This window comes from Pinus tabuliformis, chromosome 5_1, assembly GCF_031772625.1.
Source record: "Pinus tabuliformis cultivar Carrire ecotype Pingquan chromosome 5_1, CPIR1, whole genome shotgun sequence".
Classification (NCBI taxonomy): domain Eukaryota; kingdom Viridiplantae; phylum Streptophyta; class Pinopsida; order Pinales; family Pinaceae; genus Pinus; species Pinus tabuliformis.
In genome coordinates, this window is record NC_142305.1 from 931115554 (window position 1) to 931187642 (window position 72089).

The 72089-nt window shown below is 37.2% G+C and overlaps 1 protein-coding gene across 2 annotated transcripts; it reads left to right on the forward strand.

The window, feature by feature from the left end:
• Nucleotides 1-4149: 4149 nt before the first annotated feature.
• LOC149167838 (light-inducible protein CPRF2-like) lies at nucleotides 4150-57837 on the forward strand. Of its 2 annotated transcripts, none has more exons than XM_089433185.1 (6): nucleotides 4150-5202; nucleotides 6228-6342; nucleotides 7013-7226; nucleotides 19932-20007; nucleotides 20132-20257; nucleotides 56896-57837. In XM_089433185.1, exons 1-6 carry the CDS (start codon nucleotides 4582-4584, stop codon nucleotides 57307-57309), a joined length of 1566 nt encoding a protein of 521 aa, XP_089289311.1. In that variant the 5' UTR covers nucleotides 4150-4581; the 3' UTR covers nucleotides 57310-57837. The 2 variants fall into 2 exon arrangements, with proteins under 2 accessions (XP_089289311.1, XP_089289312.1); XM_089433186.1 differs by having other exon boundaries at nucleotides 4185-5202; nucleotides 56908-57837.
• Nucleotides 57838-72089: the final 14252 nt, after the last annotated feature.

Below are 72089 nucleotides of genomic sequence, written 5' to 3' on the forward strand. Positions count from 1 at the left end.
GCTAGGGACAGTGGAAGGAAGCAAATAAAGAAGTGCGCAAAGACTCCATGGAAGGAAGCTTTTATCCCTATGGTAGGGTTAGGCTTAAAGTGATTTTTATATATTAAATGTTTATCCAACATAGCCCACTTACCTCACACTTTTACCAGGAAAGTAAAGCAAGGCCTGCGATGTTGGGTGAGCCAATAAAAGTTGAGGGTTCCTATGCTTTATTTTCTGATGTGGCATGCCATCCATTATGCAATGGAAAATGTGTGGGATTGATTAAAACAGGAGGGAGAAATGTTTATTTAAAATAAAAAAGGTTGTTCCGACTGAAAATTACAAAATCGGTATGCTCTCCTCTCCTCGCAAGTTGTGTGTTTACCCATGAAACCTGACATACAAACACAACCAATGCATTGTGTTTGCATTGTTGGAAGGGATTTCATATCTTCTTTGTTCAATCTCAACCTCAATCTCTAAGATATGAAAGAAGAGTTGAATGGTTTTCGGGAATAAGATATGTCTAAGGAGTTAGAAGTATTAACCATTCATAGTTTGCAGATGACACACTCCTCTTAAGTGGAGCCTTAATAATTATAGCTAGAATATTTAAGGTGATTATGAACAATTTCCTTCTAGCATGTGAAGGGAAAACATAATCAGATAAGTCCTAAATTCACTCATAGAACATTTCAACATTAAAGCAGAGAAAAATAAGTGGGATCTTAGGATTCCATAAAGTGGAAACGTGGAAGGATTTCAAATATTTGGGCATCCCCATATGCTTGAAAACTCATTCTCCATAGGCTTGGGCAAAAACCATCTCCAAAGTCAAAGATAAATTTAATATATGGGGAGAAAGGTGGCTTAATCTTTTGGGCCACACTGTATTAATAGAGGTCTTCCTCTCAACCCTACCTCTCTATCAATTCTCTACTCTTTTAGCACCTCAAAGTATTTAGAATCATTTGGTTAAGGAAATTCAACAATTCACGTGGGAAGGAGGAAAATAAAGCACAAAGAAGTTCCATATGATTAAAAAGGACTAGTGGAAATTTGTCCTCAGAGAAAAATACATTTTACTTGATAGAGAAAGGAGCATTGATCAAATTTAGTCCAGTAAAAAAGGGTTGATGATTTGAAAGCTCCTCTCGATAGTGGCCCCTATCATCAGTAAAGGCCTTTACTGGATCTTGAGGAATGGAGATAAAATCACATTATGGACAAATCATATAATGGACAAGCAACCTCTGGAGGATATGCTGGAATTACTACCTTTAAGGGAAATTCTCACCACCCAAAAGAGACTCTCTTTGGTAGAAATATCTCTCTGGGATGAATGCTACCATTAGAAGGGGTGGAACTTTAATGGAATCCCACACCACTTCTTGCACTGGGTTATGATATTGAGAAATAAGTTGGTAGGGTACACTCCTTGGAACCAACAAGAGGAAGACTAGATTGGATGGAAAACGTCTTCATATATAGTCAAAGAGGGATATGAGGACTTTTTTTTTTCAATCCACTTACCTCTAAAGTCAGTGATATGGAAGAAAATATGGCAAACCAATGCAAATCCAAAAGTTAATGCTTATGTTGGTTATTAACACATTAAAAAACATTGAGAGCTGAAAATATTTGGAAGAGAGGAATACAGGGACCTTCGAAATGTTTACAGTGCACACAACAGGAAGAATTAGTCTCACATCTACTTTTGCACTGCTTATGAATAGTTGGTATGGGTGGAAGTCCCCAATCCAATCTTCAACAACGTATGATGACCCATTGACCCCTTGGTGTTTCTTTCTTCTTGGCGTAAACGTTATAATGGATCACTCTCAGGGAAGCCCAAACTTAAATGGTTCTAGGAAGCTCTTCCAAATTTTTTATGTTGGCCTATCTGGCTATTGAGGAATTTTGCCATTTTAAAAAACTAACCAACTTGTCAAATCAACTGATATGAAAGCATTAACTATGTGTGTAGAATTTGGATGCCAAAAACTAGGCAAATTAGATCAAAATTTGGACTCTCTAGAACAAGAATGTCTTGCTAAACTGGTCGATTCGGGAAGAAATGCTATAGTAGATGAAAGAAAAGACCAATAAGATGACACAAGATGGAAATTACGATTACCAAATTAGGATTTGCATGACTAGAAAAAGAAGGAGAATAGTTGGATACTCCTCTTCAAATATACCATAAATATGCTGAATGACATCCAAAGCCTAGATAATAATGAATTGTAATTAAAATTGACTCTTATTCCATTAGTGTGTTGTTGAAGGAAAAGAGGTATGGATCCCATATATCATGTGAGAATTAGTCAACTTCAAGTTATATTGCAAAGAACATCCAATGTTAGACACCTAATTTGTTATGGTTTTGGTGAGGAATATGAAATGTTAGTGGGAGTCGAGAGACTTTGGAAGTTGAATCCATAGGTTAGACTAATGTATCTAAATGTATATCATATTAATGAAAATGCAATCCAACTTAAGACAATCTTTGATACCATATTATCCTTTAAATTAACTTTAATTTCTACCCTAAATCTAAGAAGGGACTCACTGTTGCTGCTGGTTTAATGCACTACCACCTTCTAGAGAACAATAGTCTGACTAGCTCCTGGTTCAATGCACTACCACCTTTTGGAGAACAATACTCTGACTAGCTGCTGGTTCAATGCACTACCACTTTCTGGAGAACAATACTCTGACTACCACTAACACCTTATTACTCCCATATAACTGATATGGTCTTCTTTACTTTTTGATATTTCCAAGTATGATCCTAGAACTATGTATATTTTCGCTACTTCATCTTGATGCATATTGTCATGCTATAGGGATTTTCATACTGTTACTAGCTATGTTGCACATTACCACTAATGTTTCGATTGGGGTGACTATCCATACTTTCCAGATATCTAAATCTTTTTGAATATTATATTGGTACATTTATATAAACCTGTTTTTTTTCCTCGAAAAAAGGAAAAGGTTTTGAATGCAAGTTTTGAATATTTTGAATTATATTATAAAAAATTGAATTCAATATTTCACACAAGATAATTGATTATAATGGGTTTAACTAGTAATTGTTTAATGGATGCTTGTGTAAAATTTAATTGAATGTAAGAGTTTTAAGATTATCTTGTTATTGGGCTCAACTGATTATTTCTTAATACTTCACAAAAATAATAAATAATTAAATTAAATTTGTTTAAAGGCTTAAATATTAGCGTGAATGAGTAGTGGGATACTCTCATGAATGGTTCAATCGGGTCTCCAAGCCAGATTTTGATAGTAAAGTTGAATGGTGTGCAATGACTATGGATCATTACAATAAAAAAAAGAGAATGGAAGTAGTGAGGGTTAGTTTAGTTCCTATTGTTAAAATATCTCTGCAATTGAGAGGTCACAGATTTAATTTTCTTAACATTATTGAGATCAAACTCCATGGTTGAGTCAACAAAACTTAATTTTTTAGATAAATTTATTTTATACTATTATTTAGCAAATATAGCAATTCCTAACATTAGAGATTCATAAACCACAATTAAAAAAATAACCTATAGCAATTCCCAATATTGAAATGAAAGTAAATATAGCAATTCCTAATATTAATATTAGAGAATCATAAACCACAATTAAAAAATAACCTATAGCAATTCCCAATATTGAAATCAAGCTTCATGGTTGAGTCAGCAAAACAGTGTTTTTTTGATAAATTTATTTTATGCCATTATTTAACGAATATAGCAATTCCTAATATTAGAAAATCATAAACCACAATTAAAAAAATAACCTATAACAATTCCCCATATCAGAGAATCATAAACCACAATTTAAAAAAAAAAACCTACCCGACTTCATGGAAATGTGTCAGGGGGAGGAGATCGAGGCAGAACGCACTGAAAATGTGTTGAGGAGAGGAAACAAAGAGGTGCACACTGCAAATCTGATTTGACCATTTCCCTTGCGGAGAGCGATTTGGTCGAAGCTTCCCACGAGCGAATGGGAGGGGGTGCATTTTCCCTGGTACTAAAAGCGGCTCCGGCACTATGGAAAGTGGAAGGAAGCATATAAAGAAGCGTGCGGGGACTCCATGGAAGGGAAGCCGCAGCCCCTGGGTTAAGGTTAGGGTTAGGTTTAAAGTTATTGTCATGTATTAAATGTTTATCCAACATAACCCACTTACCTCGCACTTCGACAGGAGAGTAAAGCGAGGCCTGCAATGTTGGGTGAGCCAATCAGAGTTAAGGATTCCTATGCTTTATTTTCTGATGTGGCATGCCATCCATTATGTAATGGAAAACGTGTGGGATTAATTGAAAGAGGAGGGAGAAACGTTTATTTAAAGTCAAAAAGGGTTGTTTCCACCGATAATCCCAAAATCGGTCTGCTCTCCTCGCAAGTTGCGTGTTTACCCACGAAACCAGACGTACGGACACGACCAATGCGTTGCGTTTGCGTTGTTGGAAGGGATTTCAGATCTGCTTTGTTCAATCTCAACCTCAACCTCAATCTCCCCAATCCAGATTCGATTCTTGTCCAGAAGAGTCAGTGTGTATGAGATAGAGAAGCTGCAGTAGAGCAATGGAGCGAGTGTTTTCTGTGGACGATATTCTAGGGACGTTCTGGAAGCTGGATACGCAGGGGGAAGGGGCAGGGGAGACGGCTCCCTCTGGAGACATGGCCACCAATCGCACCACCACGAGGATGAGCATGAATCGCAGCGCTTCGGAATGGGCTTTCCAGCGTTTCATCACAGAGTCCGCCACCATTCCCCCAACATCCCCATCCGGATCCTCTTCCCCTCACATTCCTAATCACCAGGACCTCGATCATAAGATGAAGAAGAATTCCTCTTCTTCGTCGACCCCGACTCCGACCCCTCCCGCCCTTGTTAACGTGGAGGAGGAAGAGGAGGAGGAGGAGATGAGAGAGGATGTCAAGACAGAGAAAGAGGGAAAGGACGAGAAGCAGGGCAGCAAGGACAAGAAGGAGGAGGTTGCAGCCAAAGGTGTTGTGGGCAATGAACCATCACCATCCTCGTCGTCATCGGTGGCGGTGAATGTCAATCCTTTGTCTCCTCTATTGAAGGGAACGGGGTCTGTAATAGAGAAAGGCGTCGTTACCCACACTAATCCTCAGGAGTACGAGTCTTTCCTTAAGCAGCGCCTCGATCTCGCATGCGCCGCTGTTGCCCTGACTCGGGTTGGTAATTGCTTGCTTTTCCTTCCCCTTTTGTTTTGTTTCGTTGGTATAATTATGTTCAATGTAACAGAAGAAACATTAATATCTGTCCATTGTACCTTTAATCAGAGGCTCTTCTCAAATTGGGAGCTAAATTTTAGCAGATTTTATCCTCGGATCTGTAGGGGATGGAGCATCTAAGAGCGCGCTTCATTGTAGGCCAATTGAGTTCCCCCATTATTTCAACGTTAAAAGAAAATATAGAAAAGGAACGTAGCCCGTAATCTATGCCGATTCAAGGCATTGTCTTAATGTACCCCACAATGTAGGCTTCTTATTTTATCACAGATTTAGAACATTCTCTTATTGCACAATGCCATCTGCTTAGAATCGAATTTTTACTTGCCCTTTAAAATCTAGCAGATCTACCGAGTAACCCCTCTGAATTCTATTGCACATACGACCTAGAATTGAACATTCTAGACCAATGTTCACAGAGGCCCAGACTTGCTATTTTCTGAAATATAGATTGCTGTTTTTCTTCTTGAATTACCATCGGATATTCGATATATATATATGGTTTGTAAACTCTAACCGATTGCATTTGTTAGAATTATTTCTCGTTAGTTAAAATTAATATTCGTAGTTTAAATTAAAACAAAAGTGCTTTGGTTGTCTAAGTCATTGTTTCGCACACCTAACATATGCCTTATTTGAGTACACCCAACATTCCGGGCCTCTTGCTGACCATCGACTCGGATATTAGTCGATATTGTTTATAGATTTTGTTCCTCAGTGGTTTAAGTTTGTAAGTGATGTGGACTGCGACCTTGAAGACAGGCCTTAGGGTTTGATATTGAATGTGAATGTCCAGATGATCTTAGTCGATTAAAATTTGTTTTAAAATATATCGTATTCTTTCATTATATTAATTTGCAAGTGATGTAGCCCGGAACCCATATCTTTTTTATTTTACTCCTTGAACAGGCCTCTAAAGAGGATAAATTCAATTGACCCCTCACTCCATTTCTTGTTTGTTTTTCCAGGCTTCAGGGATTGATTTCCATGGTGCTCCTCCCTTGACTTTTGGTGCACAACATTCTCAAAACCTTGGTATGGAGTCACAAGCAGGCTCTACTATATCGGTCGCTCAATCTTCTGGTAGTTATACTTTACATGATTATCTCGCAACATATTAAATTTGCTGCTCTTTTTTATTAAAAATCATTTCAATTTGGTTCAGTAGTTTTTAATCTCCTAGTTTAAAGATGAAGCAGATATTTGGGAGTTGAAAATTAAGGTAATTATATCTGGATAGTCCTTTTATTTTCCCATGGAAAAAAGACAAGTAATTCTATTAAAGTAAACAAAATTACAACAGCAGATACTGGGGAGTATGCCAGTCTGCCTCATAAGGCCCAAATACAGCTATATCTGGACATTTCATTAATTCTTTATGAGTTTTTAGTTATTTACTTGAATACTATAAGTATCATGAATTTTATTTTAGCACTTCCTTTGAATGAGGATCATGAGTGGCCATAGCCTTTTTATCTACTACAACATTTGAACTGTTGCAGACCTGAGGCATACCTTGTTGAGAACCTGAGTCACATTGCTATGCACTCCATATAGACACTGGCTCAGGGTGTCAGCAGCAATTCAGTGAACCTAGTAACGGGGCATGGTTTCCTTGAATACTGATTGTTTTTGTATATCTACATGTCTTTGTCAATCACTATGTTGCAATCGGCAATTTGGTCCAATGGATTATATATCTGGTGCTTGAACTTTGTTGAGGATAAAATGTTTCTTGTTTTAAATTATTCAGGGTCTAGACCTATCCATAATGGGGCGCTGGGGCACAATGTTTCTCAGCCAATAGGTATACCTGCATTGCCCCCTAAGCCACAAAGTGGAACTGCTCAAATCAAGACTACAACCAGTGGATCGTCACGAGAGCAAACGGATGATGATGATTTAGAGGCAGAAATAGAGGCTAATCAATCAAGCATGGATCCAAGTGATTTGAAAAGAATGCGAAGGTTAGCAACAACTGGTTGTGTTTATTTTTCACCATGCACAATTCATTGGTTACTTGTTATTTTGATTGCCTTTTTTTAGCTTAGATGCTAGTGTAGAGAGAGTATGCCTATTGGTTTAAATATGATTAGTAATTTATGTAACACATGTGCACGCTGAGCAAGTTTTCATCCTATTTGTTAGGACTGAATAATGAGTTTGGAAGATAATTGGCTGCATCGTTGTTGTTTTGCATCATTCCTGGCATTTGGATTGTTAAGTAAAATTTAGTGCTTAGACAAATATGAATCTTCCATTTTGACTACTTTTAGGCTTAAAACTTTTGACTGAGTCTTGCCAAAGAATGGTTTAATATGCCATACATCAGGTCGTCTTGGTGAACTTACTCAGGTCACTTGGATCATGTGGCTTTGATATTATGTGGATATTGTCTGATAGTTTGCATTTCAACACCACAAAAAGAACGATTTACAGCTTCTTGAAATGGTCTTTAGGGCCCGGAGAGCAAAATTTCCTTTTGGAGCAATAGTTTGGCAAATCTAGTATACCTTATTTGATGAAGTCTTGAGTTAAGTTTATTCTTCAAAGGTTTCAGGTTATCAACTCAGGTATTTTGAAGACTGGTGATGTTTTGTTTGTCTTCTATTTTTATATCTAGAAGGTATTACCGGATATCAAGGAATCACAAGGATTAATGTGCTTAATGTGATGTGCTTGCCTTTGCTAAAAAAGAGTACAGTGTTGTTAAGGTTTGTTGGAGATAGGAATTTTTCTAATCTTAGTTTTTATGGTTGAAGTTTCATATATATCTGCAAAGTTTCAACCATTGTTTAGAACACAGGGAACTTAACTTATAGGAAGATGAAGCAGTAGCTTGGGCTAACTAGGCTTTGTAGGCAGCAGCAATGGCAAAATGGGTCGAGGCAAATTTTCTAGTGGCAGCACATTAGCAAAGGCCCCGTGAGAGTTTTGAGAAAAACTATTCTATAGGAACACACATTTCAAGCAATATATAAACCTGAAGAAATTGCTTACTGCATAGCTGACAATAGCACTTTTGGTTTTCCAGGATACTTTGATTTCTCGTGGGACATGTTGTCCAATGACTCTTTTGCTGAAACTTATGTGCTACTGTGAACTTACACAAAAAATTGTGATACTTAGAGTCATTACACCAAACATTTTCTTAAAATCAGTGAGAATAGTTTGAGTATCACATTAGATACCACTGTTGTGGGGAGGACGTTTGGATTCACTGTGTAAAGTGTAAGAGGAGCTAAACCAAACATGTGAAGCTACAACCTTCCTGAATGTCACTTGAGACTGTCAGATAAGTCTCAGAATCTAAATTGCATGATACAAGGAAATGGAAATGGCGTATCCGAAACCAGAATGTGCTGGAAAAATGACCCACCTAAAAATCAGGAAATAGGGATATATATGTGTGTGTGTGTGTGTGTTTCAGAAAATTATGCTGAAACTTTGAAAAAAAGCATTTAGGTTTTAAGTTTTAACATTATAATTTAGACTATACATACAAAGTCATGAATAAATGAGTAAGTGCCAAGGCTCAAGGCCCAACAAAATCATGCTACAACAAATTCCTACATATCATCAAAATCATTGCATATATTGGGATCCTCACTCATCATCAATGTCACCCTCTAAGCATTAAAATAAGATAGTAAAAGCTTAACATGTCAAATCTAAATTTTGTTTGAGTGATAGGTACACTTTTACTACGGTCATGATAGAGAAGTTCAACAATCAATGCCATTAACATCAAGGTACATAGAGAACGGTGCTTTTGATTAAATGCTAGTTCCATACCCTCGTACACGACAAAATCCAATGGAAATGTTGCAATTCTCCCCATCTTGAAATCCTAAACACTGTTTAGTCTGCTACGTTATGAGTGGGATCTAAAATTCTGCATTCTCCATATGAAATCCAATGAGGTTGGAACCACTGTCAAACATCTTGAAACAATTAATGGTAATGTTAAAGTTTGAGTAAAAGGAAGAAAATGAAAGATAAAGGATTAAGATTATAAGTTTTAACATTACCATTAATTTTTACTTTAAGAATTTAACATTACCATTAATTACATAGTTGATTCTTAACATTGCCCTTATTTACTTAGCTTTATGAAGGCCCTAGTGTTGCTTTGTTCACAAATTATTGTTTTTTAAAAATAATTTGTGATTGGTCCACACACACCACACAAGCATGTTGTATTGCCCTATACCTGCTGTACAGACACCGATACACAATGTATAGACGCTGAAATGTGGGGTATGGTGCCCTTGAAACACGTTTCAAATAAGTGAAATGTGTTTTAATCATGTTTTGGGGTTTCTGTACTGAAACATAACTGATACGTGGTGGGGGGGTCCCACATTTCTTGCCACATAGCTCAGAAGGTAAGGATGTAGAAGTTGGAAAAAATGATAACAACGATTTAGAAATATTTTATTAAATAATCACAAGGGCCTGTTAAGTTTAGATTCCATAACATTCAAAAACAATTTCACAAAGACAGATGACCATAAACAAAGTGCAAAATACATTATTCTAGATAGGCATGGAAAGTACACTGAAATAAAACGACGTACATATATGAAAGTTTGAAATTTTTTGAAATAATGTCAAGAAATCAAAAGCAGAAATCAAAATGTTTGGGATTAACATAATCTCACATTAGATACCACTGTTGTGGGGAGGATATTTGGATTCACTGTGTACAATGTAAGAAGGGCTAAGCTGAACATGTGGAGTTACAACCTTCCTCAATGCCACTTGAATAGAGACTATTGCACAAGTCCCAGAACGTAAATGATGCAGAAGTTTGAAAGGATGATTTCAATGAATTAGAGATACTTTATTGGATAATCATAGGGGCTTTCTAGGTTTTGATTCTAGAATATTCAAAGTCAATTATAAAGAGACACATGATCAGAGACAGTGCAAAAATACATCAGTTTAGAGAGGCATGGAAAGTATACATTATTATGGAAATGGAGTACATAAAGAAACCAAGAAAACTCAAAGAGAGATCTTTGTATTGAGTGAATAGTGAGAAAGTAGATTTTTTTATATAGGTTACAACAAAGCTGAGTCAATACACTTTATGAATTTGGTATAGTTTGAAATACACACTAAAGTGAAATAAGACAAAAAAAGCATAAATAACTAACGTTCAGTTGATTTTATTAATGCCCAAGTCTAGTACCTAATGGACCATCATTAAACTAATATTTACTTTGATACCCTCCCGTAATGGTCAGTCTACTTACTCTGACAAGCTTATTTCGTAATTTTGTATATTTTTCAAGACCGAAAGCCTTGGTGAGAATATTTGCAGTTTGATCCTTTGTAGGATTGTACTATGACTTGATAATCCATCTTCTACAAGCTGTTAGATGAAGTGACAGTGTACATCAACATCTTTGGTACGATCGTGGAAGACTGGATTCTTGGTATGTTTCATCACCCTTTGGTTGTCACATAACAGGGGTGTTAGCTTTGTTTGTTGCAGCTGCATATCAAAAGGCATCCTCCTAAGCCAGATTGCTTCGAATACTACTTTCATTACTCTATATTTTGCTTCTGTTGATGAAAGGGGTACTGCATGCTGCTTCTTGTTGGTCCATGTGATTGCACCCGTGCCAAGGCTGAAAACATATCTAGAAGTGGATTTTCTATCATCAATAGAACTTTCCAATCTGAATCTGCATACACACATAGTTTAGGGTCTTTGCTTCTGCTATACATAATGCCAAAGTCAAGTGTCCCTTTCACATATCTTAGCACTTGCTTCGCTAGTGTCCGGTGCTCTACCTTTGGCGCTGTCATGAATTTGGAAATGAAGCCCACAAAGAAACTCAAATCAGGTCTAGTGGCTGTAAGATATATCAAGCTACCCACTAGTTTCGCATGCACTAACTCATTAATTGCTGTAGAGTCGATTTCCGCCATAAGTTTTAACTATTTCTCCATAGGTGTGGACTGGATTTTGCAATCTGTCATTTTGACCTCACCCAACAAATTCTTGGCATATTTTTTTGTGAGACAAAAACACTATTGCCTATTTGCCAACCTTCTACACCTAGAGAGTAGTGTAGGAGGCCTAAATCAGTCATGTCAAAAGCTTTGCTCATACTACATTTGTTCTGTTCTATTGCCTTTCCCTCACTACCTATAATAATGATATCATCTATATATATGACCAGAAGGATGATATCATTACCAACTCTTTTGACGTACATGTTGCAATCTGAAGGCCTTTGATGGAACCGTTGTTCATCCAAATACCTGGCAATCTTGATGTATCATGCCCTAGGTGCCTATTTCAGACCATATGGAGCCTTTTTGAGTCTGTAGACCAAATGCTTCTTCTTTGAAGCCTGAAAATCCTGTGGCTGATACATGTAGACTTCTTCCTGCAAATCTCCATTAAGGAAGGCATTTTTTTTTGCCCATCAGATGGACCTTTGAACCAAACTGTGATGCGATGGCTAGAAGTTCCAATGTCACATGGTTCGGGTTTGGGTTCAGGTTCGACAATGATTAGGTTCGGTTTGAGTTCGAATTTTTTGATGAGGTTCGCTATTAGGCTCCTCTATATATATACACATATATTAACTTAAAATGAATTATAGGATAAAATAGTAACAAATCAACATCAATAAACATAAAATATGCTATCACAAACTTGGAAACTGCAAGGATAAATTACAAGCTTGAGTTGTGACATGAAGTTATGAGTTTTGATCTATGGACTTGGTCAATGGCTATGAGGCTCGAAGAACTTCAAAACATTTTCGAGGTTCGTCAAAATTCGAACCTTAAGGTTAAAGTTCGACGAACCTTGTGACATAGGCTAGAACAAGTTGGATGGTGCTCATGTTTGCTGTAGGAGCAAAGGTCTCCTCATAGTTGATGTCCTCTCGTTGAGATAACCCTTTTGCAACCAACTGTGCTTTGTACTGGTCAAGTGTACCATCTTCCTTGTACTTGACCTTGTAAACCTATTTGCAATTAATGGGTTTCTTCCTTGGAGGAAGAGATGTGACTCTGATTTTTCATCAAACTCTCATGTTCAGATGCTATGACCTTTTTCGTAACTCTGATTTTTCATCAAACTCTCATGTTCAGATGCTATGACCTTTTCCCATTCAGGTCTTTGACCTCCTCAAAGTTTCATGACTCATAGATTTCCTGTATATTAGCCACTAGAGCAAAGTTAACCGTGTTTGGTTTCTGTTTATCTTTCCTGTTGATGATCGACCCTCGATTGTTTCTCCTATTCAAACATCTCCAATGGCGTTGTGTCACTTCTTGTGATCTTCCTCATCCAAGTCATTATTGCCACAATGACTTGGGCCACTTCCATCTAAATCAGAAATTATTGGTCTAGGAGACTCTTCATTTCTCAGAATCTCGCCCCCCCTTCAAGTGGAGTTACTTGAAGCTTGACACTTGAATCCTTCACCACTTCTAGCAGCTCGGTAATTTTGAACTAAGAAGAAGTTTAGAAAGGTCCAACTTCCTCATCAAAACCATCTTGGTTGAAGCTCACCTCATCAGTGTCAGTATCAACCAACCTATAAGCCTTATGAGTGTTGCTGTACCTTGTAAGCATTAACTTCTTGCTCTTTGGATCTAACTTGGTTCTCTTCTTAGTCGGAATCTTAGAATCTAATTGTAGGCAGTAGAACCAAGGACTTTAAGATGGCTTACTTTGGGATTTCTTCCAACCCATGCTTCCTTTGGGGTCTTCTGCTTCAGCACCATCATGGGAGATCCATTTAGCAGGTATATTGTTGTGAACACTGCCTTGGGTTAAAACCTCTTTGGAATATACCTATTTTGCAACATACAGTTAGCCATCTTTGTGATGGTACAATTTTGCCTCTCAGCCACTCCATTTTGCTGTGGAGTGTAGGGTGTAGTGAATTGCCTATTGATTCCATGGTTAGCATAAAAGTCATTGAATATTTGGAACATAGTTCTCCACCATTATCAGACTTCAGAGAGGTCGTTTGGCAACTTAACTCTGTTTCAACTAAGGCTTTGAATTTTTGAAATTCATTGAACACTTAGATTTTATTTTCAAAGAATATACCCACATTAGATTTTATTTTCAAAAAAAGTCCACATTTTCCTATTGTAATCATCAACAAACAAAAGGAAATGGCTAGCACCGGTGATTGATGTCGTGTTCATTGGTCCACAAACATTTGTATGAATCAGTTTTAGGACTCCGTGCTTTCCAAGCTTGTCCTTCATCAAATGGTACACGATATTGCTTTCGTGCCTGGTCAAAAACCCATAAGTTATGGACATTGCTTCCATGCCTGGGTTTTTCTTTTATGGGTTTTTCAAAAGTTGGGTACAGAAAGCAACACCACAATATAAAAGAAAAACCCATAAGTTATAGACATTGTTGTACCTTGTAAGTGGTTGGTCAGAATGCTTCTATCCTCATCATTTCTTGACATTTGTGATTTGGTAAATGTCAATAATTTCAATCCATATGAGCGACAACATCTAGAGGAGGGTGTCCACATGCTACACCCACAGGATACCATTCTAAAATTTCAGCCTTCACTCTCAGAGATCACAGTAGTTGATATCAGGATTCAGAACAATAACACCAAGAAGGAACCAGATTACGATGTACTTGGTCAGCCGAAGGGGAGTCTGCTTTTACAAGCCAAATTGATTTCTTGTTCCATATTGAACAGCAATTTTGCCATTTCAACAGAAATTCAAGACAGTTTTTATCTAAACAGGGAGGAAATGATGGGTACTTAATGCACTCTCCTAGGTGTTCATCATGAAGTTAAACATTAAGGTATTTTTGTTTTGTAACATAGGCATATATGCCCATTTTTACACATCACCCCAATAATTAGGGGAGCAGTAGAATAGGCACCAAATCTTAAGATGCGATGCATATGACATTAATATACAGTAGAAGAGGTCACATGACACTCTCAAGTAGGGTTATCATTTCTACTGAAGGGAGCTATTTACCCGTGTACTATTATCTAGAGTTGAAAATATAATCTCTACACTTACGAAGAAGTCAATGTTTTACCAACTGAAAATATCTATCTAGTCTTTTCCTACCTTGCTACATCTCCGTTTATATCAAGGAGCCTCTAGTGTGGTCACGATTAAAGTCTAATTCCTCTTCCATAAATTTTCTTCTATTCCATTACATCCTTTCTAATAGTGTCATTATGTTATCCAACATGTATAACCTTTCTTGATCAATATTATTTCTGACAGTCTTACACAATATGTGCACCAGTGTTACCAGACCTGCTGGGTCTGACCTGGCCTTGTGGTTTGAATCTGTTCCACCATTCAAAATGGGACGATTCAATCTGTTGGTGATTAACCCACTAGTGCTTGGAGGTCAAACTCAAAGCTGCCAAGTACTTGTGACTCGTGAGTAATTGATGACTAACTCATTGACCTGCTATAAAAGCCCGTTGGTTGGTGACTGGTCAATAAAACCTAGAAAATAAGCATTTTTTGCTCATTTTCCCCACCACTGTGTTTTGAGATATTTTTCTCAACTTTTTTATATTTTATTGCTAGCTGAGTATTTCCCAAGCTCAGTCAATCTCTTGACTCTTTTGCCACTTGAAGTTTATTGTCAGGTAGAGTCCGGGAGCACTGACATGCACATGTTCTTTGTTATGGCTCTGGCTTATCGTATATGTGTCAAGGAGAGTAATCTATTTCCAAAATGCCATATCGGGCAGAGCAGCAGTAAGCTTTTGTATCAGGAGAGAGTCACAAGTCCCATGCATATTTCTTCAAATTATCCATGGAGCTACCTCCTTTCTAACCATCAGGGCAGTTGTGTGCTTTCCAGGCATTGCTTTGAAGTTAGAACTTAATACTCTTGTTTCATATATATGAAATCAGTATGTTTGATGGTCTATTCACTGCATTGCTGAGCAAAACAGTATGCACGTCAGGGCTTAGAGCCAGCCTTTATGGTTTCATGAATAGGCTTCAAGTTTTTTTCTTATTTAATGGATATCCTTCACAAATCCTATATCAACTTGCTGGAAGGAAAGCTTCTTAAGTTTCATATAGGCTTTAGCTAAATTCCATTCAGATGTTAATGATTATTATATATTAATAATTGTGTCTTAATTTCTCTAGATTACTGGGAAAGGTGGTAGACCTTTCTCATTACAGGAAACTCTCAAGATTTGATTTTCCTCTATTAGCACGAGCCCTTAATATCTTCAGATAATACTGCTTGGAATTTGACCAACCTTGAAAGGAAGCATTTGCACTCATGTATAAGTGAAACCAAGCAAACAATCAATCATGGTAGTGACTTCTTGAGTCTAGTAGAGGGGTAATGGCCCCAACCTAGCTTTCATGTAAAAGTGAATTGTTTTAATGTCCAAGTCCCATGAAAAGGTAGCTTTATCTTAGCCTTGTGTCAAGATACAGACTTTTCTGCAGGCAAATTCAATGCTCTATATGCAACAAGGTGTTCTCAAATTTCACAGCACATAAAAAGGTGTAATCCTGGATAAGTTTATCAGAGAACATTCTCCTTCAATGTAGATATAGGAGGGTAGAAGCTTCTATGTTTGTACTGTTGGTTGGGAAAGATGGGAGCACCATTCCAACATCACACTTGAGCTATGAAGGACATTAATAGTATTTTTGGAATGCTTAATGACATGTCAGTCTGGACCCTCTGACCTTTGACTCTCTATACAGAAGCAAATAATTTCTTCTCACTCATGATTTCTTCCTTGTCATGTCAGAGTGTGAAATAGCTAACTGCTGCAAAATGCACTATCGACTCAATGCTATAGTTAGTGTTATTCACTGACCTACCCTCCTGTGAAGGTTGTGAGATAAGCACTAAAGTGTTCATAAAAAATGCTGAAAGTTGTAGATGGATTCTTATTATTGGCATGCTGAAGTTGAGGAGGTAAAATGCTTCTTCAAGATGCTTGTTTGGTGTTTGCGAAATATATTAGGAATTGGTAGTTTTTACCCTTCCCATTGGTCTCAACTAATCTAAAGTTCATCATGTCTCCCACGTTTAGAAATTAAAGACCTGGGAGTGAGAGTGTTATCTGATGCAGGTATGTGTAAAATACTCATTTAACTAACCCACTGGGTATTTAAGGTTGCCTCAATGAATCTCAATTTGTTCAGCAGACTGGCCTTGGCAAAATTCAGAGTAAAATTGTTGAATTTTTCTTTAGGCCCCAGATCTGGTCTGAGGCTAATCACACACACAAACACACTAGGAGCCCTCAACTTACTAGCACTTTGAACAACGGAATTCTTCAGCAGTGAAATCAATTAAGTACACAGATTTGAGCTCAAAGGTTGACTATTTTATTAATCCACCAATAAAAGAATCATGGGTCTCCCGTACCAGGGATCATGGCCCTTGATCACTACTACAGCTATTATACATAGTAGAAAATTTAGGGCTTGTGATCTGCTCATTCAGATCTACAATCTGCCCAATAAGAAGACAAGAACAAGTCATAACTTACTGGAGAAGCCCTTCTCCTTCAGCCCTTTCGGTCCACATTTGCCTTGACACCTGGCAGGTCCTTTGCCACCTTTTACCACAGAGAAATACCCCTCTGTCCACCAGCTGCTTGCAGTGTATTTGCTCCTTCAAGTGCACTGTACATCAGCCATTAAACATCAACTACTCAGAGATTTTGATCCTTTAAGATCACTGTATGATTAGCCCCAAATCACTTCAGCACTCACAGTAGATTTGCCATTCAAAGACAGTGTACATCAGCTTCAAAATATCCGCTACTGACAGTCCCTTAGATCCTCTAGGGTCACCGTATATTAGCCCTCAAAATACACTCTGTTCACAACTTCATTTGTGAACAGACTTCAGGAAATACACTCAGCAACTCTTTCTTTTCTTTAGCAACCAATTCTATCCCTCTTCGCTGGCCTCAGGATCTGAGGTACCTTGGCCTATTCTTCTTAGGCTCTGAGGCCTCTCGGCCTGTTCTTTGCTGTCTGCAGTCTACACAAAGGACTGTCCAGCACTTTAAGACCCTTTCAGACTATATGAAGCAGATACTAGGGCTTCGGCCCACCTGGTCCAAACAGTACTGAGGATTGGCCTTCTTAACATAGTGAGCAGGTCCTTCTTTTAGCTGCGTCTAACCTCCACAGATACACGTCCTCCTAGGGCACAATTTCAGACCATAATTCCTCTTCTAACTGCAACTATCCTTGATCAGCGTCCCTCCTCAGATTGATTTGCATCACAAAGTATGAGTTGCTATGTGTGTTATTCATGGAAACCCTTGCCCTCTTCCCTCTTCTTCAGACTTCTGTCCATAGTTGGCCTCCTTCAAGGCTTCAACATGGACACATCTCAGTCTTTGGCCTTGATCCGACCATAAATCAAACTCGGCCTGATCTCCAGCCCTCCAAAACCTCATTCCTCAACTGACCTTTGACTTGGCCTCCTCAGAACAGGAGCTGCGTCTTCTCTCAAGGGTACTCGGTCTCCATTAGCAGAACTTGGCCATCCTAGGGCACTCCTTGCAAGAGAAGCTAAGTTACCGGAAACGCTGCCCCAAACTCCCGGAAATTGCGTTCAGCGTTTCAGATACGGAAACGCATACGAAACGGCATGGAAATGTTCCCGCCATGTTTCACTTTTTTGGAAACGGCCAGCCTGAGATCGGAAACGTTTCAAAGGAGTTTCAAGAAAATTTGATATGTTTCCAGAAAATTTGGACACGTTTCCAAGTTTCCAGTTTTCCAAGTTTCCAATGTACTAGGCACTTGATTGCAAGAATATATTCCAGGCTTGTTTGTCCAGAGCATGTAAATTCAGCTGAATTCTTTGCAGACCTTATATCCACTGAATACAGCTCATCTGAAAGTGAACATATATCTTGAAAAATGAGTCATGACATGATATTTGCCAACAAGTTATCAACAATGTCAGACCTAAATGATGGAAACCTGGAATTTGGAATGGAAACTCAAAAGGTATCTATGAAATCAAGATTGGAAGTTGTTACCTGCAAGGTTGGCTGGTGGAAGCAGTTTCTTTACTAGTATCATACTTACAATACTTGTTTGCTTAAATTGCGGCATCCTAATTCTTGGTCATATGATCTTAGGTTGTGAATAAATAAATCCAGCTTACTTCTTTCTATGAATTTCAGAGCATCTCCTATTGTATCTACTGGAATACAGTCCAATTTATAATGTGTAGATGCTGTTATTTATAATGATTAAATTTACATTATAATCGGTGATACTAAATGATATTTTTATGTCATGACTCCTTTAGAGTCTAGACCAAGATATTGTGCAACACACTATTTATAAAGTCAAATTCACTATATTGCCTCTGTGTTAGTGCTGTCAAATTCATTAGAAAAATATATAATTTCATGAAGCATGATGTGACTCTGAAAACAATCTCATATTCCTTCAACATTTTAATCAAAGGTGCCAACTTGAATGTTATAATAATCGTTGATGATGATGATGACTATGTTTATACTGAGTTGATGATGATGATGATGACAATGTTTATACTGAGTTGATGATGATGATGATGACAATGTTTATACTGAGTTGATGATGATGATGATTTGTTTACGTTGAATTCATGGTGATGATTATGTATTTTTAAATATAGACTCTAGATTCTAAAGACTAAAAGATGATATATATATATATATATATATATGCTGTTTCCTTGCCATATCGTATCCAAAATTTTTGAAAATTTGTCGTATTGTTTTCAAACCCCATATCTGTATCCGTTCCCGTATTTGTTTCAGTGCAACTTAGAAGAGAAGTCACATCTCTCTTGCACACAATGTGTGAGACTTCACCTTAGGTCTCCTCTATTTATCCTTTTCCTTGCGTCACTTAGGAAACCTCTAGATTTGGGGTTTTAGCCTCTTGAACCTTTAGAATAAATAATTATTTCTTTAGGTCCCAAACCCACTAGTTAGGTCCAAAACCCCTTTTTTGGGTAAATTTCCCAACTAACACACTTTTGGTGGGTATCCTTCTCGGAAATACCTTCTGAGCTACCAAAATTCCAACAAAAATGAATGATGTACAAAGGACCTAGGGGCCTCAACCATAATTTCCAGAAATTCCCAATAGGTTTTTGAAAGGTTCCTGAAATTCAACTAGACCGAGCAAAGGGACTGTCATTGACTGAGAGCTCTATAATTTATTTTTTAAGTTTGATGGGCCCATGACTGAATGTTTTTGCGGGGCTTAGTGGTACACGAAATTAAAGGGTGTGATTCTAGCATGGGTGAAACTTTACAGGATTAGTTTTCTAACATTTTGTACAAGAACAAAGGATGAACTCTAGTGCACATTTATACTCTAAGGATTTCAAAGCAAGGGATAACCAAAAGGTTGATCCTGTTATATTTGAAATGTTTTCTCAGCTGTACCAAATTCATTAGACATTTTATGTATTGGTACATATTATATATAAGTGCACTCACCTGTGTGTTTTTAGTTTTACCTACTGATGAAGATGTATGTGTCATTCATGTAATTTTCTCCTGTTTTAACTTTTTTATGGCTTTGATAACTAAATATTGCATCGTAGGAGCTTGGATGTCACATCATTTTACTTTACAACTGAATTGATATGCATTGGATTGCAGAATGTTATCAAACAGAGAGTCTGCAAGGCGTTCCAGAAGAAGAAAACAAGCACATTTGAGTGACCTTGAGATGCAGGTCAAAATTCTTCTGTTAATTTGTTTATCATTTAATTTTCTGGTTGTTACATATGTCTGGTTTTCTAGTGAGTTTTTGCTTTACTTCTCTGCAAATGAGTAGAACTTGTACAGTAAATTGACAGGTTGCACAGTTAAGAGTAGAAAATGCTTCTTTATTCAAGCGCCTCACTGAGATGAGTCAGAAGTATAGTGAAGCTGCTGTTGATAATCGAGTACTCAGAGCAGACGTGGAGGCATTGAGAGCAAAGGTGTGCACTTAAATAATGCTATATATTTATATATATGATCTTTGAGTAGATAACATCTCAGTCTAAGTATCTGACAAATCCTCCCAGGAAGATTTTGTCAACAAATCATATAGAATGCCAGTCTGTAAGCTTTTTGTAGTTTTGTTGCTGCATTGTAATCAATCCCTATTGTATACTTTGACGGATAATTGACCTTATTATTTAAATATTCTCATTTGGGACACTCTGCTGACTACCTTTTGGATGTCAAACGAGATTCAATGAAGATATTGTTGTCTGCATTATGGAGAAGTGAGATAAGTGTAGTTGTTGTACCTCCAGGATCTGCTATAAATTTGTGTTAACTGAATTCTTAGGGTTTCCAGGTATGGAAAAGGTATCTGAGCAAAATAATAAGTAGAATTAAGGCAGTCTACAAGCCAAATAAAATTATAGATGTAAAGATGTGGGGGATGGTTTCAGGGAGGACTGTAGCTGGGTAGAATTTTCAATATTTAGTAGACGTTTGACCATTCTTTGATGAAACAAATTGCTGATGTAAATCAATGATAAATATATTGATAATGCTTCAAATGGAATCTTCATGAGTACTATTTGCTGATAGGATTCAGCAGTCAGCTGATCGATGTTATAGTGCTCTGATCCATTTAGCATTTTTCCCCTTCAGAGTAGAACTAAGTTACCAGGATTCGGATTCGGATACAGATACGGATCCGGATCCGGATCCGGATTCGCTAGTTTTTTGAAAATCCAGGATCCGGATACGGCAAGGATACGGCAAGTACAAAAAATATAATAATATTAAAAATATAATAAAATTAATAATAGACACAAAATCATCCATATATATATATATTAAAGCTAAATCATTGTCATTCATTTTGTGCTTTTACCATATATTCAAGTTCATCTTTAATTATCTCTTCAAATTAACAAATTGTTGTTTTTTAAGTTTGCATTCATAAAACACCATCATTAGTTTATGCCCACACACCTATATTTTAAGATTATTAAGACAAAATTAAATTTAAAATTATATCTATATATCAATATGTATATTTAAATTTGTATAAATTTTATATATCATTTTAAATTTTAAATTAATTAATAAAAATTAGAAAAAAAAATATTTTAAAATAAAAAATATATGCTCAAATTCCAATCTATAAGTCAAAACTAAATTATAAATAAAAACTAAATTATAAATAAAAAGCAATATAATTTAAAAAATACATACCTATATTTTAAGTTTATTAAGACAAAACTAAACTTAAAAATATATATATATATATATATATATATTTGAAATTTGTATAAATTTTATATATCGTTTTAAATTTTAAATTAATTAATAAAAATTAGCAAAAAAATTATATGTTAAAATCTCAATCTATGAGTCAAAATATAGCTCGTAATAGCTCGTAAAATCGTAATAGCTCGTAAAAGCTCGGGTCATGGGTCATAACACCGCAACTAGGGCAACTTTAAACCCTGCCTGCGTGCTCGAAACTCTGCACGTTTAAAAATTCCGGAGATCGTGTAACTTGAAGCCAAGGTCCGGCGTTCGAAACCCTTGGAAATGTACCACGAATGTCTACAAAGTAAAAAAAACATGGCAAAAAAACTTAGAAATCCGGAAAAGTGACACGGGATCCGTTTCCAGATTTCAACATCCGTTTCTAACAAATATTAATCCGCCACGTGCCGGTTCTTGGGCGTATTTACGCGGATCCGGATTCGAATCCGGATCAGATCCGTGGATCCTGTACCCCAGAGGGCCGGATCCGGTAACTTAGGAGTAGAATTAAAGAATCTAGAGCAACTTTTTTACTATTATTAACTAGTGAATAGATTTAATATGAAGTCACAAAAATGCCCCTTTCTGCATTTGAATAAGGTAAACAACATAAGCACAATGGAACATTGAACCTGCTTTGCATCCTGTTGAAGATGTCCTCTCATTTGTGCTTCCCCAATTGAGCTTTCTCTTTGGGAAATTGCATGCAGTGCTGTCACTTTGCTCTCGACCAATGTGCCCTGAGTTTTGAGGTACCTCCATGTGTAGGGGTTTTGAGTCATCACAAATCTCACAGGCCAAAGTCTCATACCCAATCATATCCCCCAATCAAATCCATACCCCACTTTCTTTACATAATTTCACAACATTATATTAATGTTTGGGTCTGTAGCCCTCAGTTTTTTCCCCAGCATTTTGTTATGCCCTAGGGTGATTTTTCCAGCATTTGCTTGATGATCTTTTTCCTTCCTCATGCAGGGATCTTCTTATTATAGATTCTGGGAAGGACCTTCAAAGTTTCTGTCATGACTCACATCTTTTCCAAGTATTTCCTCATATATTCCAAGTGTCAACTCATGCATGACACGTGCCACTTTATTGTACAAGTGTCTTTTCTACGTATGTCATCATTAAAGTGAATGGGTGACAAGTTTCATAATTCAAGTGCCCTCTTCAAGTGCCCCATGAAGAGGGCACTTGAGATCTTAAACAAGTGTCACCTTACAAAGTTGCATCTTGACACATGTACCTTTGATCAAATTAATGATTTCCTTAATGACTTATTTACCCATATTCATTTATGTTATTAATTGTATCACACCCCTCCATTTATGGTCTCCAAGTTAAGTTTCAGGGTCAATAATTCTTAAGCAAAAAGGCGGTGGATATCCAATCAATTTTTTTTCGTCATATTGAAGGAGGGTCATGAAAAGAGTCACATGTATGTTTTTTTGAGATTTTAAAAAGTATCTCCTTCCAAAATTTCATCTTGACACTTGTACCTTCTACCAAATTAATGATATCCTAAAATGGCTTATCTATCCATATTAATTTATGTCATTATGTGTATCACACCTGACCATTTTTGGTCTCCAAGTTAGGTTCGGGTTCAACGATTCTTAAACAAAAAGGAATATCCAATCACTTTTTATTGATCATATATTGGAGAAGGGTCATGAAAAGAGTCACACATACCCCCCCACCTAGGAGAACATTGAACTCGTAACCCTTTTGTGCTTACATGCATTTTTCCACACTACTATTTGTATAGTTGGGTGTTTCTCATCATTTGACTATAGCATGGGTCTTGACAATACTTGCATGAAAATCCGCATGCATTAGTGTTAGTCAAATAAATATAGAATCACATTATCATATTAGTACCACATGCTACACAACACACAACATGCAATCTATACTTGTGTGATAAGCACAACATGGACACACTTTGAGCCTCCCATATGACATATTCAATAGTTGTGCTATGGGTATTTGATGACATCAAAGTTGCCTCTTTACATAATTCATACGTGGACCTGTGGGTTATGGGCCCACGTATATATCAGAAGGGTTCTAATTGGCAGAAACACAACGAAACTCGACCAATCACCGTCGGTCCTTCTTTGAACGCATATGGCCGGAACCCAAAAGGAGATAAACCCCAGTTCATAACATATCGGGTCCGCCAGAAATGTTAACCCACATGCACATTCGAGCACGATTACCGTCCGATCATTCAACCAACGAACGATCTGGATGGCTGGATCTCAATGAGGTTTTAATCTCGTTGTATAAAACCTTATCGCGCTCGTTTTCGGAATTAAGGTCCGTGCTTGTTGGCACGCGATATGCATCCGATCGCCTTTCAACGGATGGTCCGATCACCTCCAGACGTTAAACTTGTTTTAATGATTTTCTTGAGTCTGCTAGCCAAGGTAACTTGCTTGCAAGTTTCCACGCGATCACCGTGGATCTCCTCCCATCGGATGGATATGATGTTTCCTCCGCCATTCCTCTTCCATCGTTATTATCCGTCGATCTAGCCAATCCAACGGTTCCTGTTCTTTGCCGTTTTAATTCTTTCTACACCGTTGATCTTCCATTTTCAACGATGCGACTTAATCTCCACTGTTCTTTCGCCCTTCACTATCTCTTTACAATCCTTTAGGAAATTGAGAAAAACCCTGCGTATAGAAGATAATTCTCAATCTTCCTCTGTCTACTGTGAAAACCAATTGCGCTCACTTCCGGTTGATCCCTCTGTCCATTCAAAAGGGAAATCCCGATTTCTACATGCCTATACACAGGTTTTATTAGACAATTAAATACTAATCCCGTAAAGGAAATTTTGTCAGTTATTCATGCTATTCAACACAAAAATTCCACAGTGTTTCTCAGATTCACAATCAATACACCATAAGGCTATTAAGACACATACAGACACAAATTCCCACACATGATATATACAAATCCACACTGTTTTGGTATTTTTATAAAATATTTACAAGGGAAACAGTCACATTTGACTGTTTCAGTTCTTTTCCATAAAATCCATCTACTGCCCTTCCTAACTCCTCTCTCTTGCTCTTACTATCCTCTAGCTCTCTAACCCCTAGCTAGCCTCTAGCTAACCTTTGGCTAACCTCTCGAATTATTCAAAAGATCACAATTTATACAAAAACGGATTCATGAACCAATTTAGTTCAGATCCAACAATCTCTCACTCTCTCCTAAAGTATCTCTCCAGCTCCATTCTTTTCTCAAACAAAATCCAAATTAATCATTTAAATCCCTCAAATCCTCACTCTTCCTAGGATTACTCAACTGTGTCTAAGATCTCTACATTCACGACATATTCTCCATAAAAAAATTTACAATTAAAATCCCCTCAACTCAACTAAACTTAGGAAAATAAATAAAATGATTAAGGAACACACTCCCTTTAGTAAATGTGAAATAAGGCTCATGGGTCTTATAAGCTTTGAAGAATGCTCCTGCATCAGCATCACACATACCACATCACAATACATGCATGTAATGAATAACAATTCATTAACAATGAAATATCCAACATAGGAATGGAATGAAATATCCAAACATAGGAATGAAAGATAGTTGAAATCCATATAGGAGAATTGGTAATGAATAAATGAAATTTATGATTGATACATTAAGACTTGTGATGGATGTTCATTGAATGGTCATGAAGGTGAAGGGTTATGTCACTTAGTCATTATTGTTAATATTGACATTTTATTTTATATTTAAAACAAATTTACAATGCCCCACATCACTATACATGTAAGTTGCATATATATATAACACTATCTTGCAAAAAAGAAAAAGAATTATACATGTAAATGACATTTTTACAAGGAAAACCATGTCTATATTGACTCCCATAGATGATTACATGATGCAAAATCCTAAGTTAGCCTTTATAGATGAGGCTATACATCCAAAATCAGAACCCCGAACATAGGATCATAATGCAACTTAAATAATATTACAATTTTTTCAAGGATAAACGTGTCCTCCATGATTTTCTCAACAATAAAAATAAGTTTGGCAAAGTGAGAATTTGTTTAGATGCACTGATAAAAATAAATACTTAAATAGTTGGAGAAACCTCCACAAAATCATTATTGGTTGATTGCCAATGAGAATAGACTTCTAGAAGATCAATGAGCTTTGAAAGAGAATCAAGCTGAATGTTGATTTGACAGTTGTAAACACATGTCTCTATAGTTGGAAGTTCATCAACAACCCTGCCATTAATTAATTTGGTCATTTTGAAATAACTTTGTGGTTTGATCATGTATTTCCAAATTGAATCAAGATCAACCTTCAACGCTTGCTCTATCTTTTCATGACATTCCATTCTGCTTTCACATGCCTTTTTCCTTAGGGCCTCTACTTTTGGTCGTCTCTCCTTTGTAACTTCTGCTTCTTTGTTTCCTTGATAACTTGGATAATGGATTGCATTAGTGGGAAACACGTTTGTTTTGCCACCATGATTAATTCCTTGTAATAATGCAAATTTTCTTTCCAAGCTTTGAGCATTGTTTTCCATTGCATTGCATTGATTTTGGGCATGATGGGGAAGTGTTTTTTTCATCATTCTGCCAAGATAGTAGCCCAAACAATTTCTTCTTTGCTTCATCATATTCAACTTCCTTATCAATCATATCATTAAAGAAGGAATTTGCCATTTTCTCTTGAACTTGCACTAAGCTCAACCTATGACAACATAGTTCCTGTTCATGAAGGAACTGTTGATTGATGATAGTAGCTTGTTGCTTGAATTGTGCTAAGTCCACCATATTACCTACTGCTTCTTGGATTTTCATCTGCAGTTCATTCATCTGTGCATTTCTTTGTTGATTTATAACTTGGAATTCACATTGTATTCTATTAATTTATTCTTCTTAGAACCTTAACTATCCCTGTATTTGATTTCCCTCTTGGGACAACTATTGCTCTAACTGTTGAATTTTATCATCTTTTTGTTTGACAAACTCTTTTAATTCGCCAGCAAAGTCAATATTAGAGTTTGCATATGCCCTAATGTGAATATCTAAATCGTCAATAGTTTGATCTGGTCTATAAGCTCTGTAAGGGGACCCTTGTCTCTTCTTTTGTGTCTTAAGTTTTCTTCCCTTTTCCTACTTCTCTTTGCAATAGTCCTTTGATGAGGGTTGCAAAAGACCTCAATTGGTGGAATGTACTCTATTTCAATAGGTGGCATGGAACCTGCTAATATTTCTGTTAGCTCACTATCCCCATGCATTGAGCTAATAGGAGTTCTAATTGTTGGAAAGTCAATGTATTTGAATATTAATGTTGATTCGCCTTACCTTATAATCACTTGTGATATTAGTTGGCATTTTATTATTTTGTTTTTACTTCTTCATCAAGCAATTATCAAAACATGAAGATCGCGAAAAACAAAGAACACAAGATATAGACTCCATGCCAGGACAAAACCCCACAGCGAGGGAAAACCCAAACAATCCTCTTCTTATAGAATCAAATCAAAATGGGACCTTCAAGTTCCAAAGACTAAAGTCAAACCCCCTCCAAGCACCAAGTCAACGCTCCAAATGATCTCTTCCAAACAAGTCAAGGTCTTCCAAAGTCAACGAAGGTCAAACTCTCTAATATCTGGCTTAATCAAAGTTTCGATCCTACAATTTAGGTCTGCAATTCGACCTGCAACTTTTGACCCCCAACAATAGCAGAAACCCTAGATTTACTCGCATGTGTGAGCTGAAATGAGTAAAAAGGGCGAATCTTCTTCTTCTTCTTGATTTGCTTCTTCTTTCTTGACTCTCTCTTGAATTGTCTTCTTGTCTTACTTCAAATCGAACTGCAGAAGTGTCTTCAAATGAATCGAATTCATCTCCTTTATATACCCTTCACATGTGGTTGAATAGGCCTCTTCTATGTCAAATTGTTCTTGACTTGGGCCAACTTGGTCTTGGAGGTCTTCTTGACTTTCTAGACTAAAAAATAAATTCTTTTACTTGTTACAACTTGCCCAAATGGGCCTTATACAATTAATATTGACTCCCTTGACTCATGACAATTTTTCTTATGACATGACAAACCCTAGAAGCATGAAGAACATGCTAAACCTAGTTGACTAATTGTTTATTTTAGGCAACAATGGTATGTGTTCTATGCTTTAGAGCAATTTTACTTCAATTTCTTTATTAGCCCAGTATCAATATTTAGATTAGCCATCACATCAACATGATAGTAAAATGGAGATAGAACATAAACATAAACAATAGAAGACAAGCCAAGACAAGAGGACACAAGATGTGGCACCAAGCAGGGACAAACCCCAATGTGGGGAAACCCTTGATCAAATCTTCTTTTAGTCTTCAATAGTTCAGCAGAGAGAGAGATAGTACAATTTACAAATATGATAATTTTTAACAGCAGCAAAAGAGCCGTAACCAGAAAAGTCAATGTTGGTCAACAGGGCAGATTTGACCCTCAACAAATCGATCAAGTTCAGCCAACTTCAGCCTCCAAACAACAAGATAAAACAACCCTCAAAACAGTGAAATTCAACCCAGTCAAAGTCTGGTCAAACAACCCACTTGCGGTCAGCCCTAGCTGTAGTCAACACTGGTAAAATTTTCCAGAAATTTGGTCTCCTGAAATTTTGGCCTCTTGAAATTTCAGATGTGTGGAGAGAGAGAGAGAGGCCAAGAAATCCGTACCGAGGAGAGAGAGAGAAGTGTGAAGATGAGTGTGTCCAAATGAGGCTAAGTCACCTTCTATTTATATGCAACGTTGAGGATGAATAGACGTAATTGTTGGGCTTCTGAGCCTACATAAGTTTGCTGGTTGACCTTGACAATTTGTCCATAATTAAAATAAACTCATAACTTCATTTGTACATGTCGGAATTGAATGATCTTACACCTCTCGGAGAGAGGAATCCAAGAAACATATCAGCTGTCATAAATAAGATGACCCATGTGGAGTTTGGCCCTAGTTGCCAATTTTAACACTCCCTCTCAACTAGGGAGAACTCCATCTACTAATCCATCTTGCCAATCTGTACTATCTTTGTCATCAAGGCATTGCTCTGCTCTGCTCTATTGAACTATGAAGAAGAAGAAGTGATCGAGAATGTATCATACCATTCTCTACTGACCTGAAGTCAGTCCCAAATAAAGGAGAGTGTCTCATACCACTCTTACTGAACCGAAGTCAGTTCCAATCAAATGAGAGTGTCTCATACCACTCTTACGGACCCAAAGTCAGTTCCCATTCCCATATCAATATCGATCATCCTAGCATAGGGAGTATGGTAGTACACGCTGCGTCCATCGGTAGTACTATGGTCCCTATCCTCATTTAGCTACTCATTGGCCAGATGAGAGGTACTTCCCACAAGTCCCAGATTGCACGGGAAAGATGTCTCGGCAGGAGAAGGATGAACCACTCGTCTTGCCTACATGTCACCAAGGGGTATCACAGGGGAAGGCTGAACCACTCACCCTGTACACAACAAACCACTAGGGGAAGGTTGAACCACTCACCCTATTGTTGCTCATCACTCCAAGAAGTACCCCAAGCCCCCCCCGGAGCTCCCAGAGCTCAATGTCCATCTCATACAGGACCCTCATAACAGGGTCTCTCCACAACTCCAAGTCGTTCTCGGAAGGCCATAAATGACTTCTCCACACTCCCATCCGCTCCATGCTTCACCTTGTACCTCCAACGTGAGCCTACCACTGATTTTCACTTTGGGCATGGTACAATCTCCTAGACATCGTTCTTCATGATGGAGGAATATTCCCCCACCATGGCATCCTGCCAAACTTGTTGAGAGGTTGTCTCCTCGTAACAAGAGGGCTCTGAGTCTAACAACTTAGTCATCAATGCCATGTACCTAGTGTACTTTTGTCGCTGCTTGCTCTGCCTGAATGTAGGGCTGGGAGTCTCAATAAAAAGCCTTACTCCTCGACCAAGTCAACCTTCCAATATAATTCAACAACCTTCAATAGTCTCTTCTTGTTCAACAACTACAACCTAGCAACAACCCATAAAATTTCGGCTCGAACTACTCTAGAATTTCGGCCCAGCTTTAACATTGTAGTTTCGGCCCCTCCAATAGCTCAACAACTTCATACGTGTGAGAGAGAGAGATGGAATTTCGACTTCTTGTGCTTGATAGAGACCACCTTCTCCTTCACTATCCCTTTCCTCTTCTTCCCTTGAATTTCACACTTCTTCTTGTCCCAAAAATTGCAAATTGAACTTAATGAGTGTTTGTCAAATGAGGTCGAGTGCTGCCTTTATATAGGAGATTTTGCCCCTTAGTTAGGCTAACTTGGTGGAGGAGGCTTAGAAGACCTAATTTACATCAAAATAAATTTGTTTCTTGATTGAAAATGCCCAAGAAGGGTCTATTACATTATGACATAGACAAGGACACTTGGCATAAACCCTAGAAGCCTACAATGGAGGCTTTGACCTATAAACCATTGACCCAAGCATGAAACTCATGCTTTAATAAGTCAATTTCTTTAATAATAAAATTCCTTTTTCTTTCTTTTGACAAATACATTATATCATAACTCAACACTCCATTTTAACTAGGGAGGTATTCATAATTACATATATACAGAGGTACATAGAAGATCTCAAAATGATATGCTCTATGAAGAGTCATAGCACACACAATGCTACAGATTAGATACCTGATCAAGGTACTCTAATCGGGTGGGACTAAGATGGATTCAAGCTTTAGCCACTATAGGTACCATCAAGCTTTAAGCTTTACCACCAACCCAGGGATCTAGGTGCGTATCCAAGGTTGTAGCTCCATGACCAACGCCACCCTCCCTACTTCGGGATCTAGACATCAACACATAGGCCGACCAGATGTCCTCCCAATTATCTTGCCATAAGATGCTTCATCTCTCCTAATCAACTACATCAGGTATATCCACCAATTCAAGCATGCTTCAAACGTTCAACCTTTTATGGAGAGATCCTGCACAATCACAACCCCAATCAGTAATAATCTTTCATATATATATATATACAAGTAAACACAAACCTTCGAGGTTCTTAATCATTCTGATGCTACTTATATCATCATCAAGTTATCCAAATACAACTTGTTAGAAGCTTTCTTGTTTCATTTCTTCAGTAGCACCAAATACAACCTCGGTACTTCTCAAGTCATTGTGAACATACCTGTAGTACTTTCATTCTTTAGTTTCATTCTTACTTCAAGGTATTCATTACGACTGCCATAATATGCCCTCCCTCTCAACATAGGGAGATCAACAACTTCATAACATGGAAGAAACTTCATCTTTTCAAGGCTTCATTTGTTTCTCATGGCATCAAGGTCATCTTGATCATCATCATTCTTATAGCTTCCTTCATCATGCTCATCATTATGAATATTTTGCAATACTTTAATAGCAAGTACAACCAAGTATAAGTTGAAGCATGAAGTTAACTATATAAAAATCATGTCATTACAATGGAAGCATCAAAACATTCAAGATTTAGACATTAGATACCTAAACCTTGTTAGGTTCATAATCAACAAGGGTCATATTTTTTATTTTCTAGACTTCAACTATTTGCTACGGTTTTGTCATAAACCCTAGACTCCATCTTTGAGACACAGAGCCTTAGATATCAACAATTCAATCAAATAATAATCCTACTATACATCTAAGGATTCAGTGATATACTTTTAGAATTACATGTTAGACTCTACTAGGGTTTATTGCACATCCTAGATTTTATCATCAAAGCTAAATCATATCAATAATATCTTCATGTCTTAGAATATCAATCTCTACTAGGGTTTTGTTACAAACCCTAGATTTCACAAACTAAAACAATTAAGTTAGCATGCTTGCATATACATATCTAGGATTTCATAATTGAGCATTTCACAACAATATCTGCTAGATAAACCCAAGATAAAAACATTAATACATCAAAGTTAGATATACAACAATTTCATTCAGACTAGGGTTTTGATCAAACATACAAACATACACCTAGGGCATCATTCCCAGGATCTTACTATAACTATTACAAGAGTTTTGCTTATAAACCCTAATTCAACAAACCCCAAAGATTTAGGGTTTCGATATATAACTTAGTCTTTAGATATTAACAACAAACCCTAAAGAACTAGTGTTTCTATCATAACAATACCAAAACCCTAAACATCAAAAGAAATGGATTTTTAGATTTTATCAACAACCCTAAGTAGACTAGGGTTTCATATTGAGTACTGGCATACCCTTAGCAATAAGAGACTATGGTTGTATAGTGAACCCTCAAGGTTAGGGCTTCACAAAAATGATCAAAATGATAGTATAATGAGGGTAGATTCAATCCAATGATTAATCACCCTAACAAGAATCTTTAAGATTCAAAATCCTAGACATAACGATGTCAACAAATTAAAAAAAAAGAATGAACATACCTTTTTCTATGAAGAGAACCTTGTAACAAAACTTGTAATTTAAGACATACTTTGAGTTGCTCTTTAACAAACCTTGCAGGATATCAATTCTTGAAAGGTTTCCTTTGCAATAGAACTTCTTCCATGCTTCAATCTATCCTTTGAAGTCTTCTCCATAAACTTTGTGTATTTTGCAATCTTTCCTACTAAGGAAAATACAAAGAAAGGGTTATTAGCGTATAATACAAACAAATTTTGATATGAAAGGGAAACCAAACATAAAAGAGGAAACAAGATACTTATCTTTGGTAAAATGGTGAAGGCTCCCTCTTAATCCAATCTTGAGGGATACATACAACTTACCAAAAATAATTCAAAATTTTTCTAACAAGACATATTAGATCTACAAATTCTAGGAATCAAAACAAAAATGAAAACAACACAAGACTAAGAAGGATATATAGGAGAGGACTTAGTAGTACAAGTCTTTGACTTCCGATTCTTCAATCTTGTTCTTCCTAGGTGGAGCTTCATCGGTAATATTTGCTTGTTCCCTATCTCTCTTCTTATTCCTTGGATTCTCAGGACATTGATTTTTGTAATGATCCATCTTATGACAGTTGTAGCATTCAACAATGGATAGGTCAACTTTTTTCTTTGGTCCTTTGAACTTCTTGAAGGTCCCCTTCTTCTTGTGATGAGCAAAATAAGCATTAGAGGTGTTTTCTTCTCCATACTCCTTGTTGTTTACTAATGATATTCGGGCTTCTTCTTGCCTACATGCATTCCACATCTGTTTGAATGTTGGAGTATCCTTCCAACTGCTAATTCTTGATGCAAAAGCACTCCAAGATTTTGGTAGTCCTAGAAGAGCAGCAATTATGAGCTCCTTTTTTGGTACAACTTCATCTATTGCTTGGAGTTCATCTCTTATTCTAGATATCCTTACAAAGTATGATGATACAATATCGTCTCTTGTCATCTTTATTGTCCTTAGTTCATTCTTGAGGCTTGCTATTTGACCAATGTTCTTGATGGTGAATAATTTGGAGAGAGCCTCATACATTTCTTGAGCAGAGTCTATGTTGGATATGTATGGAATTAGGTTGTCCTTTACTCCATCTACTATTAGATTCATGGCCAAGATTTCAGTTTCTCTAAACTTCTCTTTTTCTTCTTCATCTGTAGGTTTTTTTCCTTGTACAAGGTTCAAAACTTTGTGCTTTGTGAGGATAAGATCTATCCTCTTTTTCCATGCCTTGTAGTTGGAGGCTCCTTCTAGTTTGTTTTCTCCCTTCATTGAGTTTGTCATATTGCTATCTTCTACTCCTTGTGACCTTCCTTGAAACCCTTATATCTCTCTTTTCAATAGATCTTTAGTTTTCCTTTTTTCTTCTTCTTTACCTTAGCTTTGATACCATGTTAGAAAATCAGAAAGGCAAAAATATTTTCTTACGTTGATAATTAATTGTGATATCTTTGTGTCATTAACTTTCTTATGTTCTTTTTTTATCTTTATTTCATCAGGGAATCATCAAAACAAAACACGAAGATGAATGGCACCAGATGTAGGCACTCGGCTAGGGCTAAAACCCCTCTATAGGGAAAAACCCAGTGAAACTCTTCCACTAGCAAATTCGAGTTGAGATAGACCAAGACCCTAGATCAAAAGACCTTCCTCCTCCACCAAGTCAGCGTTCCAATATAATTCAACAACCTTCAATAATCTCTTGTTGTCTTGCAGCTACAACCCAGCAACAATCCAAAAAATTTCGGCCCAGCTTTAACGTTGCAGGTTTGGCCCCTCCAACAATTTCCAACGTGAGAGAGAGAGAGAGAGAGAGAGAGAGAGAGAGAGAGAATTTTGACTTCTTGTGCTTGATAGAGACCTCCTTCTGCTTCGCTAGCCCTTTCCTCTTCTTCCCTTGAATTTTGCCTTTTTCTTGTCCCAGAGATTGTGGATCGAACTTGATGAGTGCGTGTGTCAAATGAGTTTGAGTTGTTGCCTTTAGTGGAGGAGGCCCAGAAGACCTAATTTACATCAAAATAAATTTGTTTCTTAATTGGCAATGCCCAAGGAGGGTCAATTACATTATGATATGGACAAGGACACTTGACATAAACCCTAGAAGCCTACAATGGATGCTTTGTTTGACTTATAAACCATTGACCCAAGCATGAAACTTGTGCTTTAATAAGTCATTTTCTTTAATAATAAAATTCTTTTTTCTTTTATTTTTGACAATTACACTATATCATAACTCAAATACAACTATGAAGACCGACGCTAGTTACATTCGTCAACAACTCCCTCTTAGCAAGGAAACGATTTTGTACAACTCCCAACTTATCTCTGAAAAACACGAACTCGCTTTTGACTAAGGCCTTTGTCAAGATATCTGCAACCTGTTCATCTATGGGAATGTATGGTAGCTTTACTATCCCTTTCTACACACAGTGTCTGAGATGATGGTACTTGATCTCGATGTGCTTGGAGCGGTCATTGAAAATTGGATTCTCAGAGAGCTTAATGCAACTTTGATTGTTACAGTAAATCACGATGGGCTACAACACTTGCCTGAAAAGACCCACAAGGAACTTTGTCATCCAGATGATTTCACATGCCACCAAGCTGGCAACCATGTATTTGGCCTCTGCTAAACTGAAAGCAACTAATCCCGTTTCCTGCTGAACCAGGAAACAACTGTTGATTCAATGCTGAAGACGCAACGTAAAGTACTATTTCGATCTGTGGAGCTTCCTACCCGATCTGCATCTGTGAAGCCTTCAAGCCTCACTGCATCAACTTGTTTGTACCATAACCCATAATTTGCCATGCCTTTGAGATACCTCAAGACATGCTTGGCAGTAAACCAGTGAATTTTGGTAGGTTCCATCATGAACTGGCTCAACTGGTTCATTGCAAAACATATGTCAGGCCATGTGTTAACTAAGTACATCGATTACCCAATGAGATGCTTGTACAACGTGGCATCTACTCACTCTACTCTACTAGCATCCACCTTCCTCCAGTTTGTGACTAGAGGCGTGGTCATGAGATTGCTTATAAAACGTCTTGAGAATCTCTGTAGTGTACTTTCCCTGCCTCGAAGATTTCCCCATCACCTTGCCATACCTCCAACCCAAGGAAATAATGCATAAGCCCTATGTCCTTTATCTCAAACTCTCTTGCAAGATATGCCTTGCAGTCTTGAATTAAGTTGTCTGCTCCGGTCAAGATAAGATCGTCAACCTAGAGCACTAGAATGAGCGAAAGCACTCCAACCGTGATGTAATATAAGTTGGCATCTGCCTCACTCTGAGTGAAGCCCAATCATTGAAGGTAGCTGTCAATACGAGTGTACCAAGCTCTCTATGCCTGCTTGAGCCCATAAAGAGCTCTCTTCAACAAACAAACATGAGTGTCTCTGTTGAAAGTCTCAAACCCCTCTGGCTGCTCCATATAAGTCTCCTCCCCAACCACCTTGTTGAGGAATGATGTCTTCATGTCCCTCTAGTGTATCTCCCAACCCATTTGAGTTGCAAGTGCCATAATCGCCCTGATGGATGAATAATGAGCCACTGGAGCAAACGTCTCCTCATAGTTAGTGCCCTCAACTCATGAGAAGCCCCTGGCCGCAAAAGTGGCCTTGTACTTCTCCACACTCCCATTTGCTCCATGCTTCACCTTGTACCTCCAATGTGAGCCTACCACTGATTTTCCCTTTGGGCGTGGTACAATCTCCTAGACATCGTTCTTCATGAACCTCTCCATCATGGTATCCTGCCAAACTTGTTGAGAGGTTGTCTCCTTGTAACAAGAGGGCTGTTAGTCTAACAACCTAGTCATCAATGCCATGTACCTAGTGTACTTTTGTGGCTGCTTGCTCTGCTCGAATGTAGGGCTGGGAGTCTCAACTCACTCCTGGGCCACTTGAGTCAACCTCTTGACCCGCTCGACTCCCTTCCTCCCTGTGTTGGGAGTCACTCATTGAGTGGTTGCCTACACTTCTCTTGGTCTCTTCTCTTCATCCTATAATGAGTCCTTGTCGTCTTGTTGTACAACTTGCTTGCCACTTGGCTGAGACTCGGTCTTTGGTATTGGCTTAGGCTCCTGCTTGGGAGCAAGAAGCTCCTCCTTAGGAACTCTAACTTGCTCTCGCTCGAAGGACTCCCTTAGAGATTTGTTCTCCGCAAACCTCATGTCCTGCTTGATAATTGTCTTCCTAAGTGATGGTATGTACACCTTGTATGCCTGAGGAGTCTCAAAGTAACCCACGAAAATTCCCTTATCGGCTATGGGCTCCAGCTTCTTCCTACTCTCTTTGGGCACATGGCAATAAATTCTTGTCACAAAGATGGAGAAGTGAGAAACATTAGGGTTTTTGCTTGTGAAAGCTTCCTTCGGTGTAACTCGAACAAGCACCTTGTGTGGATTCAAATTCTGCAAAAATACTACAATGTTGCATGCCTTTGCCCACAATAACACGGGCAACCCCTTGTCATGCTGTTGGAAATATGGTAGCCATGGTCGGTATTTTCATCATGTGGAAAAATATAAATTTTTGAATTTAAATTTTTGCCTCTAATAATTCAAGTGGCCTCTTATTATTTTAGGTCGGTTGGGACCCTAAGAGGCACCCATTTGACCCCCCTTTGAAGTATATATAAAGGAGATCCTTCTCATTTCAACACATCGAATTTGTCTTGTTCATCTTTGATCCAACAAAGTTGGGAGGAAAAGGAGAGAGCCGAAAATCTGAGGGAGGGCTATGGAATTTGGCTTGGCATTTGTCTTGTTCTTAGTTACTGGTTTGGCTATTATTTTTGATGTATTTGATGAATTATGAACTCTCTCTCTCTCTCATAAGGAAAGACTTTTTTGGGTTTCCCTCTTGTGGGTTTTGCCCTGACCTCAGGCCTAATTTCCTTGTCTCTTGTCTCATGGTTTCATGGTTATTTCTTTACTGCTCTTTCATGTTCTAATGGTTGAATTTTCTTATGTATAACTGCTTAATGATATTGGATGATTGAGGTGTGAAATTAATGCTAACCCAATCATTGGAAGTAGTTATTTGTGGAAGAAAATTTGTTTCTAGCTTGTGGCCTAGAAATTTCAACATGGTATGGGAGCCAGGTTGAAGAGCAGTTTGAAGAGAAGGACGAATTGCTAAAGGTCTAGCTGAATTTATGGCAAGTTCTGAGCATTCAAATCGATGTGAAGAAGGCCGATTCTGTAATCACACTTGAAATCAAAGGTCTGAACATGTAATGACAATAGTGATAGGACCGAAGTTCATCCGATATATGTAACAATGCTTTCTATTCATGCAAGCCTCTCTGTGAATATATGTGAGCTTATTCTTGGTTGAGAGCATCTCAGTGATATTGTGTGAACCTCCTATGAAGAACTATGGTTTTTTTCTTTGTAAATCGTGCATGCTACTTGCAAGCTCTGTGACTCCTCATATGCGAGATTTTCTGTGTCATTTATATTATATTATGTGAGCTTCTATTCTCCTATACCCGTTCTTAGTGGTTGAATGTTTATGGATCATATGAGCTAGCACCATTCTCCAATGAAAGTCTGAACCTAATCAAGGAGTGAGTAAAAATTTGAGAGCAATGCGAGTGGCACCTTTTTGGTATCTCGGTGGCATCAAGTTACTTTGAAAAATATGAGAAGTTCTGTGGCAAAATCACTATGGAAAATATGCGAATCCTATGGCATCTTATGTGATCACCCATGGCACCCTATGTGAGCTTCTATTATGTAATTCTGTTACACCTGTGGACCATGCGAGCTTCTCTGTGGTGATTCATGCGATGTGGCATTCATCGTATCTCTTGTGAAAAGTTGCGAGCTCTAAGGCAGCCTAAAATTTTGATCTATGGCTTCCAAATTATATCTCTGTGACATTGCGAACCTAAAGTAAGTCTGAGGCATTGTATGTACGTAAAGTTGTGGGAACATGGTACTTATATAACAAAGTCATGAAGTCTGTGCCATATCACAAATTCCCTCTAAGGTAAGGCATGCAAATTTTGTCTTAGCTCTCTCTATGGATCCGAGCTTTATGATCCAACTTATTGCAATAGCAATTATGATCCGATCATGAGAGCTTCTTTATGGCGTGGTATAGAAGTGCCTTTGTATGGTATGAAGTCAGATCCTAAACACAATGATATGGCCAAAGTCTAAAATCCGAGCTCCCTCCAAAAAAAATGATTAGCTTGAAGTGTCAAATCCATACGAATCCTGAGGTTGGATATCTATGTGATGAATCCAAGTTCCTCTGATAGATTGAAAGTTTATATTTGTCATTGTTCCATGATTGTATTGACTCGTTCAAAGCTACCGAATCTCTCAGAACATTCAAGTCTAAGGTCATCTCTATGGAAGCCGAATTCTCCAACTGATGTTAAGGTTCTATACGTAAAAGATCGAAACCTTCATTGCAAATAAGGCTGAATTGATTGATCTATAAGCAAAGGAGCTGACTTTCCCATGATTCAAGACTCTGTCACTTGGTTCAAAAGGAAAATTGAAGATCATAGTAAGAAAAATTGTGACTTTGAGGCCTTTAAAAAAGGGTCTCCTATTATGTCTCTTGACTAGGACCAAACTATTCAAAGAAGGCCGAAAATTCCAGGCATAAGGAATCATTAAGTCGAAGTCTTTAAGAAGCTAATCGAAGCAATACAGAGACCAAGTTCCTGTGTCATATGGTATATCTCTAAGAAATAGAAGCTTGATCTAAGTCTATGGTAAAGATAATGCAAGACCGAAACTCTTTTTGGTAAAAGTTCAGGTCTCCTCTAATGTGACTGTAATGTATCAATAATATTCCAGTGACATGTTAGTATCCAAAAGAATTCTGAAATATAAATTGAAATTGTCTCTATATTTGGTCATTGCAAGTCAGACACCTTTGGACTATTGATGAAGGATAGGGTGAAGGACAATCTTCAAGATTAAAGATTTTAAGCACAAAATTAAGTCTCTATATTGGATCGATTACCTCATCAAATGGATAACCAAATCTTTGGTCAGCCTGCAAATTGTTTTGACCAAGTGATGATGAAGAGTCTTGTATGGACCTATGTAAAAGATGTTGTAATCCTTTCTAAACCAAATGAAATTGTTTGGTTGACATAAGATATCGGTGCACCTATTACTAGAGAGGCCGAGTTTCGCCTTGAGTCTGAAGTTGACATTTGCAGGACAAGGTTCTTTCCAGATATTCAAGATAAAAAAATGATGACACCTAGACCTTTTGGAAAGAGAGATGCATTGTATAATAATGTTATGAGAAAGCATCTTACCTCGTAAAGATGGCAAATTGATATGATATGACCTCTAGATTTGAAGTCTATTATGGATTCTATGACTTGGCTTTGTAAACCTTAGCCTTATCTAGACAAAAAGGGTTGGAAAAGAAAGCCTTGATTAATTGCTTTCACATAGAAGAATAAACGCTAGCCTCTAGAAGATTTGATGTCTTATGGTGAGGCTGATTTGCACGACTAAAGATCAAGAGGGAGCTGTCATGATCAAAAAAGGTAAGTATCTTGTATTTCTTTTATTGTTTTAATCATTATTGACATTGGATTGTTTATGGTTTGTAAACCCTAGGTAGGGTTTGGAGAAGAAGATCTAAGGCTTATATCCTAGAATTGATTATGTCCAAAGAAACCTTAATGATGTGGATGATGTGGGCTTCTTGATGATGATGTAGACTCATGTTGATGATAATGTAGACTCCTTGACAATGATATGAATGAAGTTAATTCCTTGGCGATGTGGATTCCATGATAACGTGGATGAAATCAACTCCTTGATGGTGACATGGACTCCTTGTTGATGATTCCTTGATGATGTGGATGAAGTTGACTGAATCTAGAAAAGTTAATATCAAGCGGAGCTAACACATTCTCAAGAGATAAGTACTTTCTTGATTGTTTCTATTGTTGTTTTATTATGAGTCTCTTGTCTTTGTATATTTTGCTTGGTTGTATTTGTTCTTCCATGGCCTCCTAGCAAGGATTGCAAGTACATAATAAACACTGCCAAGGCTGTGTCATCATTGAAAATATGGAAGAACATAGTGACAAAAAGGCTCGTGATAGGATGGGCTTTGGAGTTAGAGGGAGTAGACAGGGTCAGCGTAATTGAAGCATGTTTTGATCCATGATGTAAAGAAGCCTGAGGTTTGAAGTCTTGAAGATTAACACTGATGCAAATCTGTTAAAGAAGAGCCCGTGACTTTTCTACTATGTATTGATGATGTGTTTTTGCTACGAACCTTTGGTGAAATCCCTACTGAAGTTGTGACATAATAGACTGTGAGTCCTTGGACACTTGAGGAAAATTTGAAGAAGTTGCGAGACTCTATTGTTGATTTGATGATTGGCACGTTGAACCACTTGATGCATGGAATTGCTGACTCTATTTGTACTGGATGTATTTTGGATACTGTATTGGTTTGAACAACATGGATGGTCCTGTTGTATGTAGCACGATTGAAGCTAGAAATGTAGTTGATTTGTGAAGCTGGTAGCTCCCGTGTTGGATAGTTGGTTGCTGATATTTGCTTTTGTGAGAAGCCACTTATTTTTTGCTAGATTTGACTATTGTTGTTGATATTTGCTTTTGTGAGAAGCCACTTATTGTCTGTTGGATTCGACCATCGTTACTGATGCTTGCTTCTGTGAGAAGCCACTTGTTGTTTATTGAATTCAACCATTGTTGTTGTTGATTGATTCTGTGAGAAGCCTCAGTGGAAGCTAAATGAATAATTGAATGATGTTACTAGAATTTGTTGAAATATGCCATGATTATGTTTATGTTGTTGAGCAGGTTCTAGATGTTTATGTGAGAATCTTGGAATGACTGAGAATCTTGTTGGAGAGGGAGCATTGATTATATAGCATCATGAATCTTCCTTAGGCTGTGTGCCAGGAGACCTATGGATTGGTTGGGAATATTGTCACTCGCTTAGGCTATGTGTCAGGAAACCAATGAGTCTGGTCGGGGAGCTTGGTTATGAGGCATTGAATTTGCGATTCCTCCCTTAGGTTGTGTGTTGTGAGACCTTGTGGTTGGGGAGATGCATTGATGGTGATTCCTCCCTTAGGTTGTGTGCTGTGCGACCTTGTGGTCGGGGAGATGCTTTGAGATGGTGATTCCTCCCTTAGGTTGTTTGTTGTGAGACCTTGTGGCTGGGGAGATGCATAGAAATGGTGATTCCTTCCTTAGGTTGTGTGCCACGAGACCTATGGATTGGTTAGGGAGATGGGCCCTGTGCATATATGGCCTCGTGAACGATATTGATTGGTGGGACATGTTTGATGCTATCTTTCCTTATGATGAGACTGATTATCTCTCCCTTAGGCTGTGTGCCAAGAGACCTATAAATTGGTCGAGGAGATTGATCTTGACAGATAGAGGGACTTGCGTTTGTGATCTCTCCCTCAGGCTGTGGGATGGGAGACCTATGGATTGGTCGGGGAGATTGATCTTGAGAGAGAGAATGAAAAGTACTTCCCTGGCTAAGAGAGGGAGTGTTGGAAATATGGTAGCCATGGTTGATATTTTCATCACGTGGAAAATATAATTTTTTGTTTTTGCCTCCAATAATTCAAGTAAGCCTCCTATTATTTTAAGTCAGTTGGGCCCCCGAGAGGCACCCATGCGACACCCCCTTTGAAGTCTATATAAAGGAGAGCCTTCCTCCTCATTTCAACACATTGAATTTGCCTTGTTCATCTCTGATCCAGTGAAGTTGGGAGTAGAAGGAGAGGGTCGAAAATCCAAAGGAAGGTTATGGGATTTTGCTTGGCATTTGTCTTGTTCTTGGTTACTGGTTTGGCTATTATTTATGATATAGATGAATTATGAACTCTCTCTCTCTCATAAGGAAAGACTTTTTTGGGTTTTCCCCTTGTGGGTTTTGCCTTGGCCTTAGGCCTAATTCTGTCTCTTATCTCATGGTTATTTCTATACCGCTCTTTCATGTTCTAATGGTTGATTTTTCTTCTATATAACTGCTTAATGATATTGGATGAATGAAATGTGAAATTAATGCTCACTGAATCATTGGAAGTAGTTGTTTGTGGAAAAAAAATTGTTTCTAGCTTATGCCTTAGAAATCTCAACACACGCAACATGGCCTTGGCCGCTCCAACTATGCTACGGTTCTTCCTATCAGCCACCCCATTTTGCTGAGTGTTATGGGGTGATGTAAGCTCTCTCCTAATACCCTCCTTGGCACACACATCCCCGAAAGCATTGGATACATACTCCCCGCCATTGTCACTCCTCAATGCTTTGATCTTCTTCCTCGTCTGGTTTTCTATTAAGGCCTTAAACTCCATGAACTTGGAGAAGACCTCCTCCTCCTTCATAAAGAAGATTCATGCTTTCCTAGAATAGTTATCTATGAAGGTGACATGGTACCTATGTCTCATGAGGGATGAAGAAGAGAAGGTCCCACACACGTTTGAATGTACCACCTCCAAAATCCCTTTGCTCTGCTGTCTCGACCCTGAAAAGATGACTTGTCATACTTGCCAAGTGTGCAACCCTTGCACACTTCATGTTGGTCTATAGTGCACTATGGTAGCCCTATGGCTATCTGCTGAAGAATCTTCAATGCTGCATGATGCAAATGCCCCATCTGTCTGTGCCAAAGCTCCCCCACGTCTCTTCCATGCTCACACCTTGCCTTGTTGTTCAAGGTTTCGTCTGTCTCAACTTGCAACTTATAAAGGTTCTTCATCCTCACACCATTCTGCTTCATGGCTCCAAATTCTAAGTGCTTGAGGTAGCCCTTTTCTCTGCTAAAAATGGCATCATAACCCTTTTCCTCTAAGGTGGAAACAAAAACAAGGTTTTTTTGAAGGCCTGGAACATAGAGGACATCAAGTACCTACCATCATCTCCTAGCTCAGTGTGAAATTGCATGTCCTTCTCCTTCAACTTGCCAAAATATTCCTTGCTCCTGGTCATGTGAAAGGATGCTCTAGAATCAATGTCCCAGACGCTGTTACTCACTGAGCTTGCCATGCAAGTTATCAATGAGGAATCCTTCTCAAACTAAGGATTAAAATCTCCTGCCTGATGTTGCCACATGATCCTTATTAGATCCCTTCCTCCAGTTATGACGCTTAGTGGCATAATGTCAAAACTGGTGGTAAGAGAAGCATTTGATCTTGCTAAGATCTTTCTTCTTCTCCTCGCCCTTTTGACTAGACTCAACCTTGCGTTTGCTCTTCTTTCCCTTGACCTTGCTTGCCATGGCAAAGTTCTCCTTGTCCTCTATCTTCACTGAAACTCTAGCTCTTGCCCCCCGTCCAAATTTCTTTTGGACGTAGTCTCCTCGCAACCTTTCCCAGTTGGGAAGATTCTCTCTGCCATTGACTGCATCTTCAAAATTCTCCTAGGACTAGTGAAGTCCCAGTAGTGCAAGACTCACAAGGTCTATGTTTGCTATAGTCTCACTCACTCCAACGAGCTCATCCAAAACCTGGGTGAACCTGGAAAGGTATGTAATGATGGGCTCTCCTTTGCACATCTAGATATTTCTTAGCTTGTCCTTCAAGGCAAGCTTCTTGGCATCATTGGATCCTTGATACAATTCCATGATGGCTTTCCACATATCATTTGTTGTCGTCTTCCCATGGAGATGATGGATAATGTGGTCTTTGACCCCCTCAAGAATGATCCTCCTGGCCTTGGTGTCATTTTTGTTATGCTGGATCAATTGTTGGGCATTTGTAGGCGCAGTTTGTGGGTTCTTCGCAAATTCTAGCATCCCATATCTTCCTACACCACTGAAGTCCGCTCCTTCCATGAGCAGAAATAAGAGGCTCCCTCTAAATAGTGATCTACCCTTAGTCCTTGGAATGACATACTGCTATCCAAAATACTGCTCTTCAAACTCTAGCGTAAGCCCATTGACTGAACTACGCTCTTCATTGACTGAACAATCTTGGTGTTGGTTTTTATACAGAGCGTGGCTTTGCTACCATGTTAGTTTTCTTTAAACTTTGCAACTACTTATATGAATTTACTGAAAATCAAGGCAATTGAAATTGAAACCAAGTTTAACTTTCACCAAGATACAAAGTTTCTTAACATTCAACATGCAACGAAAAACGAAAAATACTTTAGCTCAAAAAACACATGCACATACATAAATTTGACACTAGTGTTTTACCCAAGAAACCCAGTTGGGAAAACTTGCTTTCTTTGTTGTGGGCTTTTTATTGATTGTTCTTTGAGCAAATGGATTTTTTACAAATTTAGTATCTTGCTACTGTAGCCAACAAATAGCCTTTGAGAGATTAATCTTGGCTCCACAATTGCTCTATGCCTGCTCTTAGACCACTGCTCTTAGCCTTGAGAAGATGCTCTCGGTCCTTCCTCTTGTTCTTAGCCTGCACACACAATTGTTTCATGCTAAAATTAGGTTCGACTTCTGCTCTTTGAATTCTCGATCTTCGCTCCTCAACCAATGCGCCTTGCCAAAAATAAAGAACCATCCATTTGTGCCTTCGCCCTTCTCTTCCCTTAATCAATCTTTGGTTCATGCAAAGAGGCCAAGTTCGAATTTGTGTTCACACAAGTGCAATGAGTTCCTTTTGCTAGTTATCTAGAGCAAGTTGCAGTTACACTTGGAATAGCTCTCAACTGGCTCGAGTTGTTCCTTGTTTTCCCTCTAGTTGTGAACTGAGTTAACTGAGGACTTGACTTGTCCTCTCTTCATTTGTCTCTAAAGTCTTAACTCAACCTAAATAAACTTGTCATTGTAGTTTTAACTTGTCCTAATTGGACTTGTCTTTGCCATCTCATCCTGTAGTCTAACTGAAGTGACTCCAACGAACTGAAGCACCAACACTATGCACACAATCTACTGATGATCGTTCCAGTGAACTGGAAATCAACTCATCACATTGAAGTCTATGTCTTGAATTCACATTCATGCTAGAGAAAGACAATTCAAGGTCTTTACTAGCTAAGTCTCAAGCCAGAAGACCTTCCTTCACTACATTTTTAACATGTTGCCTGTAAGAGATTGGGTTTCCTTCTTTAAGAAAGGAACATGTAGATCATGAATGGGATGTGCCCCCTTTGGGTCAATACTTATGATTGAATTTGAAAGAACACAATCAAGAAGATTTTTGGATGTAACACCATATACATATTTATTATAGTGTTCCATGGGGATGTGTCCCCCAGGGTGGGGGGTTCACCCCCATGTTTTTCCATGCTCTCTAAACAGGGAGGGGTGTGCCTTGTGAAACATTTCCCCACGACCCCCTTTGGGGGAAACATATGGGGAAACATTTCCTCATTACGAGGATGCATTCTCCCAAAAGGGAGTGTCTAAGCGCCCTCCTCCCCTAGTTTTTTTGTCCAAAAACCAATGAAGATAGAACAAAGACGAGGGTTAGAGCTTTGTGGAGTTTTTGGCTTTGGTAATTAATGGTAATAATAAATTCTTAAGATAAGTAAGAGTGATATTCTCCCTTATCTTAGCTTTTCTATCCAAAGGTAAGATACGTGAAAGTCACCTTCTCCTTTATCTTAAATTTTCAATCCTTTTACTTAAATTTTAAAAACATTGTCATTAATTGTTTCAGGGTGTTTGAGAGTGGTTCCAACCTCATCGAACTTCACATGGAGAAAGTAGAAATTTCATATCCCATTGAAAATTCAAGAAATTAACATTTTTCAAGATTTTAGTATTGGCAAGACTATTGCATAATGATGAATTTGGATGGGATGAATTCTTATTGTTGGGATTTTAATATTTTATCATCATTATCATTATTTTTATGATTTTAGAGTAGGGACCCTTAAGCTAGGGACCTTGATGTGCCCTCATCCCCCCTAAATTTCCCTAAAATTTGGGGGTGCTCCTACACACCCCTTTTGTGTGTCTCCCATCTCTAGGAAACTTGGTGGAACATAAATTCATACGGATTTAAAGATAATATAATATAATTGTATTAATGTTTGATGAATGACCGCTAAAGTGGGTCAATGGGAGCATTAGGTACAAATGATGTCCATACAAAGAGGGAACACTAAAGTGACTGCTTCTATATGAAAAGAAGATGCATAAATTAAAATAAGAGTCTAGTCTAGAGCTTGCAGCGCCAACTCCAAAGATGGAGATATGATTCAGAGAGAGATGTAGAAGGTGAGTAGATCTAGAATCTTTGGTACCATTTATATGTAGTAGATACAAATTTGCTGAGGGTGGTCAAGATGGCCTTGTTGATGTTTAGAGTGGATGTTTAAATCATTGTGATAGATCTGCACAGTAATTCATATCAGGTTGTCAAATGCTATGTGCATTGCTCTATACCTGCATAGAGTAGGCCAAAATGCATAGTGCCATGAACAAAGATGGCCCCACCTTGTAGAAAAAGTAGTCTTAAAATGGTCCTTGTGGTTAACCTTTTTCTGGTTGTAATCAGAGAAGGCATGTGGCCAGGGCATTATTTGAGAACCTAGGACTTATTGCAAGATTAACTACTTGTTGGGGAGAAGGACATTCTCTATTATGCTAGCTTGATTAAGGGCACAAATATTGACACGATGTCTAATATTCCCATTCTTCATATGGTTGGGTACCAAATTGGCAACCCACTAGAATATTGGAGAGGAAAAATGATATGTGCATCTAAAATTTTATTTATTCCCTTTTGAATAGTAGCCTCCAAAGTAGGGTTGACAGGACAATGTCTCTTTTTAATCGGCATGGCATACCTTTTGATAGGTATGGCTTGTTGGATAATGTCCAGATCAAAATCATGCAAGTCAGCATATGACCAAGCAAAAACATCCTTGAATACTAGAAAAGATGTATAAATTTATCCTCCTCTTTTTCAGAGCAGTTAGCAACTATGTACAAGGCTTTTGGTTCCTTTTGTGATTCTATAGTTACAAGACTAGTTTCCTGTTCCTCAGAAGTTTCTTTGGTAAAGTAGTCTCTGCTATCAACATCACTTAGGGAAACCAAATTTTCCAAAGGAATCAAGCCCTTATGATATTTGTTATTTTTTAGAAGGATGATATATCATCGATTTGCTTCTTATTCAAAGAAAACAACAAATTTCTTCATGATCTTGAGATTCTTGCTAAGATTCATCATTGTTGAGGACATGAGGTGTATACAAGGAAACTACAAAGCTATTTAGTTGATGTTTTAGTGTTTGCTTATCAGCCACTGCAACATAAGTTGAAAGCTTATTGAAAAATGTATTTTAGATTTCCACCGATGTGAGTTCAATTAAAGAGGAATAAATTCTCAATGATGTCCCAAACCAATTGAGAATAACTTTTAAGTTGTGTTTTGAAGGAGATAAGATAGGGTAGAAGAATTTTATTAATATTGAACAAACAATCTCAAATAGGTCAATGGGATTGCTAAGTACAATGGTATCAAAACACTATGGGAATGCAAAGGTCAATCCCATAAAAAAGTTATAACATATGAAATCTAATAACTAGAGAAAAGTGTTCTGCAGGGGAAATTTGAGTGATATTGATTGTGAAGGGCCAAAAGTCAAAAGCTTGGAAGTTGTCAGAGAGGATGTGCATTTAACTAAATTGATAGTTGGTTCAAAATCACTGACAAGAGGGAAATGACTACATCTTAATTTGTCAACTCCATCTAATCCTAAAGTGAAATCTTCAAACTCAACTACATTACTTGTACATGTGAAATTTAGTCGATTGGAAAGTGATGCAACTTGCCCAAGTTTGAGTATACTACAATGCATGCACCACATCCTTCACTTGAAGAAACCCCATCAAAGTGAAAGTACCAAACCTGATATTGCAATCGAGTATGGGCTCCATGCTATCAGCGTTATCCTCTTTGGTGAAGATTTAGTATGCACCAAAATTTGCTCGATTCTCAACATGGTTAATGTTGGGTTGTGGGAGACATTCAATGTAAGGGCTAATTCTTTGTTCCCTCCTAACAATGATGTTTTTCAGATTATAAGGGATGATTAAATGAGTGCCTTCAAGGCTCAAATAGCCACCAGTAAATTTTTCGAATCATGCCACCCTCATGTCTATCACCTGGAAATTGCAAGTTATTTTAATCTTGGAAAAAATTCATGAGTAAAGGTATGCCTTTGACTTCTCCAATGGTGGATTGCTGCTTTTTATAAAATACAAGTATGTTTGCAGTAGTTCCGTCAGTACTAGTTAGTGAAGTTTAGTACTAAATAGTCCAAGTTGTTCCATGACAATTTTGGACATAAGGGTATAAAACCTTCATCCACAAATTTACAACGCAGCAATGTGCTATTCTATCAAAAATCATTCATGGACACACAAAAGGAGGGTTTCTCTGCATGGTCTTGAGATAACTAATAGCAACTACCTCTTTCTCTAGGTCCTTGGGATACAACATTTGTTTGGGCAGTCTTGGGAAGAAATTGTTTCTTGGGCAGTAAAATGACAGCCAAGGGTTTATTAAGAATTTTTTTTGCTGTTCGGGAGACCTGAAAGCATCAAACATGGTCATTATAGCCTTGTAAATAGTATGGCATTTACAATATCTTATAAAGGGAAGTTAGGTGTTGGGAAGGAAGTGTACAACACAATCAGCTTAGTGTTTTTGGTTACACATGGAAAAATTTCCAGCCTCAGAAGAGATGGTTGCATTCCTAATTTGAACAACATTTGTGTTGTCTTTTGGGGTAGGTTTGACATGTTTTGGGTGTGAAAATTCGATTTCTTCTTGAAACAACAATGACTTTCTTATTGTTTTCAGTCAAATCAAGGGTTGCTATGGTTTGCATATGTTTTTTACGTTGTAAATGACCTTTCGTCAGTATAAAAACTTCAGAGGGGTCCATATCATGAATCTCATCACAAAAGTTACACCCCAAGCTAGATGATGAAGCATTCAAAAGTAAAGGTTGAGAAGGGGGTTTGGGTAGAGGTGGAAAGGAGGATTCAGGGGCTGCATTCGTAACTGTTCTCCTGTCGAAGGAAATCATGTAGTTATTCATGTCTTGGATAAGTTGTAGCATTGCAGACATGCCAGTGTTCTTCTTTAGGTCTTCTTGAGGTTAAGTCACCGTGTTGGGCTACATTCCATCATTAAGTTTGAAAATAGCAGAATTTTGAGGAAAGGCGAACAATCTTGTTTAAATTCACCCATTAAATTCGGCTGAATAGAAAGAATGTCGTTTCCATTAGTATTGGAACTAAATTCGCTTGGGAATTTGCTGAAATTCCTTGTTAGAATTAAAGAAATTCCCTATTCAAATTTTTGGTTTACTGGTTTGGTTGATGAGATTTGAAGTTTCTCTGCAATACTAAAATTCGTTCTTTGAAATGGTCACAGGGTATAGGTTGCCACAACTCGAAGGGTAATCAGAGAGAGACTCGTCTTCATTGGCTAGCCACCTTGAATTGCCTAATAAGCGCCTCAAATTGCCCATTTATGCACTTTATGTTATATTCTATAACATAGAATCTGATATGAATAGTGAGTATAATTTAAAATATATATACTATTAACTTATATGAAATGCTAGTTTTTTTTTTTCAAGGGAAATCATCCCCTCTCAGCCTGAGGGCAATAGTGAGGGTCAATACAATAATATTCATAGGCATGTAGCCATTACAACAATATTTTCTCATCATCATGTCACTCTCAAGGAATTGAATCTGGGTGGGGGAGATAACAACCATTCTGCCCAACGTTTTCTTTAAAAATAGAAATCCCTAATTTGGATCTAATTTTTCATGATCTCTAATCTTCGCTGAAATTGGCACACATTCTCTACTTCATAAAGAGTATCCACATTGTGATTGGTTTCCAAAACATAGAAATGCTAATTTTTCATCTTCTCTGATTCTCTTCAAAATTGGTACACATGCTATTCTCCACAAAAATTATCCAAAAATGTGATCGATTTCCAAAATGTAGGAACCATGCTTTTGAACTATTTCTTTTCATGTTTTTGATTCCTGCCAAAACTGAAAAATATGAATTTTCTAAAAATAGAAAATTTCCCAAAATAACAAATCTTGAAAATACCCTTTTGAGGCTCTCTCCTTTTCATGCATGCACCAAGTTTTGTGTGTTGCATGCAAACATGGGAAACATATTAGACTCCCAAAAATGTCATACTCTATTCTAGTATGAGTATGTGGTGATCTTTGAAGAAAAATGCTTGGAAGATCTGATGCAAGAAACATGTTCAATCTTTAACTCGGAATAAAGATCTGCGACCATGTGGCAAGTCTAGTTGAAGTACTATTGATGCCGAATCAATTATTGATGTATTCATGAGCTGCTGATGCTGTGTTAATTATAATATATCCATGAACTGTTGATGCCATATTAATTATAATCTATGATGTATCCTTGAACTTTTGATGCTGAATCAATCATTAATGTATCCTCAAACTGTCGACTCTGAATCAATTAAGGTGAGCTTTTGAGAAGTTAATTTTGAGTGATAACAGTCAGAACACCCAAGAATGAACTAAATATAGTCAACTGCGGTGACTTCATTGCACTGCATTTGTAAAGGGACTGTTTTCAAAAATTATTGCACATTGCCTTGAAACTAGTACTTGAGCTACGGGGTTTTCTTCACTGCCATTATCAATGATTAGAGAGATCAACTGGCCCTTTACCTGGCAAATTTGGGTGAAGAATGTAACTTTTGGGACTCGCTGAATGGTGTAAATTGTCTGGATAGGCTGCAGTTTTCAAGCAACTAGATTGTCAACTGTATTCTCTGCATCTTTTAGTTCAGGTTGTTATGTGTGCACTTCTCAGTGGAATAACAATATAATTCTTCTACTTTCCTTGACCAGCAAATCAAGATGGTTCGTTGTCTATTAGGGTTGGATGGAAGGTGGAAGGCTGTGAGGAAGAAGCATTGGTTTTGTTGCAATTGGAATTAGCACTGGTATCAGATCAAGTTTGTTTTCAGCAGAAGCATTGGTGTTGTGGGAACTGAATTTGGCACTGTTATTAGATCCAAGTTTGTTTTCAGCGGATATGGCCATATTATTTTCTCTTTCCAAAGAATCCACTTTAGGCATGTCTCCATTTTTTTAAAGTCTAGGAAGGACACTGGAAGGAAACTTGATCTTAAGTACCTAATTCTGTTCTGGAATTTCAAGCTTGACTTGAAACTTAAACAGCTCAACGTCTTGTGCAGTGATCAATTGTGACCGATATAGAGCAGTGCTACGGTAATTAGGATCTCATCTATGTTAATAATCTCAGGCTGAGACTTGAAATATGTGCCTCAAGGCTGTAACGAAGACTAATTTTTTTCACCATTGATGCTGCGGTTGAACTTAGTTATTTTGACCTTTGCTTCCTGGTGAAAATAAATCTGTGATCCTCGTTTGTCAGTTGTCGGTTTTGCAGATCCTGGTTTGATTTTCAGCCTAACCGGCAAGGATTTGTTCAAGGGCACTGATATTAACTGAGTAGCATTCCAATTCAGCCATACATGCCCTTTTGGGAGCCCTGAAACAAAGAAAGTAGATGTGGAAGAAAGCCCTTCAGAACAATAATTTTTTCTAAAGATAGTTAGATGGTGGAAATAACTGAAAATCAGCGAGGAGTTTTGTTTGTTTAACGACAGGAGGAAAAAGATGCTTATAAGTGAAAAATCTACTTCTCTATAAAATATTAGTTTGACCTGAAAATCCTGACTTTTTTGAACTTATCATGAGGTACCAAATGCCGTACAAAAGTGCAGAACAGAAGTGAACTCAGGTTCTGTTGCAGAAAAAAATGATATACATAGTGAGACCTTCTGTCTGGGAAAGTTTCAGACTGAAAGGAGGAGGATGGGTTTGGTAGGTTTTTTGAAGCTTGATTCCAGGTAGACAAGCTGTAGAGTCAAATCTGGATTGACATTAAGGTGATTACAAGGCTTGATTAGTTTTATTGGTGTTTGCTCTAGCAAAGATAAGGGATGGGATGGAAGTGCTTGAGGTGACTATATCTAGAGGTTACGAGTGATTTTGTTTGATACTAATTAATTGCGCTTAAAGGCGTTAGTTCTAAGGCCCATTATGATAGATAGATACCAAAGCTGGAAGTAAATAGAAATAGTATAAAAAAATGATATTGACATAGATATATTGTTACAGTGCAAATATAGTAATCCATGTGAGCTCCGAGTTCTATTAAATAGAGTGAGATTACAATCAGCTTAAATCCATTTTCAATGATAATAAATTCTACACTCCAAGGGATTTGATCCTTTTTGAAGCTTAATAGCTCTGGGGTTACCATAGATAGAGATATGAGGTTAACATGGATCTATGCTGATGTGAAGATAATTACAAAAATGATCATTTTTAAATATGTACAAGGAAGTTGTTGCAACTATATATAAACCTAAGTTACCAGGATACCGATACGGATCCGGTAGCTTTTTGAAAATCCAGGATCTGGATACGACAAGGATATGTCAAGTACAAAAAAAAATAATAATATTTTTAAAATTTAAAAAAACGCTTAGTTCAAAAATCAAATACTCCCCGAAACCATCAAACACTTTTAGAACTGACACCATTAGATATATTATAAATGTGAAGACTGTAACACTGAAATGATGCATCCTCCCTCATTCAAAGTAACAAAAATGATAATAGTAAATACATTTACATATCCTCAAATGGATCTGCATTATCTTCTACATATTGCAACTCTACATTATGAATAGATGATGGAGGTCTTGGAATGTAGGAAGTTGCATTAGTAGGCTGGACTGGTGGTGGAACAATATCCTCAAGTAGGTTGAGGTGAGTCATGGCATTCAGTGTCAGGTTCAAGTCAAAGATCTTAGGGTCCACATCTCACATTCTGCTCAGACTTTTTTTATACTCCGGTTCAACATGTGATAGAAGGTAGAGGTTGGAATGAACATACACAAGATCTTCAACTTTGCTGCTCCCAGCTTGTTTTGATTCACTGAATGGATGAAGCCATATGTACTCCAATTCCTCTTAGTGGACGAAGAACTAGCAACCTGTGATAACAACCTGGTGGCTAGAGTGGAGAGATGAATGTTATCCCCACCATGGAAGCCCCACCAAGTAATAGGATCAAGATGACCTCGATCATCCATAGCTATTGGATCTGAAACGCTACCAGTAGATTGTACAAATCCTCCAAATTTTTGGCGTACTTCCATTGCAACTCCCATATCTCTTTAAATTTTCCTCAAAGTTGTCTTGTATTTTTGTACCACTTCAGAATCCTTGTTTGGCGCTATTCTACTAGGTAAAGACAAAATTTTGGAATGATAATATTTAGGGTGCAATGCATAGGCCAAAAGTTGTGTTGGTGTTTTCATTTTGTTCCACCTTTTTGTAAATGTCTTTCATTTCATAATAGAATGTTTCAAAAGGGTCATTTTCACTTGCCCTAATAATTTCTCTTATCCTCTCCAACATACTATCAATGTTTTCATAAACTTCCTCCAAGCAAGGTGTATCTGTGTCAAATGTCCTGGTCAAGGTCAAGATTGGTTCAGTAAACCGCAAAAAGTATTGGACCTTGTCCCACCATGCATCATCAAGAATGATGGACTTGTTTTTTTGCTCTCTATCAGAAGTGGGAATCTTCCATGATTCCTAAAGAGGGTCAATGACCATTGCTCGTAATGTTTGTCTCACCTCCACAAGTCTCTTTATGACAAGAGTGTGGAAGGCAAAGTGAGTTTCAACAACCTACAAGTTTCAAAAATTCAAATCTCAAATGAGAAATTATATACAAATTTGTAATTAAAATTAAGAATTTCCAATACAAATTTGAAATAATATTGATTAAAAAATATAAGTACCTTCAATAGCTCCAAATTTGCAAAACCTCGATATATGGCTTGGGACATTGAATGATTGGTTATGAACATTTGGATTTCTTCTACTTCCGCATATATTTCATTAATCCATTCAATCTCACCAAAATTGGCAAGCATAAGGTTCAATGAATGTACTGCACATGGAGTCCAAAAGATGTGATCATATTGACCCTCCACAATCAAACTTGCAACTTTACAAACCTGTGCGTTGTCCGTAATGACTTGGACAACATTACGTAGCCTTACATTTTCTATTGCATCAATAAGAGTTGTGGATATGAAAAATGCATTTTTTTCTATTCTACTGTAATCAACAACCTTCAAAAACATTGCCCCTTGGGGGCATACTGCAACAACATTAATTAATGGACGGTTTCTTTGGTCTCTCCATCCATCAGAAATGATGGACACCCCTGTTTCTGCTCATATATCTCGTATTGTTTGTAGCTATCTATCCACGGATTGTCTTTCTGATGCCAACAAAGTAGTGCAGACCTTTTCATATCCAACGCTTTTCTACCCTTTTGGCCCTTCATTAACTGCCTTAATCATTTGTTGCCAATAAGGGGAACACACCAAATTGAACGCTAGTCCATTTTGCATAGATGCAACGAGCTACATCCGCGTGTTCCGGCAAATGAATCAGGATCCATTTCTGGCGAAGAGGATCGTTTCCCAAATTGCAAGATCCGCCACCTACCGTATTTTACACGTATTCCTGCCGATTCGGATCCGGGGATCTTGGCCCCCTTGTTGCTGGATCCGGAAACTTAGATATAAACTGTACACTATATTCATTGAGTATTTGTACAACTTGAATGGGCCCAATGGTGAAGAGCATGTGTTTCCTCCTAAGCAGTCGCAGGTTCAAATCCAGAGGGGTAGAGTATGTACACCATTGTAGACTTTAGCAATCTAATTCCCAGGCAGAGGCGGGTTCCTTGTGCCACAAACATGGGGGGTGTCATATGCTAATTTTGTGTCTAACTAATTTCTTGTGCTTGACACGACACATGCATGACATGTGTTTGACATAAGCCCTATTCGTGTCCCATAATTCAGACACATCTACAGTGAAAAATTGGCCCATGGTTTCTTAAAATTGGTTTTTCTCCTCATTCTCATGCAAATCAGTCACAGGTTTGGAGCTCTCAGAGATTTTTGGGTGCAGCGAAGGGCACTAAGCAGTGTTAGAAGGAATTCCAAGTGTTGGGAAGTGGATTTGTCGAGGACCTACTAATGCTATGTAATTAATGGTAATGTTAAATTCTTAAAATAAATCGTTTTACTTAATTTTTAACATTACCATTAATTGTTTCAGGGTTTTTGAGAGTGGCTTCAACCTCATTGGATTTCATATGGACAAAGTAGAATTTTAGATCCCACCCAAAAGCTAGCACACTTCACAGCTTTCAAAATTTCAATATCTGGGGGATTGCAACGTTTTCATTCGATTCTGTGATCTATGAGTGTATGGAATTAACATTAAATCAAGAGCACCAAACCCTCTATATACCTCGATGTTGGTAGTGGTGATTGTTGAACTCCTCTATCATAACCCTAGTAAAAATGTACCATCACTAAAAAAATCCTATTTGACATGTTACTCTTTTTCTATCTCATTTCAATGTTTAGAGGGTGATATTAATGATGAGGATTTCAAGATTAGGCAATGATTTTTAATCTAGCTGTTTTAGATAGCCGTTGATGGTCAACCTAATCAACCTAGCTGTTTGGATGATCTGCTCTCCTTATGTAATTGGCAGCCATGATCTGGCTCCTCAACTTGTCTTCGACAAAAGTTTTCTACATGTGATTTACGCCGAAATTCTTCTTAATATATGTTGTACTAGTTATTTGTTGTAACGTGATTTTTTTTGGACTTTAGAGGCCATTTAGAGGCTCTTTGAAGATGTATTTTGGTTATATGCACTAGTTGTGTGATTGGATTTGTATCATAATCATTTAAAATTGTAAATATTTTTAATTTCTAAATTCTAAGAAATTTGAACCGGTCTATATTTCTTTCAATTTTGCATGTGTAATAATTCAATAATATATATATATATATATATATATATATATTTGTATGTGTAATAATTCAATATACTCCATGTTTTGTTTCTGGGGTTGAGACAATATATATATATATTTGTATGTGTAATAATTCAATATACTACATGTTTTGTTTCTGGGGTTGCCTGTCTCAGGTGGGACACTTGTATTTCCATGTCTGTGTCACTTGTCAAGTGACTTAGACACAAAAATTGGAATGTACATACACCAGTGACATGCTTAGAATTTTATAGCTATCTTTTTTTTTTTTGACCGACCTACATAATGATACCCCCAAGATAGTCCAGTTGTAGTACAAAGGATACAAGATAGTAAGATAGTATAACTAATTTAAGTCTTTATCATTTTGGTTGGTATAGCACATGTATCGTCCAATTCGAGATCTGCCTGAACTTGCAAGTTAAATGCTTCTTTTTGGTTTTACAGACGTTCGTAGCCAGCTATTTTACCAGCGGTCTTTAGTCTGATTGTTAACTTAGAAGTAAATCCTGGATGGTTATTAGCTGATATCAGAATTTACAAACTGACTATTTAGAAGCATTCAGTGTTTTCCCGTAAGCTTTAAATCTAAGCTATTTTACCAGCGGTCTTTAGTCTGATTGTTAACTTAGAAGTAAATCCTGGATGGTTATTAGCTGATATCAGAATTTACAAACTGACTATTTAGAAGCATTCAGTGTTTTTCCGTAAGCTTTAAATCTATGAAAGGTCATAGGGCATCACAATTTCACAGTTTGTGTTCTTTTGCATCGTATTTTGAAACAGGCTTGCTTGTTCATCTTTGATTTTTACACATCATTAAGTGGAAATTAATTCTGTTTTACGGCCAGTAACTCCGAAAGTCATGAAAATTTCAAGCCAAAGTCTACAGGTAGCTTTCAATTCTGCCAATTACTTCAATTTTTGTAGTTTGCTTTTCAGGTGAAGATGGCGGAAGATATGGTAGCCAGGGCAACTGGTGTAAATCATTCAATTCAAAACACAACCCAGATTTCACAAGCTTCTGGCATGCGATATATGGGTGGTCCAATAGAATCACCTGTAACTTCTGGTCCGCAGGATTCGAGTCGATACTCACATCCTGGACAGCCAGTCTCAACTCAAGGAATGACTTGCGATGTATCAAATATAAATGATCGGAGTAAAGAGGTATTGACACATAATGTTGGAACCAAAATGGGGCGGACACCCTCCATGCAACGGGTTGCGAGTTTAGAACATTTACAGAAGCGAATTCGCGGGGGAGTTGCCTGTGGATCCACGCCATGGAGTGGAGGCTGGGATACTGAAGGCTCACCTCGGATTGAGAATGGTGGACAGTAAGCTACTGGTCAATCTAATCTTTCATTAGCTGTAGATGTTCCCAGAATTATATTTGAATTTCCATCCAATGTGGAGTGTAAAGGTCAACGTGCCATCCGGGTACAAACTATTGTAGAAAAAAATGGCAAAGTTAGGTCTGAAAATATCCATTTGGCCTGCTCTAGTTGTACAGTACATGATTTTGCACTCGCACAACAATGGACTATAATATTTTCTTGGCAAGTTTAAATTCATTGATTCCCAGAGACAAGAAAGCTGCATGTGTAAATTACAAATGAAATTTAGGGAAGTCATTACATATATACAGGTTGCAATCGTTACATCATAAGAAAGGTTAGTGTTATCTGTTGTGTCTATAACATCTATGATTTCTTTGGCACTCTGGTTATACTTCATCGTTGTTGGGGGTAAGTTTCGGCCAATCTAATGCGGCCTGTTTTTATTTGGCTATTTCCACATCGACAGCTCATTAAATCAATGAATGTTTTATATAATTTATGTTACTTTCTTGAGGTATTTAAATCATCATATGCTGAAGGTTGTTTGTGCATCGTCGTACTGATTTTTCTGTTTTGCGGGCTCATGGGCTCAGGTTCTGTGAGCCCATGTGGCAAATGCAAATGCTGGAGAGACATGGTCATCTAAATCTTTTTAGCATATAGAATAGTGATGGCACAAAATTAAATGCACTCTAATTCGCACGTGATCAGAATGCCTATTATTGTCCTTTTATGGCACGTGGCTCAGAACTCTGTCAAATTTATTAGTTGCTAACAGAAAAGGCATTCTGTTACCCTGATCCTGTTGGAAATCATTCGTAAATAGTTTATTCTGAGCAAAAAAACTGTTAGTGTGATCATCAATAGATAGAATAAGCCTGAACGCCAACGCCATTGTCAAAATGTATCATACTCATGAATCGATCTATTCAATCAGCTTCTTTGTTGAAGAGCATCCAAATTGGTTAAGACAGCAACTCCAATGGCTTTCAGGAACACAAAGTATTACCAATATGAGTTGCTTTAATCATTCTATGGACATATTGAATTTTCTGACTATTATACGGAGGTACAATAATTACAGAACGGAGGTACAATAATTACAGAACTCTAATATATCCTACATTTAAAAAAACAATTTTACAAAAGTTTTAATCTGATTATTATTTGATAGCATTTTAATTATTTTAAAAAGTTTTAATCTGATTATTATTTGATAGCATTTTAATTATTTATGAGTTATCTTATTTGGATTGCGGATTTTATACTCTTTGTCAAAGAGTTTTATTCGTGTATAATTTCGGTATATTTTTTTGTATTTTTTTAATATAATTTTGAAGTTCATGATTTACATAATACTTCATAACATGGTCAATTGAATTAAACTATCTTTGTTGATGTTAATTATGATTATTTTAATTATTTTACAATTTTAATTTTTCCTTTATATAAAATAAAATGTATTTTACTCAAATTTGTCGGGTTTGTAATCAACGTGTTAATTGAATAATAAAATCAATTAATTATTATTAAACTAATGAAATCAACTATTAACAATAAAAATAAAAACTAAGAAAATGAGACCATCACCATAATAACAAGGATAACCACTATATATTTACTCTAAATTCATTTTAACTCCAATATTTAAGTATGGATGGGTTTGTCATTTGATTTCTCTTTGTTCTCTTCTGCATGTATTAAATGTGAGGTTGAGATGGATTTATGGTGGTTTTGTATAGTTATATCAATCTTATATATGTGGTTATGTTAGTGTTTTGCTATTTGTTAGCTATACTATTTGCAGTTGGGGTGACATTGTGTACCTTGAAGATTAGTCATTTTCACTAAAACTCTTAAAAGATTCTGCACTGAATCCCAAAAAAGATATCTAATATAATGCATTGCGAAAACCCCAATATATAATCTATCATTTATTAATTATGCTGGAGCCATAAGTTGACTATGTTTTGGTTCCATAATATTGATTGGAAGCATCTTGTAATGTTTGTCCTAGTTTTTATGTTGAAAATTTTGGTGGAATATATTTTAAACTTTGTTTCTAGTTGCCAATTACATCAAAAGGTATGTTTGTTATGTCTATTTTGGAATAGGGTTTCTAAAATTTTAATTTAATTATCAATAAATATTAATTGGAAGACGAATTTAATTTGTACATAGTATTTTAAATATTTAAGAGTATCAAAGGTTGAGATTTATCTTAAAAGTATTTTTGTCATTTTTCCCTTTTAATCACACCAAAGTTTTGGAATAGAGCTTCTATATTTTTTTATTATCTAATTATCAATAATTATTAAGTGAAAGCTTTAATTAATTTGTACATAGTATTTTAAAATATTCTTAACAATAGCAAAGGTTGAGATTTATCTTAAAAGTATTTGTTTTTTTTGTGCTTTTAATTAAATTGATTGATTAAAAAAGAAATGTAATTTCTATGGAATATTTTAAAATATTCTTAATAGCATGGAATGTTGAGATTTCTCTTAAAAGTAGTTATGTCTTTTTTGCCCTTTTAATTAATTTGATTGATTAAAAAAGAAATATAATATAAAATGAGTTGTGTCATCTAGCATTGAGAGGCCATGATGTTGGTGCTTGATATTATTAAAAATCCTATTTACAAATTAATTTTCTCCATAGTAAAGTGGGGATGAATCTCCATAGTTAAGAATTTTGTTATATGTTTTTTCTAAAATTTATATATATGATTAGTTTATATATTATTTATTTAATTTCTATGGAATATTTTAAAATATTCTCAATAGTACCAAAGATTGAAGTTTATTTCCGAAGTAGCGTCTTTATTGCCCCTTTATGATATTATAACAAATCTTATATACATGTTGATTCTCTCCATAGTAAAATGAGGATGAATGGTTTGTATATTGACTTGGATATTCCACTCGATAGTTCGTCACAACAAATCTGATAAAATTATACTTAAAAGTTCCAAAATATACATTTACATTTTTATATCTTTTTAGCTTTAGATCTGGAGGTGACTGTTAATAGTGTATGCATGCGAATTAAAATTATGTAGAAAATAGAGAATGAAAAAATAAAAGCTCACACACACGACACAAGATACGATTTGGGAAACATTTTTGAGGGGAAAAATCCAATTGGAAGGTGAGGCTGCCTTATTTGTTTTCTATGATTGGAAAAATGGTTGAGTACAAAGAAAATGGCTTGTGGCTCGTGGGCTACTACAATGCACAAATCCTCTTTGTGTGCTCCACCACCTATCCTTTTTAGCTATTTTTCCTCAGCTATGAAACAAATGTATTTGAAAGAATGAAGCCTCTTTTCCTCCTAGTGGCCCGGTTATAACACAACGCGAAAACCTACTAGTGGTTATGTTTGACTACCTCAACTCTTAACTAGAGTTGCAATATAGACTCTTCTAGAGTGTTCATCATCATAATCACGTGGCTAGCTTATTTTTCATGAATAATGGAGGTTAACGTGGCATTTTCGCAATTATGGTGGTGAAAACAAGAAGGTCAACTTCTGAGTGTCATAATTTTCACATATGGGCTCCGATTGATGTGATTTTTGTGTCATTGGAAAAGTGTTTGTGCGTATAATAAGAAAAAAAGGTGTGGTGCTAAAGTAGAAACGCTTACCCTCCAAAAAATGTTGTTTGATGCTTCAAAATGCTCATGGAAGGTTTCAGACTCTAATTTGCCTTGCTAGGTCCCGCTGATAAAAAGCGCTTTGTGCGTCGATTCTTCCACTTTTTTTGTTTTAGTTTGAAAAGATCAAGATGGATGACAAACACTATAATGATCCAATTAAGATCACACTTCCCCATTTTGGGAGGATTTTGGTCCCCAAAAACTTCTAGTAATTGAGGTGAGGAAATTTTACCTCCACCTTCTCTCGGGTGTACCATTTATTTTTTCTTGGAAATTTCCTTTTCAAACCACTCTATTGAAGGTCATGCTTCATCTGTCTTGTAATGCTAGACTTCTTCAACAAGACTGTATCTTTTGTCAACCCTGCTTGAGCATCTAGTGTGAAATCCTTCACAAAAAGTAGGACTTGTTTTTCTTCACAATCTATCATGGAAGGCTCATAGAGTTTCATATTATATACATTCACAATTGAGTAAATGTACATATATGGTGGTAAAATGATTCGATAGCCATTATCACCCACCTTTTCCAGTATTTGTAAAGGACCATATTGCACAACCTTGATTTCTTACCAGGGCCTTGTAGCCTTTTCTTGTTCAATTGTAGCATTCTGTCTCCCACCTTCAATGATTTCTCTGTTCTATGCTGAACATGTATGCCCTTATATTTCTTCTGTGAATTCTGTAGTGTCTCTTGTTTCTGTATATGAATTTGCCTAATCTTCTCTATAATTTTTTCAGCCCTTAAAGTGTCTCTTGTAAGATTTTCCCTCACCCCTTCTTACTGCCCGTACGCAATGTCCAAAGGTGAAGGCCGAAAATATCCCAAACAAGTTTCAAATGGGGACTTTCCAGTAGAAATGTGGACTACTATGTTTTAAGAATGTTGTATATATACCAGATTTTTATCCCAGGGTTTCAGAGGTTTTTGATTATATCCCCTCAATAGCTGCACTAAAGTTCTGTTGACTACTTATGTCTGCCCAGTGTTTTGTGGATGGAATGTTGTAGATCTCTTCAGCTTTGTACACATCTTCTCCCACAATGTAGTCCAAAATGTATTGAGAAATCTTGTGTCCATGTTCGAAATGATGCTCCTTGGTATCCCAGAGTGCACCCAAACCTATCCAAAGAACAAGTTTGTTGTTTCTTGCTCACTGATAGACTTTTTATAAGGCATCATATACATCTTTCTGAACCTGTCAACTACCACGAATAGGTAGTCATGTCCCTTATTGGTTGTTGGTAAACTTCCCACAAAGTCCATGGAAATTTTATCCCAAGGATGGGGGCGTATAGGTAAGGGATGATATTAGACTCTGGTTCCTGTTGCTAGGCTTGCTAGTACAACAAAGCTTACATCTTCTCATGAACCTAGCTCCCTACTCTTGCATCTTGGGCAAATACAAATACCTCTGCAAGTTGGCCATGATCTTCCCTACACCAAAATTCTCTGCAACCTTGGAGGTGTGGGCCTCTCTAATTAGCTGCAATCACTCACTTTTAAAAACATGTAGCTTATCTAGCTGTAGAGTAACCCATCCGGGAGATGGTGGTCAACGATACTGTCGCCATTGTGCATATTATTCTGTCTCTACAACTGCTGAAACACCTCCATGAAATCCTCATCCTTTGAATATGCCTCTATGTATGCATCATGGGTGAATGGTTCCAGGTGCATCAGAGTTCCCAAAGATGTGATCTTTGATGTGGGTGGCCTTGAAAGCATGTCAACCAAATTGTTCATGCTGCTCTTCTTGTATTTAATCACTAAATGAAACAACTGTAGAAATCACATCAACTTGTAATGCTTGGTTTGTTGTAGATTGATATGGTCCTGCAAGGACTATAGAAACTTGTGATTTGTGTGGATTACTATCTCCTTCCCCATCAGATAATGCTTCCACTTCTTCGCAACTTGCACTATGGCATAAATATCCTTGTTGTAGGTAGGGTAGTTTAAGAACTGCCCCATTAAATACTTTAGAATGGTAGCATACAAGCCTTCTTCCATAACATACCCACTCGCATCTGTCTCCACTTCAAAGGACTATTGCAAGTTTGGTAATGCCAGAAATGGTGCTTGAATGATGTGTTTATTTAGCTCCACAAAGGCCCTTTGCCCATCTTTTTCCCATTGGAAACTCTTGCCACTTACTATTATGGCGTGGAGTGGTGCTGCTACCGTTGAAAATGAGGCTATGAATTTCCTTAGGTATTGTGCCACCTCAACGAAACTCAAGCTCATAAACATTAATAGGCACCGACCGTTTCATGATGGCCTCCATCTTGGTAGGATATATCTTCATCTCTCTTCCACCTATCACATACTTCAAATACGCCAAAGGCTATTGTGCAAACTCACACTTCTTGAGTTTTTTCAACAATTGGTGCTTCTTTAATGTCTCCAACACCTGCGTCAAATGTGAGATGTGCTTCTCCCAGGTAGCACTATATACTAGTATATCATCCAAATAGACAATAACAAATGAATCTATAAGAGGGCATAGTACATCATTCATTAATATCATAAACATAGTTGGTCCATTGCATAGGTCAAATGGCATGACTAACCACTCATACAAACCTTGTTTGGTTTCAAAGGTGTTCTTCCAGGTATCTTCTCCGGTTCGAACTTGGTGATATCCAAACTTTAAGTCCAACTTGGTGAAGTATTTTGCTTGATGCAACTGATCCAATAAATCATCCATCCTAGGAAAGGGGTACCTATTCTTGAGTATGATATTTTTCAACGCCTTGTAATCTATACACATTTGCCAAGTCCCATCCTTCTTTGGTACAATGATAATGGGTGCCCCACATGGTGATGTACTTGATTGAATGAAACCTTGTTCTAGTCGTCGCTGCAACTGTTTCTTCACCTCGCTTCTATAATAGATTGCCTATAGACCCTGATGTTTGGCAATGGGGAGTTTGACAATAGCTGAATCTCATGCTCCACTTCCCTCTTAGGTGGTAGCTGTCTAGGCTCCCAGAACACATCCTAGTATGCTTATAGAAACTCTTCTATTTGTTGTTTATGTTTCTTAGTACACCCCTCTAGGGATCCCTTATCTCTTGCTTACTCTTCTACAAACTATTTTTCTCTTAAAAACAATAAAACATACTTTTTGTTGGTACTAATCAATTTCATGGCTTGGTTGGAATTTACCAACGAATTTTTTTACTTTCCTTTATGTGCATTGATGGTGAACGATTTTTGTCCTCGATGAGTCGATATTGGTTAACTCTCCACATGACTATTGCATCTCGCATGTACATGTAGGGACTTAGAAACATGACTCCACATACGTTAAGAGGAACCACATCTAGTTCTATTTCATCAATAAAAGCATCACTAATAGCAAATCTAATTTTGCACTATTTTTTTACCTTCAATTCTACATCCTTCTTTACCCGCGCCACTGGATATGGGCTTGGATGATCACAACCTTCCAACCCCAACTTCTTGGCCAACTCTGCTGCAATGAGATTTTCTTGCGATCCCGTGTCAAACAAGACACCAATCTTGGTCTTCTTTACTTATTTATTTATATGGAAGAGTTTGGTCATTTATTTCACTTCCTATCACTGAAGGCTACTTAGATTTACCTCCTTTTGCACTGATATACAAACGATCCTCTCATCCACGTTCGAGCTATTTTCAACTTGGATGCTCGAATTAGTGGCCATTGGATTCTTCTTCTTATTGTCTTTTTTTTTTGTTCTTTGGGTTACGCTCTGGATACAATTTCCAATACTTCTCCTTTGTATGGCCGTTAATGTTGTAGTGGTTGTTTGGATATTTGCATCAATGTGCCATGATTGCCGTCTTTTTATCTTTCCCCCCTTCTCGCTTCTTCTCCCCTCCTTAGAAGTGCTCCGTTGCTCTTTCTGCTTCGATCCACACGATTTCCCTTTCTTCATGTCTATGCTTCCCAGGTATTGTGCCTGTAGACAACCCTTGTTCACAAATCTAGGCTTAAAAAACATCACTTGCTCCCGCAAATGGCAATGAAGACCCCCCAAATATTTTTCCCTTCAGATATGTTGTTCACAACTTCGTTTGTGAACAAATTTCGAGATCTATGCTCATAACCTCCTTGCTGTCACTCTTGTCAAATATTCACGACTTGCATCACTCCCATAGCCATAATAGACCTTAGATTTTTCCTTAGAAACCAACCAACATCGAATGCAAGCGTCATATATCTTTGTCACACTTTTCGCTCAGTCCTCTTCAAGACAGATTTGCGTAGTTATGAGGCCTTATGACCTTATTGTGCCAACTTGAGGCCCTTACGGCCCTCTCCTAAACAAGATTGAGGCCCTTTTCGATCTGCTACGGCATACACAGTGGTCTCAGCCTCCTCCATAGGGCTTCGACCCTCTCTTTCCAGGAAAAACAGACTCACGACAACCCCTTTTTAACTCGGTCTTGCTCAGAGCACATGGCATAAATAACATGTCCTACTTCTTAGCTCGATTTGCTCAGATTTATAATGCATCTATTCTAGCTCGACCTTTGCGCTAACTCTTGTTCACAAATGGATGATTGCAATATTGTTTTGGATGTGCCCATGGACTTTCCTTTATCAGTTGAACACTTGACCTCTTCCATGGATATATCTTGACTCTTTTTATAGCCCAACTTAGTCTCTAGACTTGGCTGCTTTATGGCTACGTCCTTCTAGCCCTCACACACAATGAAGTTTGTCTCATTGATTTGTCCTAGGCCTCTCCCTTAGGCCTCTTTTTATCCTTTTCCTTGGGTCACTTAGGAAAATTTCTAGATCTAGGGTTTTAGCCTCTTTGACCCTTAAAATATTTAATTATTACTTTCTTAGTCCTAAACCCACATCTTGGGTCCAAAACCTCTCTTTTGGCTAAATCACCCAACAAATAACTTATTGGTTGGTGGTCTTCTCTCAAAAATACCTTCCGAGCTACTCAAAATCTAACACTCCCTCTTAGTGAGGAAGGAATTTCCTTCACGCTTCCAGCTCCATGAGTTTCCTTACATGACCATGATCATCCTTGCATGAGATATGACTTTTATTGCATATCCATATCTGCCCTCGCATTTGTTACAACTTCTTTGTACTACGCCTAGCTTTGTCTTGCATGGTGCATGAATATTCTTGCATGCAACATGAATTTTCCAGCGTGATCCATGCCTATCCTTGCAGGATCTATGAATTTCCTAGCACCACCATGAACGATCTCACATGGTTCGTGATTGTCCTTGCATGGGATGAAAAATTCTTCATCTCGATAGAACTTGAAGATTCAAACTTCCATAGGGCAACCAACCATCCTTTGTAGTCTCCCTTTGAGCCTATGCAACCTTCACTGGGATACTCTGCTTCCTGCACACACCCTAATCCAAAGTAGCTCTGATACCATGTTGAATTTTCCTTAGGCCCTAGATATTGTCTAAGGCTAATCACACACACAAACACACTGGGAACCTTCAACCTTCTAGCACTTTGCACAACAAAAATCTTCAATAGTGAAATCGATTTAGTACATAGATATTTGAGCCCAAAGCTCAACTATTTTATTAGTTCATCAATAAAAAAATCATGGGGCTCCCGTACCAAGAATCATGGCCCTTGATCACCAGTATAACTAATATACATAATATACAAATAGGGCTTGCAGTTTGCAACATCAAATATGTAATTTTCCCAATGAGAAATAGACAAGAACAAATACATAACTTACTTTCTAAAGTAGTCCATCTAGATCAACCCTTTCTGCACTTGTTGTCCTTAACACCTAGTAGGTTCTTTTCCTAATTTATTGACAGAGTTATTGTTGCTCACAAGGGTTTTGGTGCTCCAAAACACTTGCACAATTCAGCCTCAACAATCTACCTTCACACAGTGAATAAGTTGGTTCAAAGTTACTATACATAGGCTTCCAATAGAGGTCTACAACCATCAATGGATTTCCCTTTAGATCATTAAACTTTTCCCCTCAAGACATGATGTTCACAACTTCTTTTGTGAATAGACTTCGAAATATATGCTCATAACCTCCTCATTGTCCTTCTTGTCTCAGATTTAGGGTTTGGATCACTCCCATAGCCATAGCAGGCCTCAGATATATCCTTAGAAACCAGCCAAAACTAAACGCAAGCCTCAAATATCTCTATCACACAATTCATTCAGTCCTCTTCAAGACAGATTATGGGTCTCAACACTCCACAACCGAATCTGCCTAGTTATGAGGCCGTACGACCTTGCTACGCTAATCCGAGGCCCTTACCACTGTCTCATAAATAAGACTGAGGCCCTTTTGGGCCTACTGTATCATAAAAAATGGTCTCAACCTCCATAGGGCTTCGACTCTCTCTTTCTAGGCAGAACATAGTCATGACAACCCCTTTCTAACTTAGTCTTGCTCAAAACACATGACAAAGATAACACAACCTCCTTACCTTGATCTACTCATATTTACAATGTATTTATTCCAATTCAACCTTTTTTAGGGCCTGTGACTAACTCTTGTTCACAAATGGATGACTGCAATATTGTTTTGGCTCTGCCCAAAAACTTTCCTTTATTAGTAGAAACCCTTGGCCTCTTCCATGGAAAAATCTCAACTCTTTTTGCAGCCCAACTTGGCCTCTAGACTTGGCTCGTTTAGGGATACATCCTTCTAGCCTTCACACATAATGAAGTTCGTCTCATTGATGTGTCCTAGGCCTCTTTTTATACTTTTCCTTGGGTCATTTAGGAAAACTTCTAGATCTAGGGTTTTATCCTCTTTGATCCCTAGAATATTAATTATTTTTTTCTTGCTCCTAAACCCAAATCTTGGGTCCAAAACCCCTATTTTGGGTAAATCACCCAACAAAAAACTTATTGATGGGTTGTTCTCTCTTGGAAATACCTTCCAAGCTACCCAAAATTTAACAGGAAACCCTTTTGGGAGAAAAACTCAGCTAAAAGGCGAGGCCGCTCTGTTCTCTTTCTCTAAATGGAAATATGGCTGCAAGTGTAAAGAAGTATGACTTGTTGCCCATGGGATACTATAGTGCACAAATCCTCTCAGTGTGCTCTATCTCCTATCCATCTTGGTTATTTTTGCTCAGCTACAGAGCAAATGCGTTCAAAAGAATGGGACCCCTTTTCGTCCTAGTGGTTTGATTATAACAAAACCCGATAGCCTACTAGTGGTTTGGTTTAATACCTCAACTTTCAACCAAAGTTACAATATAGACTCTTCTAGATTATTCTTCATCATAATCACGTGGTTAGCCCCTTTTCATGAATAATGGCGGCTGATGTGGCATCCTCTCAAATTATGGTGGTAAAAACAGGAAGGTCCCTTTCTTAGCAACATAACTTTTACATATGGACTTTGATTGACACGATTCTTGCATCGTTGGAAAAGTCTCTTTGTAGAATAGGAAGAAAAGGTGCTGCACTTTGGAAGAAAAGCTTTACCCCCAAAAACCATCGTTTGATGCCTCAAAATTCTCCCGGAACGTTTCAGACCCCAATTTGCCAAACTGGGCCCCACAGGTAAAAATGGTCTTGTGAGCTGATTGTTCCCCTTTTTCCATTCTGAAATTCTCAAGATGGATGACAAACAATATAAGGATCCAATCTGGACCAACGAATCTCGATGGCTAAAATTTTGTTACATGTTTTTTTAAAATGTATATATATTTAATTTATACATTAATTATTTTTATAATAATAATAATAATAATAATAATAATAATAAAGTTATATATATATATATATATATATATGCAATGTGAGATGTATCATAAAGTAGGTGTTTTGATGCCTATCTATATTTACCAACCATTTAATTTATATGATTGTTCTAGTTATTATTATTATTTTATTAATTCAGGTTTTATGCTATATATATATATATATATATATATACACAACCATTATGTCACTTGTCTTAAAGACATTGGTTTCCAGTAAGTTAAAGTGTATTGTTATTTTATTTAAATTATTGTCTATATTTAGAATTTTACTCCTATGACTTTTAGAGTAATTTGCAATTTTAAACATTATAAACACATAAAAACCTAATTTAAATGTCTTTTTTTGCATTTATTATGTGTCCATTTGTTTGTTATAACTTTGGAAGGTCTCCATGAGCTAATGTCTTCATTGGTCATGCTTGTGAATGTCCTCATGATCTTAGTAGATGCTTCAATTATCTATTTTAGAATTAAGTAAAGCATACATTTTTATTACTTCAATTATGTATTTTAGAAATAAGTAAAACATACATTTTTATTACTTCATTTATATAGAGAAGAGCTACAAACACTTATTCTTAGTTTCGATTCATTATACTTTGTTTTAGTAGATGGTGTATATTATATTGTTACTATCATTTGTGTAATCATAATTATATATAAAACATATAAAAAATAAGTATATTGAAATTTGGAATTTTAGTAGATCCATTTAAGTTGATTTTGTGATCTTATCTGTAAATATTATTTATGACAATATTGTAATAAGTGTAGCATTTCTTTAATTTTTTTAGTTAGTGGAGTTGTTATTGATGATTTCTTGATACTAGGCACCAAGGAGTAACGTGTAGAAACCATAATGGTAAATTGAAGGTTTTAACTATCAAACTAGGTATAAGAAAGAGAAATGACATGATGTGTACGAAATCTGGGTATCATACTATTAAGATCCCTTCCCCACGAAGAATGAAAAGAGCAAAATCCCTCACACAATGAGCCTAGCTCATGTGCTCAAGCACCAAGAACACAAGATGAATGATCCATTAATGAAACTAATCCATGCCAACGTTGAAGATGTCAAATATGTACTCTCCTTTACATCTAGAGAATTCAAATAGGTCTCTTGCCTCATCAAAGGAAACCAAATGGCAAATAGAACCAAAAATGGTTATGCATGTTTCTTAAATGGACCACAAAATATACCTTCCCAGTATATAACAATGACCCCAATATAATAGTCACTACATTATGATGAAATACATCATGCAAGGGATGTCTCTAATACATGATGAGTGTGCAAGGTCATGTGCACAACAAGATCATGACCGAGTCTATCACAAGGCAAGCTTAACTAGGAGCCACGTGTTTCCATCTCCTTAAGTTTAGAGTAGGAAAATTGTTTATATCTTGTACCATGCATTGACATCTCCTTGAGTATAGAGTAGGAACATTATCTTTAACCATGCATTGTCACCTCCTTGAGGATATGGTAGGAACATTTTCTTAAACCATGCATTAATTGTCATGTGTCATATGTAACCTCCTTGTATCCATTGAGCAAAAACTCTTGCTAAGTGCCTTACATGTACACAAATATTTGCATGCAACCACAAGCCTTTGACAATAGACTTTGGTCACAGTAGCATACCTCCTCAAGCATTGAATTGTCTTTTATTCAACTCCAAATAACATGTAGCATATGGAATCCAATTAGTTAATAGGTGCCAATTCCGATTAGTTAAATAGAATGGAAACAATGCTGCGCCTATCCTTTTCCAGAACATAGTTGAATTGCTCTAGTGCACCACGACCTTTACGTTGTTGTTGGACATCCTTGTGAGGCACTCAAATATTTTCCATGTGCATATCCTACCATGCATCCGATCCCCTCAAATCGAACACATGTGCATATCTTTTCCATGATTCTCTCTATCACCAAAAATATCTAAATGTACATGCCACTTTATCATTCTTGATTACATGGTCAACATCTCAACTTTAAACATATTTTGTCCAAAAAAGATGTAGTGCCCTCATGCCGCTGGGCAGGACAAACTTTAAAACAAGAAAGTAATTTCCAATCAATGATATCCATGGAATTGAAATTGATCCAAAATTAAAGTAAGGTGGGATTCATCATTGTGCAAAGTGTGATAAATGCAAGGCATACATCACAAATGTCTATACACCTAGCACCCATAACAATTGAATCTTTCAAATCAACCACTAGTGTTTGAGCTAGAGTGCTCAATCAAATTATTTGTGTCACATGTTCACTAATATTATCATCATCACCAAGTTCGAGCCTATTGAAACCATATTGTGAACCTAAAACCATCAACATACAATCACTCAATGCTAGTCTATGCTCAATAATCAAGACACCTTTAATGCATTAACTTGCGTAGGAGGGTCATAAAAAGTCATATCGAGGTTAGTGGAAAATAAAGCTATGCTGAAACCATAAAAAAGTTGAGGGGCCATTGCTCCACCATAAAGATGGTCATGATATACTATTTTTTGCCTTTACTTTTTCACCAACCATTGTTTTTTTCTTTATTCCTTTGCATCATTTTTGTTCTCACATTTAAATCTCCACGCGGATCATTACTTTATTGTGTGAAGGCTATAACCCCCTAAAGGGTATGATCAAGCATAAGGTTCCTAAGTGACAACGACTCAAAAGGCCATGCCAAACGTGCTGCGCAAAACATATCGCACATAGGACGTCTGCTAGAGTTGGAGGTACCACTACATAGATGGAAAAGGAATGATATAACACAATTTTTTGTGTTTTGTTTGTGCAACACTGAGGAATAAGAATGCACTTTCCGCGTCATTAAATTCCTATTATGTATAGTTAAAATTTTAAAACATATCTTTCTTTTAGGTGTTTTAGCTATGGAGGAATATGTGTTATTCATCTCAACAATCAAATAATGTGAGATGGTATATAAATTATATATGGTTTTATAAAAATATTTATATTTATACTCTCTTTATTATTCTCCAAGTTTGTTTTGGGTAGTGATGGGATTTATTTATATTTTTGTAAAATAGGAGTTATGTTTTGGGTTTGTGGTAAGTTTTTAACTACAATGATAATTAAGAGGAAATAATAAGTTGTGTTCATTCCGCTCAAGTTTGGAAATTGTGTTTTAGATAGTTTAAGAGATGATTTTTCTTATACAATGAAATACAACTAGCACATGAGTTGTAATTTCTTCTCTTTTTATGCAAGAGCATCAACATCCTATATCCAATTTGTATATGATAATTCCTCTTGTTTCAATAAGCATTTTTTTATGGGAAGCTTTCCACAAGATAAAAAACATCTTCTACAAACATGGTTACCCATGATATGAAATGTTTAGTGTAAGAAGCA

Bases quoted from the DNA above. Each gene is read 5' to 3' on its own strand.
- LOC149167838 (XM_089433185.1), top strand. From the start codon at position 4,582: ATGGAGCGAGTGTTTTCTGTGGACGATATTCTAGGGACGTTCTGGAAG. The intron at 5,203-6,227 runs GTTGGTAATTGC...TTGTTTTTCCAG, and splicing joins CCGCTGTTGCCCTGACTCGG to GCTTCAGGGATTGATTTCCA. The intron at 6,343-7,012 runs GTAGTTATACTT...TAAATTATTCAG, and splicing joins ATCGGTCGCTCAATCTTCTG to GGTCTAGACCTATCCATAAT.